Source organism: Apium graveolens, chromosome 11 (genome assembly GCF_009905375.1).
Source record: "Apium graveolens cultivar Ventura chromosome 11, ASM990537v1, whole genome shotgun sequence".
In the NCBI taxonomy this organism is placed as follows: Eukaryota; Viridiplantae; Streptophyta; class Magnoliopsida; order Apiales; family Apiaceae; genus Apium; species Apium graveolens.
The window spans coordinates 183,452,485-183,524,573 of NC_133657.1; the positions used below are offsets into that span (position 1 = coordinate 183,452,485).

Sequence of the window (72,089 nt, forward strand, 5' to 3'; positions counted from 1 at the left end):
ACAAAAATAATTGAAGAACTTCAAGTGCTAGTAAATCTCAAGGACCTCGGTAAGAAAGAACCAGGCTATGAAAAAATTCACCTAATGTATGTAATTTTTGAATTGATGTAATTACTCAATGTATAAAAGTTTGTATTTGTCAATCTGTCAATTTTTATCTATTTGATTTTAGCTTGGGGTTAGTCTTGTTATCAGACATGAATTTGTGATAAGCAATCTTCTCATAAATTGGGGGAGATTATTGTGCAAGACATGCCTGTATAATAACAAGAGTAAGTCACATTGACAATCCTAACATTAAGTTGTATGATAATCTAATTCTGTATTTTGTATTATTTTTCTTGAGTCTGTAAAAATGGTTATAAGATTGGACTGGGGAATTTTTTTGTGAACAGATTCAATCTAAGAAATAAACTCTGTAAGAAGATCAAGTCATGATCATGCCTCAGAGAAAAGTTGTAGAAGCTTGGAGTTGAATAAAGCAGTTCTATGAAAAATGTTCTAAGTCAAGATATCGACAAGTCACATATCAAGTTATATCGAGAAGTCATTCAAGAAGTCCAAATGACTTGTAGAGAAGTCCAAAATGGCTTATAGAGAAGTCTCAGAGATATCGACAAGTCAAATAAAGATGTAGAGAACTGGAGATATCGACAAGTCATTTCTGCATGTAGAAAACTCAGAGATATCGACAAGTCAAATTAAGATGTGAAGAATTGGAGATATCGACAAGCCAATTTCTCATATAGAGATCTCATGGATATCGATAAGTCAAATTATGTATATAGTGTCACACCCCCAACTTAACAACACATAATATATAACTATTACAATATTTAAAAGAAAGTAAATATAACTGAATCCAAGATCTTACAGTTTAGGGTTTGGAACAGCCCAACACTACCATCTATTACAACTGGTTTTAATATCGAGTCCTCACACAAAACTATCTCTTATTCTACCGGAGCTCGGACATACGCATCGGCATCACAAGTCTTACATGTTGTCTGCTTGAATCTAACCATAGCTGCTAGCTGTAATATCAGGGTTAAAGCAAGGAGTGAGCCAAATGCTCAACAAGTGTTAAACAATACGATACAAAACACAAATCGAGATATATATTAAAGAATGACAATACGAAGATATAACTAATAATAACAAGAGATGAACTTTTGGGTGATGGCATCATTTGCTTGAATCAAAATATTTTCAAAATCATATCTTAATCAAAATCATTTTATGATGCTACGGATTACAGCCGGTGATCAGCCGCGAAGTAATCCCGAACCTCGCTGGGTTCTAAAACATTAATGGGATCCCTAGGCAACTTTTAAGCCTACAATATAAGTGTGGAAAGGACTCGCGTCTCAGTCCAGATCCACTATTAAAAGAAAACATTTATCCCCCTTTGGGACTGAAAATCCACATTTTAATCATTTCAAAAACTGATGCCGATTGATAATAAAATCTCTTAAACAATAAACATTTTTATCAAGGGATTGAAGTTTGACATAAAACACTGAAATTATGTTCACTAAATCTTAGGGCCAAGATCCACTAGACTTCACTCTTTCAGGGAAATTGAAAGGCTTCCATTTACAAAAATTTTGAAAAGGAGATTTAGTAGGGTTTTTGGATAATAGGAAGGAGTGATGCCAAACTAGGCTTAAAGCTATGGTTTTAGAGAAGGTATAGGTATTAGAACATCAAGAAGATAGGCATCACTGGTTACAAGTATACTAGAGGTGTTAAGGTATAAAGAAAGTGATCATTAAGGTATATCAGGATGCCAAACTTTAGGGTAAGGATAGGGTTATCAAACAATCGTGAACGACTTTAAAGAATATTTGGCTTTTAGGTATCAAGGTAAAGTTTCTATTGGGGTTCAAGCATCAGGGTGAGATATCAAGATTTCTCAGGAATCAATAGCATGTTAATCAAGAGGATCAATCAAGTATTATAACAAATCTTTATTCTATCATGGCATTCCAATTACTTGATATACTAGCATGATACAACTTTTGATCTACTTGCAATATGCACTTGAGGGTTCATGGCATTTCTATATAATACGAAGATAGATTTGAGAATCACTTGGTCCGGGTATGACAAGATAAATCAGAATACTCGCATCTTATATATATAAGAATTAGCTATCACACATCCGCAGTGTAAACTGGAAGGTAGGTTGAATCACTTGCCTTGAGAAAGGCTGGACTGGTCTGGCAGGTAGGAGCAACTGGAAGCTTTACTCAACCTTTATGGAAAGTTTACCCTCGTCTCGAAATCCTACATAAATAATAATAACCTCATTATAATATATTCTCACCAACTCAACCTATTTACAACCTGTAATTAAACACAAATGGCACTTAGGCCTATATGTACGCAATTTATAATCACCTTATAAATACAATACTACACATAGCAATATATAATCATATATCATATTTTAATACCAAATAATATCACACACACCATAATGCAACACTAGGCTTGGATGATCTCGATCCACAACTAAGTCACTTGATCGCTAAACTAGACAAAGTCTCCAACTTTGGTCTCCTAACTCGATGTGCCTTTACTAAACCATCCAAAACCCATTGACCCTCACTTGGGCCTTTCACTCTACTGGCTTTATTCTATCTTGCAACTATAGTGGTCAACCTAGGTCTCACTCATAAGTTCTCCAAAACTATGTGGTAAGTGAAGGTGCTTACTAAGATAAATTTCAGAATGACATCTATGGTTTCTTGTGTGCATTAGATACTCTTACACTACAAGTTTACCTCCAAAACTTCTACACTAGACTCTTCTGATCATAAGGCAACTCCCAAACTTGATGTGGCTCAAGGGCCTAGCTGGGGCCTCCCTGGGCCTCAGCTTAAAGTCCATGGTTCCCCTGTTTTTCTCGGCAGAAAATGTCCTGACTTGAACTAACTTGTGACACATGATTCTAACTCAAATCCTATGAACTATGGCTGGAAAAACTCCTCTGACACTCCCTCTAGCTAAGGCCCAATAGGGCCTAATGAGGTGCTACCTATGACATGGTCAAAACTTCCTGTTTCTAAGTTGCAACAAAATTGTCCCCTGCTGGACAGATTTTGTGATTTCACTCGTGCACCTAATCAAATGACTTACAAACCTCCAACAAATACCTAAAACCTTTTATATACTCCTAGTGCTAGCTTCTGGTGGCGTGGGCCTCAAAGTGCACAACAAATGCTCATTCAAAACTTCCCCATAAACTAGTGCATCAAATCTGGAAAAATGCAAACACTAACTAATCCCTTTCCACCTTGACTCCCACTTATTAACCAAGTATCCAACCTTTACAAAAACAAACCTAGTGCATCAACATACTAAAATAGTGCCTTAACAGGAGGGGAGATCATCCATGCCCAAGAACATCAACATGCAAATAAAAATATAACATGCAACTCATGGAAAACACTTAACAAGATTTCGGCTAAAGCATAAAGTTTAAATTCTTGCAAATTCGACTTATACATATTACTCTTCCTTAATAATCATGAAATATATCTTCTCTTATCTATTAATAAGAAATATATCATAGAAAAAATCTATCTCAAGAACAAATATTTCGAATTTATAGATTTTTAAACATAAAAACATGATTTCGAAAAGAGTTGCATGCACAACATGGTTGATCATCATATTAACATCTTAAAACTAGCATGCATGGCTAAACATGATTATATAATGAAATTTCAGTAGCATGCATAGGTTTTTAAAGCATGGTTTCTCCATAAAACGCTTAGTTAACACATATATAAAATGTATCTCATAGAGAGCTCTTGAATTCACAAGAATCAAGAGTTTCTCTTTGGAGATCACACAAAAACTACACATGCAACCATGAAATCTCATCTCCCAAGTCACAAAACTCTTGGAAGGTATATAAAATGAATGTAGGTGGAAGAATTACACTAGGGAAGATGAGAAATGGGGTGGAAAATGGAAGGGAGTGGGGGAAATGGGGGTTCGGCCGTGAGCAAGGGAGGGAGGGGGAGGAGAGAGAAAAATGAGGTGTGTTGGAGTGTGGAGTGAGTGAAATGACTTATCCCACTTTATTTTTGGTTTTATGCTTTTGTTTGACAAAGAAAATGAGTGGAAATGAGAATGTACAAGAATGACCTCTAGCTAAAGTTAGGCCATTTTGCATGCAAGGTTAGTGTGGTAATTTGGTTAACAACAAATGATTTAGTGGGGTTGGAAAGGTCTCCTTTGCCCTTTGGTAGAATAAAAGAGTGATTTGCATGCAAGGGCTTCCATGTAATTTGCTAATTATAACAAATAATTTTTTAAAGTTTTATTTTTATAAAATAAAATACAAGTTTAAAAATTATAAAATTTATACCATAAAATAACTTGGATTTTTAGAAATTTTATAAAATCACTTTTGAAATTTGTGAACGAAATAACTTTTAAAAGAAAATTTCTCCAAGATTTAGAATATTCCTTATAAATCAAAAATAAGGGAAATAAATAAACTTTTGCTTTGAAAAATCATATTCTACATAAAGCAAATTTATAATGCAGAATTTTCATTCACACAAACGTACAATCATTAAGTATATATGCATTCGGATCTAATATTATACCGAGTCCACAAATAATATTACATAAAATACCGGTCGTAACATCCTCTCCCCCTTAAGGGATTCTGTCCCCGGAATCTAAGAGAACAGATGAGGATACCGAGAACGCATATCAGACTCTAACTCCCAAGTTGATTCTTCAACCTTGGGGTTCCTCCAAAATAGTTTCACTAACTTTACCGACTTATTCCTAAGACTCTTTACTTGCCAGTCGAGTAATTTGACAGGTTGCTCAATAAATGACAGGTCTGCCTGAATTTCTACAGGTTCATATTCTATCACGTGGTTGGCATCTGGATTGTACTTCTTAAGCAATGACACATGGAACACATTATGCACATGCTGATACTGAGGTGGTAAGGCTAACTCGTAGGCCACCTTCCCCACTTGACTCAAAATTTCAAAAGGACCTATATATCTAGGTGCTAACTTCCCTTTCTTGCCAAATCTAGACAACCCTTTCCTTGGTGATACCTTCAGCAAAACGACTTCGCCTGCTTGGAATCTAACATCCTTATACGCTGGATCTGCATACTTTCTCTGTCTATCTTGAGCAGCAAGTAACCTTTTCTGAATTAACTTGACAGTCTCATACAACTGTTGTACCAATTCCGAGCCTAGAATCTTTCCTTCTCCTACTTCATCCCAACTTGTCGGTGATCTACATTTCCGTCCGTACAAAGCTTCGTATGGCGGTATGCCAATACTGGAGTGATAGCTGTGGTTATTAGAGAATTCTACTAATGGCAAGTGGTCGTCCCAACTTCCTGCAAAATCGATTGCATAACTGTGTAACATGTCTTCGATTGTTTGAATTGTCCTTTCGCTCTGACCATCAGTCTGCGGGTGATACGCCGTACTCATGTTCAACTTCGTGCCAAGACTCTCTTGAAATTGCTTCCAGAATCTCAAGTTAAATCAGGGATCTCTGTCTGAAACTATCGATACGGGTACTCCATGCCTTAGTACGATTTCACACACATACAGATGAACCAACCTGTCCAATGACGACTTCTCATTAATTGGAAGGAAATGCGCCGACTTCGTAAGGCGATCAACTATAACCCATATAGCGTCATGTCCGGATTTCATTCGCGGTAGTCCCACTATAAAGTCCATAGCAATATTTTCCCATTTCCATTCTGGAATCTTTAGGGGTTGAATTAATCCACTTGGTCGTTGATGTTCTGCCTTCACTTTCTGACAAGTATAACACTTTGCAACCCATTCTGCCACCTCTCGCTTCATATTTGGCCACCAAAAGTTCTACTTCAAGTCCCGATACATCTTGGTGCTTCCCGGATGGTGATAATCTTGAATTGTGGGCTTCTTGCAAAATCTCATTCTTCAATTCAGGTACATGAGGAATCCAAATTCTTGAGGAAAACCTTAGTATACCTTGCTCATCCTTTTGAGTACCAATCTCTTCTCCAGTTAGCTGATTCTTCTCTTCCTCCATTACTTCTTCCTGACATTTCATTATCTTTTCCAATAACGTTGGCTGAAAAGTCATTGTACGACAAACCTCTTCAACTATTCCATAATCACAAAGTTCCAATTCAAACCTCTTAATCTCTTAAGACAATTCTTTTGGTGTTGCTATCATATTCAATCTTTCCTTCCTACTCAAAGCATCGGCTACAACGTTTGCCTTTCTAGGATGATAATTTATCGAGCAATCATAGTCCTTAATCAATTCCAACCATCTCCTTTGCCTCATATTGAGCTCCTTCTGAGTGAAAATGTACTTTAAACTCTTGTGATCCGTGTAGATTTCACACTTTTTCCCGTAGAGGTAATGTCTCCAAATCTTAAGTGCGAACACTATGGCGGCTAGTTCCAAGTCATGCGTCGGGTACTTCAATTCATGTCATACACGATCACCTTATTGTGTTGCATTAGCACACAGCCCAATCCTTTATGTGAAGCATCGCTGAAAATCACAAAGTTTCCTTGGTCGTCTGGTAGTACTACCAACGGAGCTGTTACCAATCTCTGTTTCAACTCTTGAAAGCTATCCTCACATTATGCATTCCATTTGAACTTCTGATTCTTCCTGGTTAACTTAGTCAATGGTGTGGCAATTTTCAAAAAATCCTTGACAAACCTTCTACAATACCCTGCCAATCCTAGAAAACTTCGCACTTCCGTAGGTGTCTTTGGCTTCTCCCAACTCATAATCGCCTCAATCTTTGCCGAATCTACTTTAACTCCTTCATCTCCAATGATGTGTCCCAAAAATTGAACTTCCTTTAACCAAAACTCACAGTTAGAAAACTGGGCATACAACTTCTCTTATCGGAGTATCTCCAATGCTATCCATAAATGCTGCTTATGTTCTTCTTTCGATTTTGAATAAATAAGGATGTAATCAATGAATACCACTACGAACTTGTCCAAATACTTTTTAAATACCCGATTCATCAGATCCATAAATGTTGTCGGAGCTTTAGTCAATCCAAAAGGCATTACTAAGAATTCATAATGCCTGTATCTGGTCCTGAATGCTGTCTTGGGAATATCTTCTTCTTTGATCTTTAATTGATGGTATCCTGATCTCAAGTCAATCTTTGAAAAGCACTTTGCTCCTTTCAGCTGATCAAATAGGTCATCTATTCTTGGTAGCGGGTAGCGGTTCTTAATCGTCACCTTATTCAACTCCTGATAATCTATACATAGCCGCATATTTCCATCTTTCTTCTTTACAAACTGAACAGGTACTCCCCATGGCGACGTACTTGGCCGTATCACTCCTTTGTCCAATAATTCTTGTAGCTGGCTCGCCAACTCTTTCATTTCTGCTGGTGCCATTCTATATGGGGCCTTTAAAACTGGTTCTGTGCCCGGAGCAAGGTTGATCTCGAACTCGATTTGTCGATCTGGCGGTAGGCCTGGTAGTTCGTCTGGAAACACATCTGGGAATTCGTTAACTACGGGAATATCTTCTATGCTGGGGTTGCCCTTTTCTGAATCCACTATATAAGCTAGGAACGACTCACAACCTTTTCTAAGTAACTTCTTAGCTTGAACGATTGTAAGAAACAGTTGCTCTTGCCTCTGTCCTTTAAATACTACCTTCTCTCCACTCTTCGTCTTTAAATACACTTTCTTGGTCTTACAATTAATCTGGGTATTATTCTTCCCTAACCAATCCATACCTAAAATTATATCGAACTCTCCCAACTTGAAGAGTATCAAGTCGGCTGAAAACTTATACCCCGAAATATCAATCTCGCACTTCGGACAGAATTGACTCACAGGAATCTTCTCTTGGTTCGCAATTACCACATTTACTACCTCGTTCATAACCATTTTATCACATTGAAGTTTATCAACAAAAGTTTCTGATATGAAAGATCTCATTGCTCCCGAATCAATCAATACTTTAGCTTCGACATTATTTAGTAAAAGTGTATATGCTATCACCTCAGAGTTCTGAACAGCGTCCTTCATTTTCAAATCGAATGTCCTTGTTGTTGCTTGCGGAGTTGTTGTAGGTGGTGGAGGTAATGCCAATACCTCGGCTGGCATGCTTGTACTGGTACTTGCCACATTTATTAGAGCTTTGACTGGTCCAGTTGTCTTGCACTCCCTAGCTATGTGTCCAGTCTTTCCACACTTGTAACATGTAACTCCTGGCTTCAGCATCTTACACTCGTTTGCCAAATGTCCCTTCTGGTTGCACCTATAGCATGTCATGCTCAGCTTATTACACATTCCGGGGTGCCTTCTTCCACAATGCTTGCATTCCGGTCTCTGAAATCTGTTTTCTCCAACTTGTCCTTGGCTTGCCTGGTTGTTCCCCTTGAAAGTGACAACTTGTCGGGGTGGTACTGGTGGATCAGGTGGTTGGTGTGGTTCACGGTTATCTTGGTTTTCAAATCATTGTTGAAGAGTTATTTGTTATTAAGCTATAGCGTTGGTTTGCTGTTGTAAGGTTTCCAGTAATCGAAGAATATTTAGATCTGTGGTAGATGTGGTTGTTGGGTTCTTCTTTTTGGGTGGCATGATCCTGAAATAAGAGTTACGTCAAAACAGGTATGAATAATGAAATAATTCGAGGGTATCGCATGGCATTCTTATTTACATTTGAGGTCAAGTTTCAAATTAAACAAATATGGTGATGCATATAAAGGCGTAAGATAACGGTTGAAAGCAAATGGAATGATAATAATTGAAATTTAAAGGTCGCAATACATCAAGAGGATAAAGTCTGATTCTAGGAATAACATGCTTATTTAAAGGAAACAACTGGGAATCCTACGAAGTCCGATAATACAACAGCATGAGAGCTAGACAATGGAAAGAACTAAGGCTCCACTCCATCAGAACGGGGCTTGGTAGTCTTCTCCTCTCGAAGCGTCTTCACAATGCTCTAGAGCTCATCCGGCACCATCTGGATGATATACTGGCTGGTGCGGTCTTGGTGCGATGGCATCTCCTCAAGCTTAGTGTTAACGTATTGAACCAAAGTCTCAAGTCTCGCAGTCATCTGCTTCTTAGGCTTCCCTTCATAGTTTCGGCTGTCCGGATACAGGTTCTTCAATCGTTCTATCAGTCGGGCGTACTTGCCCTGAAGCATGTCAAACTCGCGCCTCACCTCAGCATACACGGAGAAAGCAATAGTGTCGTCCGACCCAGAGGATAACGAGGAGTGCGCCTTTTGCTGACAAACCAATAAGAGGATTATTAATAATAAATTTACTTAACCTACTCTCTCGTATATTATTTATAACCTATATTCTATAACCTAATTGGGCTGTCCAGGGACTCTAAACAGTAGCTCTGATACCAAAACCTGTCACACCCCCAACTTAACAGTACATATTATATAACTATTATAATATTTAAAAGAAAGTAAATATAATTGAATCCAAGATCTTACCGTTTAGGGTTTGGAATAGCCCAACACTACCATTTATTATAACTGGTTTTAATATCGAGTCCTCACATAAAACTATCTCTTATTCTACCTGAGCTCGGACATATGCATCGGCATCACAAGTCTTATGTGCTGTCTGCTTGAATCTAACCAAAGCTGCTAGCTGTAATATCAAGGTTAAAGCAAGGAGTGAGCCAAATGCTCAACAAGTGATAAACGATACGATACAAAACATAAATCGAGATATATATTAAAGAATGACAATGTGAAAATATAACTAATAATAACAAGAGATGAACTTTTGGGTGATGGCATCATTTGCTTGAATCAAAACATTTTCAAAATCATATCTTAATTAAAATCATTTTATGACGCTATGGATTACAGCCGGTGATCAGCCGCGAAGTAATCCCGAACCTCGCTGGGTTCTAAAACATTAATGGGATCCCTAGGCAACTTTTAAGCCTACAATATGAGTGTGGAAAGGACTCGCGTCTCAGTCCAGATCCACTATTCAAAGAAAACATTTAACCCCCTTTGGGACTGAAAATCCACATTTTAATCATTTCAAAAATTGATGCCGATTGATAATAAAATCTCTTAAACAGTAAACATTTTTATCAAGGGATTGAAGTTTGACTTGAAACACTGAAATTATATTCACTAAATCTTAGGGCCAAGATCCACTAGACTTCACTCTTTCAGGGAAATTGAAAGGCTTCAATTTACAAGAATTTTGACAAGGAGATTTAGTAGGGTTTTTGGATAATAGGAAGGAGTGATGCCAAACTAGGCTTAAAGCAATTGTTTTAGACAAGGTATAGGTATTAGAACATCAAGAAGATAGGCATCACTGGTTACAAGTATACTAGAGGTGTTAAGGTATAAAGAAAGTGATCATTAGCTTAAGGTATATCAGGATGCCAAACTTTAGGGTAAGGATAGGGTTATCAAACAATCGTGAACGACTTTAAAGAATATCTGGCTTTTAGGTATCAAGGTAAAGTTTCTATTGGGGTTCAAGCATCAGGGTGAGATATCAAGATTTATCAGGAATCAATAGCATGTTAATCAAGAGGATCAATCAAGTATTATAACAAATCTTTATTTTATCATGGCATTCCAATTACTTTGATATACTAGAATGATACAACTTTTGATCTACTTGCAATATGTACTTGAGGGTTCATGGCATTTCTATATAATACGAAGATACATTTGAGAATCACTTGGTCCAGGTATGACAAGATAAATCAGAATACTCGCATCTTATATATATAAGAATTAGCTATCACACATCCGCAGTGTAAACTGGAAGGTAGGTTGAATCACTTGCCTTGAGAAAGGCTGGACTGGTCTGGCAGGTAGGAGCAACTGGAAGCTTTACTCAACCTTTATGGCAAGTTTACCCTCATCTCAAGATCCTACATAAATAATAATAACCTCATTATAATATATTCTCACCAACTCAACCTATTTACAACCCGAAATTAAACACAAATGGCACTTAGGCCTATATGCACGCAATTTATAATCACCTTATAAATACAATAGTACACATAGCCACATATACTCATATATCATATTTTAATACCAAATAATATCACACACACCATAATGCAACACTAGGCTTGGATGATCTCGATCCACAACTAAGTCACTTGATCGCTAAACTAGACAAAGTCTCCAACTTTGGTCTCCTAACTCGATGTGCCTTTACTAAACCATCCAAAACCCATTGACCCTCACCTGGGCCTTTCACTCTACTGGCTTTATGCTATCTTGCAACTATAGTGGTCAACCTAGGTCTTACTCATAAGTGCTCCAAAACTATGTGGTAAGTGAAGGTGCTTACTAAGGAAAATTTCAGAATGACATCTATGGTTTTTTGAGTGCATTAGACACTCTTACCCTACAAGTTTACCTCCAAAACTTCTACACTAGACTCTTCTGATCATAAGGCAACTCCCAAACTTGATGTGGCTCAAGGGCCTAGCTTGGGCCTCCCTGGGCCTAAGGGCCCAACAGGGCCTAATGAGGGCCTACCTATGACATGGTCAAAACTTTCTATTTCTAAGTTGCAACAAAATTGTCCCCTGCTGGACAGATTTTGTGATTTCACTCGTACACCTAATCAAACGACTTACAAATCTCCAACAAACACTTAAAACCTTTTATATACTCCTAGTGCTAGCTTCTGGTGGCTTGGGCCTCAAAGTGCACAACAAATGCTCATTCAAAACTTCCCCATAAACTAGTGCATCAAATCTGGAAAAATGCAAACACTAACTAATACCTTTCCACCTTGACTCCCACTTATTAACCAAGTATCCAACCTTTACTAAAGCAAACCTAGTGCATCAACATCCTAAAATAGTGCCTCAACAGGAGGGGAGATCATCCATGCCCAAGAATATCAACATGCAAATAAAAATATAACATGCAACTCATGGAAAACACTTAACAAGATTTCGGCTAAAGCATAAAGTTTAAATTCTTGCAAATTCGACTTATACCTATTACTCTTCCTTAATAATCATGAAATATATCTTCTCTTATATATTAATAAGAAATATATCATGGAAACAATCTATCTCAAGAACAAATATTTCGAATTTATAGATTTTTAAACATAAAAACATGATTTCGAAAAGAGTAGCATGCACAACATTGTTGATCATCATATTAACATCTTAAAACTAGTATGCATGGCTAAACATGATTATATAATGAAATTTCAGTAGCATGCAAAGGTTTTTAAAGCATAATTTCTCCATAAAACACTTAGTTAACACATATATAAAATGTATCTCATAGAGAGCTCTTGAATTCACAAGAATCAAGAGTTTCTCTTTGGAGATCACACAAAAACTACACATGCAACCATGAAATCTCATCTCCCAAGTCACAAAACTCTTGGAAGGTATATAAAATGAATGTATGTGGAAGAATTACACTAGGGAAGATGAGAAATGGGGTGGAAAATGGAAGGGAGTGGGGGAAATGGGGGTTCGGCCGAGAGCAAGGGAGGGAGTGGGAGGAGAGAAAAAAATGAGGTGTGTTGGAGTGTGGAGTGAGTGAAATGACTTCTCCCACTTTGTTTTTGGTTTTATGCTTTTGTTTGACAAAGAAAATGAGTGGAAATGAAAATGTACAAGAATGACCTCTAGCTAAAGTTAGGCCATTTTGCATGCAAGGTTAGTGTGGTAATTTTGTTAACAACAAATGATTTAGTGGGGTTGGAAAGGTCTCCTTTGCCCTTTGGTAGAATAAAAGAGTGATTTGCATGCAAGGGCTTCCATGTACTTTGCTAATTATAACAAATAAATTTTTAAAGATTTATTTTTATAAAAAAAATACAAGTTTAAAAATTATAAAATTTATACCATAAAATAACTTGGATTTTTAGAAATTTTATAAAATCACTTTTGAAATTTGTGAACGAAATAACTTTTAAAAGAAAATTTCTTCAAGGTTTAGAAAATTCCTTATAAATCAAAAATAAGGGAAATAAATAAACTTTTGCATTGAAAAATCATATTCTACATAAAGCAAATTTATAATGCAGAATTTTTATTCACACAAACGTATAATCATTAAGTATATTTGCATTCGGCTCTAATATTTTACCAAGTCCACAAATAATATTACATAAAATGCCGGTCGTAACATATAGAGATCTCAGAGGTATAGATAAGTCATTTCTACATGTAGAGATCTCAGATATATCGACAAGTCATTTCGCACGCAAGGAACTCGAGACCTGGACAAGTCAAATATACATATAGAGAACTAAGAGATCTCGGCAAGTCATTATACTTATCGAGATGTCATTTATCTATAGAACAAATCGGAGATCTCGACATACTTCTTAATTCATAATGCAGATAAGTTAAAGATTTAAGATTTATCAATCTACAAGTAATTCAGTCACTGAATTGAAAAGTCTACAAAGCAGCTTGAAGAATATAAGATCAGGGGCCAAGATTAACTGGACAAAGGGTGGTCACAGACCTGCAAGATTCTGCACAGATTTGCCAAGCCATAAATGGAAATAGAAAAAGGTTACTTTAGAATTTGGTTTAGTACATTTTAGTGCAAGTTTTGTAAACCCGTGTTGCTAGTATATAAAGCAAGTACTGGTCCTTAGTTCACATGTAACAAAATAGATCTAGAGTTTTTATATTCTCTCAAGATAGAAGCCGAGTTCTTAATTTACAAGAACAAAGAATTGTAGCAAGACAAACTTAATTAATATAATTAAGTGAGTTTTTGATATTGTGTGTTTGTGTTATTTATGCTTACTTCAATATCTATACAAATTACTAGCTGCTTTGTTCACCAAAATCCAAACAAGTTATAAAGACAAAATTATTCAAGAAACACATTCACCCCCTCTGTGTTATATTCTTAGCACTCAATATCTAACAGCCATTACCCTAAATAAGTTTTGATCTTATTTTTGAAAATAGTTTTATAAATTGAACATTTCTTGTAATTTGCCTAAGAGTTTTACACATCACTTTTTTAAAAGGACAGGTTAAATAAATAAAAAATAACAAATTAAATAATATAACTGAAAAGTAAAAAGACTTATACTACGTTAGTTTTATTTTCCTATTTATAACTAAAATTTTAATTGTCATATTTAATTTGTGAATGAAATGTAAGAAGTTTCTTAGTACTTACTACATTTTGCAGCCTTTTCATAGGGTTTAGTATTCTTCATGCCAGGGATTATAAATCTGCAAAATTTTCATGATTTTGATTTAATGATAAAACTCTTCATAGGGTCACATCTACTTTTGATTGCTCTAAATAACAGTTGGGTCACAACAAATATATTGTTAGGTAATGAATTACACACAGGGGGGTGAATGTATTTTACTGTTTTTAGGCTTTTCTTGAATCTTTTATGGTTGAACAAAGTAAATTAAATCTTGTAGTAAAAATTTGTTCATGCAGAAATTAAATTTACAAGAATAAAGAACACAGATCTTGAAAACTCACTTAATTTTTTTATTAAAATTAAGAATGTTTTGCTACAAAATTTCTAGGCTCTTTGTTGATAAAGAGCTTAGCTTCTTCTTGAGAGAGTTACAATATTTTCTTTCTAAATTGTTACAACTGACTAAAGGACCAGTGTTAACTTTATAATTCAGTTAACTGCTGGTTTACACAGTGTACAATAAGACATGCTATTAACTTTAGTAAACTGTCACTTGTCATTTCCATTTTAGGAAAAGTGTATCTTCCATTTCTGGCTTAGCATATCTTAGCATCCTGTGTTTACTTTAATATTCCTTTGTCAGTTAATCTTCACCATTGATCTTGCACATCCTTCACCATTGTTTACTTTGATATTCATTTGTCAGTTAATCTCGAATATGTGACTTGTAGAGATCTTGGCTTAGAATATTTTTCCTAAACCAGATTTATTCAACTCCAAGTTTCTTCATTATTCTATTGAGGCATGATCTTATTGATCTTCTTCCAGATATAATTCTTAGGCTTGACACTGTTTATAGAAAAAGACTTCAGTCCAATCCTTTGACATTTTTACAGACTTTATAGTGTTACAAGTACAAAATACATATTAAGATAATAATACAACTTACTTAGGGTTGACAAATTATCTTAGTCTTGTTAAAGTACATGCATGTCTTGCACAACAATCTCCCCCAATTTGTGAGAAAATTGCTTAACACAAATTCATGCTTGTTAACAAGACTAACCCCAAGTTTAAAATGATGGAAAATAAAAATAATACACAAAGCTTGATAAAATTACAACTTTTGTACAACATAAGATTTACAAAGTTTAATGGTTACAAGTATCAGGTAAAGACAATTTTTGTATCTGTTTCTTCCCTAAGAACATCCTTCAAATGATCAAGAATTTCCAATTCTTCTATAATAGGTGTTCCACTTAGAGCTTCTACAAGTTTTTGTCTTGCTACCTTGGGATAACCACTTTCTAGAAAATCTATTATAAATCTTGAGAATCCACCAGCTTTGATGTTTAGAAATATCCCATCCTTAGAGATTCTGCTCATTCCTTTTGCCTTAAGCTCTTCTGATCTTTTTATAAACATCTCAATTTCTTCATTATACTTTCTTCTCTCTTCAGCTTCAACTTCATTCTTTTTTCTTGTTTCTTCCCTTTCAATCAACCACTCAGCTATAACTGATCTCCACGCCCTTGTGGCAGTGTCCTTGTCCTTTAACAAACTTATTATTCTCTTAATTTCTGTGGAAGAAAGAGAATCCATCAAATCACTTCCAAGAAAAGTGGACCCATCTTCATAGAAAATTCTAACTTCTCTAAGAGACACAACCCAGATTCTGACTATTTCCTCAGCAAGTTGTTGAAAATGATCTTCATCTGAGATGCACCAATTTAAAGGTAGAAAGTCAGATTGCTTGAAACAGTTCTAAATGGTACTTTTAGTGATTTCTCCTTTCTTTGTAAGTTTGAATTTCTTAGACTTTCTTCCAACAGATTTAAGATTGACTTTTAGTGAAGGCTTGGTTAAAGGTAGGGTTGATATTTTCTTGAGACTTGTTTGGCTTGTGGTGATTGGAATTTTTGGGAAAGAATTTTGCAGTTTGCTTGTAAAGAAATTTAGGCTTTGGAGTTTGGGAAGGTATGATGTTTGAAATAGTTGACTTTGAATTTTGAGCTAAGGTTTGAGATAGTTGTGTTTGGATTTTTAGGGTTTGGTGTGTTTCTGAGCCATCATGTCTTCTTTTGCTTCTCCTCTCACTTGCTTTCTTCTTCTCTTCATTCTTCTTATCATCTTCCTTCTTCTCTTCTCCACCCTTGCTTCTAGATGATTTAGTGGATTGAATTGGATTTGAGCCAGAAGGATTTTGATCATCTTTCTTCTGCTCATCATCATCGAAATTATCCTTGTTGATTTGAGTTTTGGGCAAAGTTGGCTTCAACATCATTCAAATACCTCTTCAACAGCTTTATCATCTCTACATTATCATTGTAACAGCCCCAAATCTGGGGTCAGGATTGGGTGTCACTAAACAACTTTAAATAATATAAACCTGTATATTAAAATAAATATACAGATAACCCCTCAGTAATCCGGGTCGATTACAGGTTATGGTATGAAACAAGAATCTAACCCTCTAAAATTACAATATCTAAATACAATTTTGTTACCTCTTTACTAAATTCCTCGTATTGATCACTCTGACACCTCCAAATTCCTTCATCTGGAATCTCTTCAATTTTGCTGTCTATTGAAAGCTATTTACTTTTGCCCTCATTTGATAATGAAAGAAATAGGATTTCACAAAGCAAGAGTGAGCCAAAAATGCCTAGCAAGTATCATAATTGGTTTCCATGTATTAGATCAAAGAAACTTCTGGAAATAATTTTTTTAATGATTTTAAAACATCTTTATTTATTTAAAACCGTTGAGCGAATAGAACATCGGCCCTCATTGGCCTTTAATCATAAATCACATTTTTCTGTAAAAGAATAGTAAACGTATCACTGATTCGTCTCATTGAATCAAATATTTGTTTGATTTTGTAATCATAAACTATTCAAGAAGGAATGCCATTAATGGCGATCAACAATAAATTAGACTGGACACTAGAAACCAACATATGCACTATAACCTGCTGATCAGTCAGGATATAGTACGGATCTATACCCAACTACATAGACCCACCAACATATGGGGTACCCAGGCAACTATGGCCTAATAATCAAGGGACCAGTCATCTCTGGCCCTTAGGGTCCAGCTCATTCCTGGCCCTCATCGTAACCATCCAGTCCGTGGAGTATTTTGATGTCAAATTATTTTGATTTCAAAACATCCCAATTCAGGGTTCGTAGATAACCCGAAAGAATGGGTATATTCTCAAGAGATCAATCGATAATCAAGGAACAAGATCAAAAGGCACTTGCATAAATAAGAGTAATTGCAGCGAAATATAAAAACATTTAACTATTCTGAACTTAGAATAGGAATGAAGAAATATTTGCAGTATTTTAGAAAAAAGGTTAGGAATACTTGCTTCAATTGATAAACCTCTGATCTTTAACTATCCGCCATATCACTCAGTCCTGATGCATCTGCATTTCCATTGACAGACCAGTTGACATTTCCTATCATTCACCATTTCAGGTTCATCTCTATTCTGAATCCACTCATTTCATTACTATACGTAATCAGGCTTTACTTTTACAATCTCTGTCTATCATTGAATGCCTCGCACTATGTGTATCTATCATAAAAGATACCATTCAATTAACTGACAATATATAATTGTCTAGTCTATACGTTTATGTCACACCCCCAACTTAAATAGCGAAATAAATATAGCTATTACATCATTTTAATGAAGGATACACAACCAATCCAAGATCTTACAGTTTAGGGTTTGGAACAGCCCATCACTACCAGCTATTACATCTGATTACAAATACCGAATCCTCACAGCTATTATTACTTATTCTACCTGAGCTCGAACATAAGCATCAGCATCACAGGTCTTACGGGCAGTCTGCTTGAATCTAACCATAGCTGCTAGCTGTAATATCAGGGTAAAGCAAGAAGTGAGCCAAAAGCTCAACAAGTGCTAACAGTACAACGCAAAACATAAATCGAGATATACCTTTAGGAATGACAATGGAAAGACATAATCAATGATAACGAGAGATAAAACTTATGTGAGTTGGCATCATTTTGCTTGCATCAAAACAATTTTAAAATCATTCTTAATCAAAATCATTTTATGACGCTACGGATTACAGCCGGTGATCAGCCGCGAAGTAATCCCGAACCTCGCTGGGTTCTAAAACATTATTGGGAATCCCTAGGCAACTTTTAAGCCTAATATAAGTGTGGAAAGGACTCGCGTCTCAGTCCAGATCCACCATTCAAAGAAAACATTTATCCCCCTTTGGGACTGAAAAATCCACATTTTAATCATTTTAAAAACTGATGCCGATTTATGACAAAATCTCTTTCGACTGTAATCATTTTTATCAAGGGATTATAGATCAACTTGAAACACTGGAAATATGACACTAAATCTCAGGGCCATGATCCACTAGACTTTACTATATTAGGGTAATTGAGAGGTTTCCATAAACAAGAACTTTGACAAGGAAATTGAGCAAGGCTATTGGATAATATGAAAGAGTAATGCCAAACTAGGCTTAAAGCAATGGTTGTAGACAAGGTATAGGTATTAGAACATCAAGAAGATAAGCATCACTGGTTCCAATAGGATAGAGGTGTTAAAATATAAAGAAAGTGATCATCAGCTCAAGATATAACAGGGTATCAAGCTTTAGGGTAAGGATAGGGTTATCAAACAATCATGAATGAATTTAAGAAATGATTGGCTTTTAGGTATCAATATAAAGTTTCTATCGAGGTTATTTCAAGAGTTGAATCAAAGCATCAGGGTGCAATATCAAGATTTCTCAGGGATCAATAGCATGATAATCAAAAGGATCAATAAAGTATTATAACAAATCTCTATTTTATCATGGCATTAAACTATCATGAAAGACTTTTGAACTACTTGCAATACGTACTCGAGGGTTCATGGCATCTCTATGTAACTCAAAGATAAACAAAAGATACGCTTGATTTAAATATATCAAAATGACTCAGGATAATTGCATCGATATATATATGAACTGTTTACAGTAAATACGAAGGTCAAGTTGAATCACTTGCCTTGAGATAGACTAGTCTGGTCTGACTGGTAGGAGCAACAACTGGAGCTTCACTCGACTTTTACGGCAATTTTTCCCTCGTCTCGAGATCCTACATAAATAATAATAATCTTCATTATAATATATTCTTACCATCTTAACCTATTTACAACCCGAAATTAAACATGGATGGCACTTAGGCCTATACGCACTTAATTCATATCCACCATTATATTTTCAAATGTACACACGTAGCCACATAATCACATATCGTATATTAATACTAAATAACATCATATACACCATAATGCCACACTAGGCTTGGATGATCTCGACTCACCACTTAAGTCACTTGGTCGCTAACTAAACAAAGTCTTCAAATTTGGGCTTCCTAACTCAATGTGCCTTTCCTAAATTATCCAAAACCTATTGACCCTCACTTGTGCCTTTTGCTCTACTGACCTTATACTATCTTACAACTATGGTGGTCGACCTAATACTCACTTCTAAGTGTTCTAAAGCTATGTGATAAGTGAAAGTGCTCACTGGTGCAAATTTCAGAATGGTAACTAAGGTTTCCTGAGTGCATTAGACACTCTTAAACTACAAGTTTTTCTTCAAAATTTTTACACAAGACTCTCCTGACCTAAGGGCATCTCACAAGCTTGATGTGGCTCAAAGGCCTGGCTTGGGCCTTCTTGGGCCTAAGCTAAAAGTCCAAGGTTCCCCTGTTTTTCTGGGCAGAAAATGCCCTGACTTGAATTAACTTGTGACACATGGTTCTAGCTCATATCCTATGAACTATGGTTGAAAAAACTTCTCTGACATACCCTCTAACTAAGGCCCAATTGGGCCTAATGAGGGCCTACCCATGACATGGCCAAATCTCCCTATTTCTAAGTTGCAACAAAACTGTCCCCTGCTGGACAGATTTTGTTATTCTACTTGTGCACCTAACCAAATGACATGCAAACCTCCAACCAACTCCTAAAACCTATTATATACTCCCCATACTAACTTCTGGTAGCTTGGGCCTCAAAGTGCACATCAATGACATGGTCAAAACTCACTCTAAACCTCAGGGTACTAAACTGATTTTTCTGCAGAAACTATAACTCTCATTTTTCCAAGGCTTTGACTTGACAAACCTATCTAACAACAACTCAAAACTTAAACAAAGACTTATACATGGTATTCTACTGAACTAACTCCCTTTTTCTCAAAATAACCTTGGTGAGATCATCCTTACCTAAGGTGCAACTATGGCAAAACAAAAGAGACTACTCTTTACAAATCACAAACCTTTATGCTCTTGAAGCAACAAGATATATATATTTTTTTTATAATAGATAACCACGAATTATTACCATGCAATAAGAAGTATAAATAAATATTATTACATTATTCCTACTGAAATTAAGGCTCACTAACAACATGAATCTAAATGATCAAAACTTCCAAAAAAAATCAAAAGTGATTTACATGCATGCATGCTTTCGGATCTTTCAAGCCAAAGCAACATGATTTCCAAATAAATTTTTATCATAATTCAACATGCAAGCCTAACATGGATTACAACTAAATGATCAACTAGCATGCAAAAGGGTTTTATCAAGCTTTTACTATAAAATTCACGTTATCATCACAAAATACACAAAAATGTAACAAGGCAACAAAACACCATCCATTCGGCTCCTATCAAGTCATGGCCGAATGGATTAGGGTAAGAACAACATTTCATAAGTGTAACACTCTTATGTCTAGCCATTCTTGACCCTATAATACTATATCTCATGGTGAAAGCCTTAGATTCACAAGAATCAAGGAGGTTCACTTTGAGTTTAACAAAAACATCACCATGCAAGGTCAAAACATAGGTTTTTCACTCTAAACTTTTGAAATATATATAATAATAACATATAGGGAGTAAAATTACTTGGATATAAGATGATTGTTTGAGTGAGAGTTGAAGAAAGAAGGGGATGGGGCTCGGTTTTGGTGGTTGCCGAGAGGGGAGGGGAAAAACCGAGAGGTGAGGGAGGAGGGAGGGAGAAGAGAGTGAAGTGGTGGGGTGAAGTGAGGTGATGATCACTTCTTGGACTTGTTTTTATGCATTGATTTGACTATAATGTGAGTGGGTTTGAGATTTTACAAGAGTAACCCTCCAATATAGTTAGGTAGATTTGCATGCAAGGGTAAAGGGGTAAATTGGTTAGCAAAATGTGAGTTAGTGGGGTTGAGAATGTCTTCTTTGCCCTTTGATTAAATAGAAGAGAGTTTGCATGCAAAGTTATTCATGTAATTTGATAAATATGACAACTAAAATTTATAATGATTTATTTTTATAAAATAAAATACAAGTTCAAAAATTATAAAATTTATACCATAAATTAACTTGTATTTTTAGAGACTTTATAAAATCATTTTCAAAATTTGTGAACAAAATACCTTTTAAAAGAAGATTTTTCCAAAGCTTAGAATATTCCTTATAAATCAAAAATAAAGAAATTAAATAAACTCTTGCTTTGAAAAATCATATACTACCCAAAGCAAATTTATAATGCAGAAATTTTCACTCACACATACGTACAATCATTGAATATATTTTCATTTGACTTAATATTATACCAAATTCACAAATAATATTACATAAAATGCCGGTCGTAACATCCTCTCCCCCTTAAGGGATTCTGTCCCCAGAATCTAAGAGAACAGATGAGGATACCGGGAACGCATATCAGACTCTAACTCCCAAGTCGACTCTTCGACCTTAGGGTTCCTTATCGTCTACCCGCCCGATAGTTAAAGATAAGGATCATCTTTTAATCAGATAACATTTTAAAAGACACGTTGACTCTCGTTATCCGCATAACACGTACACATAAGGCATGTAATCATATTATTCATATAACACATAATCACATAATTCATGTAGCACATAAGTTGAATCGCCAAAGGATAGGTCTCAATACGTTTAGAATTGGAATTGGGTCAAAAAGAGTATTTTATCGATTAATAACCGACTTAAAATGACTTGTAAAACAAACGAACTTTTGATACAGGAGAAATTTGGTCTCGAAAGTATTTTTAATGAAAGCAGAATGTTTTTCTGAGTCTAGACACGTTCGTTTTGTATTAAACGGACGAACGGTTGATTTATTATGAATAAAATAAGAATAATTCAATTAATAATAATAATAATTGAATTTTTAAATACCTTTATATAATTTTAAAGGTTTAAAAATGATTTTTAAATCATAATTTGGCTTAATTATAAATAATTATATTTTATTTAACTATTTATAGAATTAATTAATTAAATTAATTAATTAATCAATTAATTAACTCCATATATAATTAACTAAAATAAATTATAAATAATTAAATCGAATTTAGATTTTTGAAAATAATAAAGAAAATAATTTTCTGAAATTAAATAATTTAGTTAATCATTTAAAATAATTAACTAAATAAATTTTGAATTTAAAATGAATTTTTGGAATTCAAAAATGAATTTTGCATTAATTTAAAAAAGAAAATTCATAAACAGAAATTTGAATGGTTGAACCAGGAAAAGAGATCGAACAGCAGTTGCAGCAGGCGGCGTAGTCGCCGGACTTGCGGAGAAGACGACCGGCAACTCGCCGGTTTCTGGAATTTCTCCAGATTCCGGCCGAGTCCGGTGATCTCCGACGAGCCCAAAAACTTGCCCATTTACACTGGTTTTGATACCAAATCGATCCAAATTAACGTAGCAATTCAGAACTCCAGCTATCAATCGCTAATCGTCCCCAAACAACCATCCGATCGAAATCAATCAAGAAATCGCGGTTTTCCGGCGAATATATGAGCATAAGTGATTCGCAACCAAAATTAACAATATATATATGAAATCAAAGTTTATTCAACACACAATCTATTCATACAATTATATTGATCTAACAATCAATATAAAATTCAGAAAATCAATTCAAAGTTTTGAAAAATATCATGAACTCGACTTAACTACTCCAGGGGTTATAATCATCAATTAAATATACTATTCGATTGCAAATTCGATAATAAAGCTTATTTACACCTCCAAATCATCAAACGATTCAAGAACAAGAAACCCCCAAATCAACTATAAACCCTAAAATTATGGATTGAAAAATTATCTATCCTCGAATTGATTTGATGATATAAAATGATAGAGGGTGATCTGAGATTCACTTTGGTTACTCATACTTGAAATTTGGAGATCAGAATCACCTTCAAATGATCGATTGATTCTCAAGAACACCAAGAACAAATTTTCAATAATTTTCAGAAGATCAAACCTCAATTATTATATGTTATTGAACTCAATTTTTGACATATAATATACCAAATTGACCAGAAAAATATTATCTACACGATGGAATCATCGAATAATATCAACAACATCAAGGACAAATTTTTATAATTTAATCTTTAAATAATTTGAATTAAAATAAATAAATAAGAAAAATACCCTAATTCCTGCATAAAAACGGATGATTGATTATGAAAGTACTTTTCGAGAGGTTCGATTTGATATATGGCACGCCCGAATCGGAGTATGATAACGCCTTCGTTCGAGTGTTTGATTTTTAAGAACGTAACGAATAATTAGGGTTTTTCTCTGTAAATTCTATATTTTTACTGACTGATTATGATTATCCGAATAAAACAAAATAAGAAAAAGGGTATTTATATTTATGGAATATTGGTTCGTTTTGGATCGTATTGGATCGATAAATTAGTTACTTAGCCACTAAGTAACTGCAAAACCGATCCGATTTGGCACCTGTATTGGGTAATTATCCAAACCGGGCTTTTTATAAAACACGTTATATGAAAATAATGTAATATTATCCCATCTTTTGAGAATACGGGTTTTGTTTATTTATCGAAATGATTATCGTATCGAAAATTGTATGCCGGGACGCGTACGGGTCAAACCGTAATCCGGATTTAAAAAGTCAAAACACGGAAAATGTCCGGAATTACCAGATTAGGTTAGGAAGGAGTTTTCGGAAGAGTTTCGGGTTGTAAAAACGTAAAAACGGTTGAAGTTGGACGATTCTCGGCTTTATAAAACATTTTTGTAATTATTCAGAAAATCATCAATAATTTCATAAATCATTATAAAATCATATAACATTTCAAAAATTACCAGAAGAGTACCTTAATTATCTATATTTTATTCTGGACATATTAAAATTAACATTCTCACATTTCATTATATATAAACATCCAAATATTATTATCAATCATCAGATAATTCACCAAAAATTCACATAATAATCACATAATAATCATTTATTGATAAAATAATTAGACGCTATGTCCCGGATGTTACAATCATTATTCTTATTCTTCTTTGATTTTAAGCCAGTTTCCAGAATCATGATAAGTTTCTTGTTGGCCATGACACATTGTTTGGGGATCATAAAATGTTTGAAATGTTTGGTGTTTGGACATATGTATGCTATACCCTTGCTTGGCTGAAGATAAGCTTCAGGAAAAGCAGTAACTTGTGCATTCTTCAATTCAGTTAGAAGCAGGGTGTCTTCATGAGTTACAACTCTGACTTTGTTGATCATAATGTCCAACTCAGATGCCCTCCTTGAGACAAGATAATTGAGGGAAACCTGCATACACCTGTCTATCCCTGAGTCATTAATATTGATCACAATCCTATTTTGTAGAAAATTGTCTTGATTCACCATGATCACCCTTAAAAAATTTATTGTTTTGTCCAGGGTCTTTTTGTATGAGAAGTGATTATCATTGAGAGAAGCTTTTAAGGCTTTAAGCAAGTCATCAAACTCTCTGCTCAGACTTGGTCCTTCAGCAGCCCTAATAAGTCTCTCCATATCAAGATCCACTTCTGGATTTAAATTCTGTGTAGCACCCTGGACTTGTTGTGATGATCTGGATTGTGCTAGCCTAGCCTCTATCTCCCCCTTAGTCTTGTTGGCAGACATGAGAAGGGGAGTAGGAATTTCAGACCTTATCTGTTCTGGAAGTAATGGTAGAGGAATGTTGAGTTTGCCCATGATGGCTCCCAAAGCAACAGAGTTTTGCATTTGGAGGTGCTTTTGAGAGTCCACCAGGGTCTTGATGTCTGTCTGTTGACTTTTGACTAGAGAAGTCAAAGCTTGAACTTGAGTGCTGAGAGAAGCATTCGAGGTTTCCAAAGAAGCTACTTGATCCTTGAGTGCTTGAATGTCTGAAGAGGAAGAGCTTGGAGCAGAGATAGTAGTAGATTGGCCAAAGGTAGCTTGCACAAATTTCTGAATCTCATCCATGACCAAAGGAGAAGGAGTGTATCTTGCAGTGTGCATTTGATCCAACTCCAACCTTGTGTCATTAGATTTAGTGATATGATTTTGAACTTGATTGTGCAAGGCTACAAAAGAGTCCTTAAGTTGAGTTACACTTTTATCAACCCCACTGAGATCATACCTAGACATTTGATGTGAAAAGGTCTTAAATTAATTTTTGATCTCAGTTTGTGAAGAGATGATTTGGTCCATCTTTTCTCGACCATCTTCATTACTTTGTCCTGATGACCATTCAATATTATTTTTAGAGCTTTTCTAAAGTTGTGGAAAGTCTTGATTTGAGCCTTGTAGACCTCATTGATGGCATCATAAACCTCTTGTGGAGTGAGAGATCTTGCATTGCTTCCCAAGATAGTAATGTACTTTTCTCTGAATTTTGCTAATAAGGCATCCATCTCAATTGTGAAATCCTTGTCCAACCAAGCATTACAATTAGCATCCTGACCAGCTTCATCCACAATCTTTGCCTGATTTTCTTCCACATCAGCCTGGTATGAGAGCATGATAGCTTGGTAATCTTAATTGGACATATTTGATGTGAGAAGCTGCTGTGAGATTTGAGCCAGGCCACCAAGTTGATCAACCCTAAGATCTTCAATTGTAGATGGTTGATTTTCAGTGTATTGGAGCCATTGAGAGATGAGGTGTGATTATCGAGGTTGTGAAGTTGAAGGTTCAGAAATACCTGTGACTGAAGTCACAGTTTTACTCACAGATTGCTCTGTGGTTATGGCTAGTTGTGGTTCCACACTAGTTGTGGGAACCTCTAATTGAATTGGAGGGGATTTGACTGGGTTACTTCCATGTGCACTAGTCTCAAACCCTTGTGTGTCTTGCACCACACTGTCACCTGAATGTGTTATACTTGCCTCCCCTATGACAGGATCATTGGCAATTGTACTTCTAGCATCAACTGCCAAAGCAATCTCTGCTAGGGTTTTGAGGGGAGTTGTTCCTACACGAGGAACCTCCAATTGAATTGGAGAGGATTTAGGTAGCTCCCCCTTAGGAGTACTGTCCTCAAACCTTATAGTCTGTGAAGACTGATTTGCACATGAAGGTGCATTTGTGACATCCATGGGGTCTTCAGTGAAAACTGATGAATCCCCCATGTTTTTTATGGTGTCATCAAGGTCTACCCCAGCTAGTAGCCTTTCACCATCTAAATGAGGTATCTGGGTTGTGAGCAAGGTTTCTAGAACCAAGTCACTTGATTTTTCTTGCACTTGAGAAGTAGATTCAATGCAGTTGGAAGAGAAGAAATTTTAGATATGAGAGATTGTTGCCCAGGTGTGAGTGTTGGCAGCTCCCCCCGAATGAATGAGGGAGCTTCAAAAGATGTGCCCTCACAGTGTGTGCCATCCTTGTTTCTTCTACCATACACTTGAATTGCTTCAGGTGCAGGTTGTGTAGACTCACTACTAGGTGCTTTTACAAGTGCATCATGTTGGGAGGATACAGACGAGGCTTGAGTGGTTAGCTCAGTTTTCTTACTCCTTTTGGATCTCTTGACCAAGGGTGACTCAGCTTCTGCTATTTCCTCACCACTCTCAGCAATAATTGGTAAGGTTACCCCTTTTTTCTTATTTTTACTCACCTCATCCTTTTGAGAGGATGAGGTGGTTGGTTTCCTAGCTTCTACAGTTTTTGAAAGAATGGTTTCAACTTGGGAAGATCCCTGTTGGTGTTCCTGTACTTGTAATTCCACAGGTTCAGGGATCATAGTTGTGCTAGATTGTATGTTGGATCTCATGTCAGGCATAGGGTAAGGGTAAGTCCTAAACCTCTCCAACAAGAATGGAGTGATTCTTAGACTTACATTTACCTTATTCTTTGTAGTAAGTGAACCAAATATTATTTTGGACACTTGCTTACAATTGCCTATTTTTGTGCTATCTATACCATTCAATAAGTGTATGTCTGCTACCTTATGATTTAAAGTGGACATAATAAATCTACGAAAGAAATTACCTTACCTCTAGCTGACAGGGGCATTGTTAGCCTGGTTGCAAGTCCTTCCAGGATCAACAGAAACAGACCAACATTCAAGTGTCTGTTGTGGGAAATTGAATACACCAGCTTTTGCACAACACTTGAAATGTTGTTATACCCTATTTTCCTGCAGGTGAAGGCCCTTACCATATAATCAAAGATAAATGACCACTCTTTCCTTAGATTGGTCATGTTTAAGCTTGACAAGTTGATTCTTCCACCATAATTGATGAATTCCATAAACTCAGTCAGCTCATCAGGAGTTGGCACCTCCACTAGATTCTCAGTTGGTAGCTCCAAAGCTCTATTCACATCTTGCTCATTAAATTCAATGTGTTGACCTCCAACTGAGCAAGTTACCACCAGAGATACATAATTGTCATTCATAACAGTCCTTACCACACCTGTTGTCCAGAACTCATGCAACACGTCTAGGTACAGGAGTGGATTTGCAGTTAAAGCTCTAGCAAGATAAGACTCAACAAAAAGTTTCACAAACCCCTTGAAACTGTCAGGAGCTTAGTTAACATCAGTAAAAGCGAGGTAATTGGTTCCTTTCTCTGGAATAGAGGCTCTTGAAACATTGAGTGCCATTATTGATTGATGAGAATGAATAGTTAAGAATTTTTTTTGAGAAATGAATAAAACTGAGAGAGAAATCGGTTTTTGCTTGAAGGGCTAGGTCACTTGAAATCTCGAAAGTTGTAAGTATGTATATGTATCGAGAAGTCTGGGTATTTATAGTAAAAGCAAATGACTTGTCGAGAACTAACAAATAGACGTTTGGAATTAACCTGTCGAGAAGTCATTTTAAGAAATGAAAAATATATCGAGAAGTCATTTTAAATTACTCTTATAGAGAACTAAAAATTGACTTATCGAGATGTTAAATAAATACTCTATTTGTCCAAAAAATGGACTAAATTAATTTCAAATTTTATTTGAATAAATTCAAAATAAAATTAGAATAAATTTGCCAAAAGTATTTTACCAAAATAATTTATTAAATTAAATAATTTTAGTTCTGAGTTATTGATAAGTCTAAAAATTATACTTATAGAGAACTCTGTGAATTAACACTACTTACAAGGACTTATCGATAAGTCATATTTAAGCCTATCGAGAAGTCACTCGAGAAGTCAGTTGATTGACTTATCGTGAAATCATTCAAGAAGTCTTAAAATGACTTGTCGAGAAGTAAATTAGACTTATCGAGAACTCAGTTCTCTATATACCTTTGAACATTTTAATTTTGCCTTGTGTTAATTTTACATATTAAAAATGTAAGTTAACAACTGAGCAGTTTACTTAAAATTTGAAAAATTCCAAGTTGAATTCTGAATTTTGAAAAATAAATATGCAAAGTTTTTTAAAATATTTATAGTTCATATTTCAGTTAATTTCAAATTAAATCAAATAAGGATTGATTTATTAGAAGTTAATCTACTGCAAACCATTAGCTGAGTTCTTGCCTTAGGATGAAGAGTTAAGCATTCCAATTTCTCCTACAAGTCTAGTGAAACTTGCTTCATCAAAAGGTTTAGTAAAAATATCAGCTAATTGTTTTTCTGTTGGAACAAAAATAAGCTCAATGGTACCATTTGTAGCATGTTCTCTAAAAAAATGGTACCTTACATCAATGTGCTTTGTTCTAGAATGATTAACTGGATCAGCTACTATAGATATAGCACTAGTATTGTCACACATGATAAGAATTTTGTGTAACACTAAGCCATAATCCATTAGTTGATTTCTAATCCAAAGCACTTGAGCACAACAACTTCTTGCAGCTATGCATTCAGCCTCATCTGTAGAATTTGATACAGATTGTTGTTTCTTGCTATACCAGGATACAAGTCTTTGTCCAAGAAATTGACAGCTTTCACTAGTACTCTTCTGGTCAACCCTGCATCCAGCAAAATATGCATCTGTGTAACCAACAGCTTCAAAACCAGTTCTCTTAGGATACCATAATCCCAAGTTTGGAGTTCCCTTCAAATATCTGAAAATCCTCTTTACAACCATCAAATGTAATTCTTTTGGATTGGCTTGAAATCTTGCACATAGGCATGTTGAAAACATGATGTCTGGTCTACTTGCAGTTAAGTAAAGCAATGATCCAATCATCCCTCTATAGCTTGAGATATCTACACTCTTGCCCTTTTTATCTTCATCCAACTTTGTTGCAGTAGACATATGTGTAGATGCAGGTGAACAATCAACCATACCAAACTTATTCAATAAATCCTTGACATACTTAGTTTGGCTGATGAAGATACCATCACTTCTTCGACTAACTTGAAGTCCAAAAAAGTAACTCAGTTCTCCCATCATACTTACTTCATATTCACTCTGCATAAGCTTAGATAATCTTTGACAAAGCTTTTCAAACCAAAAATGATATCATCCACATAGATCTGAACTAGGATCTTATCATCCCCATGTTTCTTGTAGAAGAGAGTCTTGTCTATCGTACCTCTAGTAAAACCATGCTTCAGTAGGAATTCTGAAAGTGTATCATACCAAGCTCTAGGTGCATGTTTCAGTCCATATAGAGCCTTGAGTAACTTGTACACAAAATTTGGAAATTATGGATCTTCAAAGCCAGGTGGCTGTTGCACATAAACTTCTTCTTCTAGCTCACCATTTAGGAAGGCACTTTTGACATCCATTTGATATACTTTAAAATTTGAATGTACAGCAAATGCTAGAAAAATCCTTATTGCTTTAAGTCTTGCAACTGGAGCAAAAGTTTCATCATAATCAATTCCTTCTTCTTGTGAATAGCCTTTTGCAATCAACCTTGCTTGGTTTCTGGTGACTATACCATTTGCATCCATCTTGTTCCTGAACACCCACTTTGTTCCAATAATATTTCTATTCTTTGGTGCAGGAACTAACTCCCAAACTTTGTTTCTTTCAAACTGATTCAGCTCTTCCTGCATGGCAGATATCCAGTCAAGATCCAGTAGAGCTTCATCAATTTTCTTAGGCTCTACTTGAGAAATAAAACTTGCATGTAGACACTCATTAGCAGTTGCACTTCTAGTTCTCACACCAGCAGTAGGATCACCAATAATTGCTTCTCTAGTGTGACTTTTATCCCACTTCCTTGTATGAGTTTGTTGACTTGTGCCTTCATCATTCTCTTCAGTGTTGGTATGACAGCTAGATCCATCTTCTATTTCTCCCCCTGAGGTTGTGCTATCAAATTCAAGTATTTGAGATGAACTTTCATCCCCATGATTTTCTTGTTCAGTAATCTCTTCATTCAATATCTGTTGTGCATCAACTTCATCTTCACTAGCAAAATCACTATCAATGTTGAGGTTTTCAAATACAAGGGCTTCAGCTTCATTTTCATCAAGGCATTCCAAGCCTGGACACTTGTCATCATCAAAAGTCATATCTGTGCTTTCCATAATCTTCTTTTGATCTATCACATAAACTTTGTAGGTTGTTCTTTCCAATGAATATCCCAGAAAAATTGTTTCAAAGACTTTTGAGCCAAATTTTCCCACATATTCAGAGTTGTCTTTCAAAATGTAGCATTTGCTTCCAAACACATAAAGATGCTTTACAGTAGGCTTTCTTTTAGACATGATTGAGTAAGGTGATTTGTCATGTGCCTTGTTAATGAGATATCTGTTCAGAGTGTAACATGTAGTGTTAACAGCCTCTTCCCAGAAACTTGTTGGCAACTTGACATCTTGCAGCATTGTTCTAGTAGCTTCAACTAATGTTCTGTTCTTTCTTTCAACTACTCCATTTTGTTGAGGTGTTCTAGCAGCTGAGAATTCTTGAACAATGGCTTTACTTTTACAGAATTCACTCAATGTTGTATTTCTGAATTCTGTTCCATTATCACTTCTCAATCTTTTTACACAATTGTGATCTTCAGCCTGTTTTTCTATCTTCTTGATGTGCTCAATTATGATGTGTTGAGTTTCATCTTTAGAGTGCATGAACTCTACCCAAGTATATCTTGAGAAATCATCCACCATAACAAGTGCATATTTGTTTCTTGAAATTGATAAGACATTTACTGGCCCAAATAAGTCCATGTGAATAAGTTGCAATGGTGCACTTATAGAATTCACAGTTTTTGACTTGTGACTTGATCTTTTCATTTTTCCTTTCTGACAAGCTTCACAAACTTCAACTTGAGCAAACACCAGTTTAGGCATATCTCTTACTAACTCATTTTTGACCAAGGTGTTAATTGTCTTGAAATTCAAGTGAGACAATTTCTTATGTCATAGCTTACTTTGTTCATCTGATGCCTTGGTGTAGAAGCAACAAATTTCATCCTTATTTGTTGAGTCCAAGTCTACAACAAATAAGCTCCCTTTCCTTGATCCTTTCTGAGCAACTTCACCAGTTTTCTTGCTGATAAAAGTGCATTTTTCTTTGTTGAATAAAACTTCAAAGCCTTTGTCTGCAAATTGGCTAACACTGAGAAGATTTACTTCAAGACTAGCTACCAGTGCTACATCATCAATGACAATATTTTCAGAAACAATCTTGCCATATCCCATTGTGAATCCTTTATTGTTGTCTCCAAAGGTCACCAAAGGGCCAGCTTTCTCCTTAAATTGTGATAACAGGGCTTTATCACCTGTCATATGCCTGGAACATCCACTGTCTATGATCTAGATGACTTTCTTCACTTTGCCCTGTACACAATGAGTTTTAAGTGTGTTTAGCAACCCAAGCAGTGTTGGGTACTTTCTTCTTGTTAACTGATTTAGCAGAAGTAGAATGAGTAGTTTCAAATAAAATAGAGTTCATTGACTGTTGAGCATTTTCTCTTTCTGTTGTAGACCCAATTCTTGTTTCTTTGAGGTCTACTCTCAGTTTTTGACAACTTTTCATCACTTTCAAGTTGCAAGGAATGCAGTCAAACTTGTCACAAAAGGAGTAGGAATCATTTGTATTTGCTTCATTGTATTTGCAGGCTCCTTCAGTTGGCTTGCTAACTGCCTTTTTATAAAGGTGAGTTAGGTGATTCACAGAGCCATATTTTTCACATTTCTTTCTTGGAGCATCTGCAACATAAGCAAAATTATTGCTTTTATTTATCCCTATTTTCCCATTTTCATTTTTCTTTTTCTTTCTTGCATCTTCAGTTTTGGTTTCTTTAACAGGTGTCTTGGGACTTTGTTTGTCCACGAGCTTCTCTTCAGTATTGGAAGACTGTGTTGATTCTATAGTTTTCTTCTCTTTGTCCTCATCAGTAATTTCTTGCTTGATAATCAATTCTTCTTCACTGAAGTTGACTTCACATGCCTTGAACATAGGTGAGGCAACCTTTTTCAACATTGTTGGAACATTTTCATTTTCTGTTGCTTTTCCCTTATCACCCGTGTCTTTCTTTTTGCTGTTCAAGGCATCATAGTCAAGACCAATAGCAATATTTGCACATGGATTATTTTTCTCATGATACTGTCCAATTAACTCAGATGCATTCTTGAAGGATTTCAACTTAACTTCATTCTTTTCCAGCTTCTCCCTTAGCATTGCTTTAATTTCATTTGCACACATGAGCTTGTTCTTGAGATAAACATTCTCTTGTTTTACAGCTTCAAGCTCCACCAACAACAATTCAGTTTCTTGCTTTTCATTCTCAAGCTTCTCATGTATTTTGTCAGTCTGCTAACTTCTTCATTAGCAGCAACCATGATTGTGTGAATGTGAAACATTTCTGTGCTCATCTTCTCTACAGTTTCCTTATATTGACTCACATTTAAATCAATGGTGGTAAGAGTTGGTACCTATAATTTAGATGAGGATGATTATCCTTACTCCAAGGCCATGAGTGCATAATTTCCAAATTCTTCATCTTCATCATTTTCAGAGTCATCCCAACTTTTTCCCTCTGCAATAAAGCTTTGCTTTGCTGTTTCTTCAGAAGAGCTTCATACTTTGCTTCTAATTCAAGATAAGCTTTGTCTTTCTTTGCTTTCTTGGGTTTCCTGCATTCTGTAGCAAAATTTCCTAGTTCATCACAGTTGAAGCACCTTATCTTAGATCTGTCAACAGATCCAGTTTTGTAACCATTCTTGCTGTCAGAAGTGTACTTCCCTTTTCCTTTCCAGTTGTTGTCTTTGTTGAAAGACTGTCCTTTACCCTTGAAGTATCTTGGCTTCTTTACTCTAATGTTAGAGAATTTTCTAGCCAAATAGGCCATTGACTGATCTAGCTCATCCAACTCATCAAGAGTGTAGAATTCATCTTCTTCCAATTCCAGAATGACTTGTTCCTGTGAATAATTTGTTCTTTACTTACTTGGTGAGGCAACTGGAGTTTGAGATCTTGGCTCATCATTAGATGTTTGGCTTTTATTTACAATTAAAGCACTTGAGGCATCTACAACATTAACTTGAACAGATCTCAATGATTTTCTTTGAATCATTTCCAGTTCATATGTTTTAAGAATTCCATATAGAACTTCCAATGTTATTCTGCTCAAGTATCTCCCTTCCCTGATTGCTGAGATTTTTTGTTCCAAATGATCAGGGAGAGTAAACAAGAACTTCAAGTTCACCTCTTCAGCTTCATAGTATTTGTCATGGTGCTGCAAGTCATTTATCAGCTTGTTGAACCTTTCAAACACACCAGTTATACTTTCTTTTGGCTTGGCCATGAAACCCTCATATTGTGAAATCAGTATCCTTCTTTGATTAGATCTAACTTCCTCAGTTCCCTTACAGAGTATTTCAATCTTTTCCCATATTTTCTTGGCAGTGTCACAGTTGACAATGTTGTTGTACATTACATTGTCAAGTGGCTCAATCAATATCAATTGCAAGCCACTATCTAGGGAAACTTTCTCCTTTTTAGGCTCAGTATACTCAGAAGGGTCTTTTGGAGCATAATGAGCTGGAATGACCTTATCACCATATGTTGATTCTTCAACTCTAACCATAGGAGTGAAGGGCTCATTTTTGAGAAACTGAATATAGAGTGGATTGGCCATCCTGATAAATAGCAACATTTTCTTTTTCCAAAGAGTGTAGTTAGCTTTGTCAAAGGTAGAAATTTTGATGCTACTGATTTTCTGTGTATTCATTCTTCCAAGATCTTGAATCTGTTTACTTTCAGATTTTGCTCTGATACCACTTGTTAGGTAATGAATTACACATAGGGGGGGGTGAATGTGTTTTACTATTTTTAGGCTTTTCTTGAATCTTTTATGGTTGAACAAAGTAAATTAAATCTTGTAGTGAAAATATGTTCATGCATAAATTAAACTTGCAAGAATAAAGAACACAGATCTTCAAAACTCACTTAATTTATTTATTAAAATTAAGAATGTTTTACTACAAAATTTCTAGGCTCTTTGTTGATAAAGAGCTTAGCTTCTTCTTGAGAGAGTTACAAGATTTTCTTTCTAAATTGTTACAACTGACTAAAGGACCAGTGTTAACTTTATAATTCAGTTAACTGCTGGTTTACACAGTGTACAATAAGACATGCTATTAACTTTAGTAAACTGTCACTTGTCATTTCCATTTTAGGAAAAATGTATCTTCCATTTCTGGCTTAGCATATCTTAGCATCATGTGTTTACTTTGATCTTCCTTTGTCAGTTAATCTTCACCATTGATCTTGCACATCCTTCAAGCTACTTTTTGTAGACTTATCAATCCAGCTGGTTGGATTGTTTGTTGATTGTTAATCTTGGATATTGAACTGATCTGCAATTTTGTACTTTAAGATTTTACCTCGAGATCTTCAGTTTGGTCTATAGAGAACTTGACATCTTGATAAGTATATTGGCTTATCGATATCTCTAGTACTCTATAGTTAATTTGGCTTATAGAGGTCTCCCAGTTCTCTATAAGAAAATTTTGACTTGTCGAGATCTCTAGTCTTCATATCTTCACTTTGACTTATCGATATCTTTGAGTTCTCTAGTGGCTTCTTAACTTGTCGATATCTCAGAGTTCTCTAGTCAAATTTTGACTTGTCGATATCTCAGAGTTCTCTAGTGAATTTTGACTTATCGATATCTCTGAGTTCTCTAGTGGAATTTGACTTATCGATAACTCATAGTTTTCTAATGAATGTTGACTTGTTGATGACTCTGAGTTCTTTAGTGAAGAAATGACTTGTCGATATCTTCAATCTTCATGTCTTCAATTTGGCTTATCGACATCTCTGAGTTCTCTATAAGCTTTTATGAGTTCTTTATAAGTCATTCTGGAGTTCTCGAATGTCTTCTCTATAACTCTAAATCTGTGACTTGTAGAGATCTTGACTTAGAATATTTTTCCTAAAATAGATTTATTCAACTCCAAACTTCTGCATAATTATTCTGAGGCATGATCTTCTTGATCTTCTTCCAGATAGAATTCTTAGGCTTGACACTGTTTATAGAAAAAGACTTCAGTCTGCTCCTTTGACATTTTTATAGACTTTAAAGTGTTACAAGTATAAAATACAGATTAAGATAACAATACAACTTACTTAGGATTGACAAATTATCTTAGTCTTGTTAAAGTACAGGCATGTTTTGCATAATATATATATATATAAACCTATCATCTTAAAAAATATATAGATTTCGGTTGTATTTATTAAGGCCGTATGGGTTTCTTTAGATTGAACTGAGTTTTGTTTAAGAAAATTATAACCGTAGGAAATATTAACAATTTTAGAAAGTTTAACAATCATAACTTATAAAACTATAAATTATAGTTGAAGGTTGGTCGATTAAAAAAATGTGCGAATTATTAGTATAACTCGACCCGATTCTATTCAAACTCGACTTGAGTTCGGCTTAGCTTGATTATTCGTGAACAAACTCTACTCGGCTCGGCTCCGTTAGAAACATATAAAAAATGGTAAAATGCAAGATGAAGTTTACAATTTTGCAACTTATGTACCTAAATTTTGAGAATAACAAAATGTGTATCCGAAGTTAGTAAGCCCATGCAAAATATTTCATGTCGTGTTTTCGTGTAAAATTAAAAATTAATATAAATAAAATTAAATAGATAAATAAAGTATAAGATTTTTAGATAAAAACCTTGAAAGATACATTAAATATTAATATTAAGATTACATTTAAGTATAATATTATAATATTAAATATTATTTTAAAAATAAATATGCGTATATTTTAAAATATACATATATTCATTACAAATATTAATATTTACATAAAATTTTATATATACTGCCGAATATAATCAAATGAAACATGTTTAAATATTTTTGTATTTTTTGTTTTAACTTCAAATTGATTTTTCTTCTTTTTCAATACCATTTCGAATTAATAAATATTTTTTTAAAGAATGCATTTACAAGTTACGAATTATTTATTTTAATTTAAACTTAGGTACACAAATTGCATAATTTCGAGTTTTCAAGTTCATATCTTACATTTCAGAAAGTCTTTCACCCACAGTGTTAAGAATAATTAACGATTGTACACGAAATACGCAAATTTTGGTAACTTCACTTTAGTTATATATTCTGTTATTTTTAAACTAGGTGAGAAAATCGCGATTCGCGCGGTTTGTGAAGCAGCCTAGCGAACTACGCATTTCAAGAATCATCGTCCATCTGACTATAGTGATTTGTTGCATTCATGCACACCATCAACATGAGCCAAGAAATATATTTGCAGGTGTCTGTATAATTGAAAATGCTAAGTGAACCACTTTGAATATTGATCAATGATTACTTAGGAACATTTTTATCGAACTTAAATTTTCTAGTTACGAATTGTCTACTGAACTATGGGTAAAAGTTCTAATCTAAAATGGCTCTTGCATATAGTAAAGAACATAATTGTACATTTGTACTTACCAAAGAGAAAAGAACAATTTGTTTTCTTCTCTTTTCTATTAAAAGAAAAAAAAAATATTCCGGACGATGCAAAATTTCAATCATTTTTAGCAAAAACAAATACTCCTGTGTTTTCTATTTTCTGGGGATATTCACAATAACACATACCTAAAATGCATGACATAATAGAAAAACACAACTATTGCACAACTGTCTTATTAAACTTGTAGAACTGGCTAGTTCTGGTCCCTAGGACCCTTTGTAGCCTTCCAAGCCATTTTCACAAAAAAGAAGTGAATTTACGAATTTCAAGTAAAATGAATTTCAAAAATAGAAAGTAAAATAATATAGAGATGAAAACTGTAAGGTCTTCAACATTATCGTGAATTTGGTTACTGCACCACCGTCCACCGGCAACAACAGGGTATTTGAAATGTATTAGTTAACAAATAATATTGCACCCACAGCCAGCCGAAAGATAATCATTGTAATGGACTCCTTCACTGGAAACAATAGTGGCATGAGGCCTTTGTAAAAAAGAGATACACAATAGTGGCAGTATCTCAATAATTTTCCAAGCATTTCTGAAAGAAATATGGTAAAAGTAAAATATATATCAAAATAAATATTATTTGCAGATGATTAAGTGAACAAAAGTACAACTTTATATATGTAACAGCAGGTTCCCTGGTCATAATAAAAAAGCAGACTTATAGTGTAAAACCACAATGTAACTTTACTCTATGCAATAAGGTAGGTAATCTTTCTTTTTCGTCCCCCAAAAGCTGCAATATTTACAACATGTAATTGTCGCAACTTTGCACTCAACCGCAGGTTGTCATGGGTTCACTCGGCCAGCTCGATAGAGCACCTAATTTCATTTTCGGGTCCGTTTGGATCTCTATGAACATCAATATCCAGGCATGAATATTACAATATTAAAGTTGAAAGAAATTTGTGGTAGATTAAGCTTACTTTCAAAATTGATAATGTGAGTTAAACAATGATAATAGGGACAAAAAGAAAATTAAAACTAAAAAAATAAAGAGTTGCAGTTATGTAGCAATATGAATATTGCAATTATTGAGCTGTAGGCATAACCTGTGAGACTCTATTGTCGTAATGTATAAATATTTTAATCCAATCAAGGTTGCTTATATGAAGAAATTAACTTGTGCAACTTTAAATTTGAAACAGAGAAGAGAAGAGTGCAATAGTATAAATATATGGATATATTTGTATTTTGGCACAACAATTAGAAGGTTATAGTACCATTACAGTGTCATGTGTGGATACCATTCTCAAGATCGTGATCAGTGTTGACCATGATCATGACTCCTGGATCAGTGACCCATGACTGTGCTACATATACTTATCCATGGATGAACATCGGGCTAGACACAAGCCACCACGTTTTTCAAAATTCTTGAAATCTGGCATCGAAATGGACAGTGCCTGCAACGACCGGATAACCAAGTAGCACCTGAAATCCTTTATTACAACAAAATATAGTCTTAAAATGAGTGTTTTTAAACTGAAAAGAAATTAATAAATAGTCGTAACTGAACATAGTCCCAGGATGCAACATACATGAAGCATCAAACAAATATAGGGAATAGTCTTAAAAAGATATATTAGCGGTGTATTTTCAATCCAAAGCAAAGACAAAGAACTTATTATTCTTTAAAAAATATGTACACAATTATTTTCTCGTTGCTTAAAACGGGAATTCGTAATTGTTGTAGCTATCGCCAGTTAAAGGTCCTGTAAAATGGCACGGACACAAACATAAAATGTTAAAATATATAAGCTAGGCTGATTGAAGGAATCATATGATTTTCTTGTAAAGCTTGCAAATTTTATTTGGTGACAGTGATAAATGATAACACACGAATTGACCAATTTACTATCCATGACTCTAACTTGACGTGTATGATTATTAAAAAAAGGAAGAAAATAGGTGTCTTCCAAGTCAAGCCTACAATAATGAATTTAATAATAGATTTGATAGCAACACTGAAAAATGTAAAATTGATAGATTTAAATTAATTGCCCGAGTCATTAACTAAAAAGATATGTTCTGAAAATATAGAAAAATGATTATAGTGAATACACATCGACCCTTATTTGGTGATGTAGTCTGTGTCTATTGTCACCACAAGGACTAAGAAACACTTCCCATATAAATTCTTCTTAACTTGTACAACCTTTGACACAAGGAAATGATGAATCTAATAATGCTAAGTTATGTTTCATCGATAAGGAGAAAACTTCAGATTTTGATGAACAAAACTAAAGATAATTTAAATAACTTATGCATCTTACAGGGAACTTATGAAAGTGATTACATATGTAAAACACACATATGAAGAGAGAATTAGATAATCATACAACCTAAAATACATCTCAATATAAACCCGCATAAAATTAATAATTCCCAACTCCCAAGCATGATTAATAAAGGGCTCAATACTTATATAAACCCCCATAATTTTAATATTTAAACTTACGGATTAAAGAAACACAAAAAAATAAAGAAAAATGACAGAATGAATATCATATCTGCCCAGTTTGAGAACTGCAAGGACTACCTTCTCATTTCTTGAGAACCTTAATGACCTACAGACTCTCTGTATAAAATCAGTCTGCAAAATGAATCTATCAATACAATAGTAAAGAACTAATATCGAATATATTAAAAATATATACACATACAATTTTGTTAATTGAATAGTAGGTAAATGTAATTAAACATATAATTTGCACGATGAAATCAACTATGTTTGAAGAACGGAGCATCACCATTGATAATTTCTCCGGCCAACAATTTGATTTGATGATTGATTTGATTCCGCGAGAAGACATTATACATCTATATATAACACCCAAGGTATTGCTTAAAAACCCTTTTGTCTTTATAGATCCTTAACTGAAGTTGAGCAATTAAGATTATGATCATTCAATTCCTTTGAGACCTTTAAATTTCTGCTCCCGAAATTTTAATTTAATAATTTTGCAAAGCAGCAAGAGCTGGAAAAGTAGAAAGCACGAGAAAATAAAAGCAAAAAATAGAAGAATTTGGAGGAGCCACGTCATTCTCCCGAGTTTTTCCTTTATATAAATATAAGATTACAGATATTTAAGTTGCACAACTTACAAACATCAGGTACACATCTTATATTTTACTAAAAAAAATCCTATAAATTAGTATCTGATTTCAAATTCTATGAATACCACATTTTCGTTGGAGATCACGAAGACCACTTATGTTCTGCAACTAAAATCTTGTATAAAAACATTGCAAAACGTATTATTTTGCGAATAATGTTCTACAAAGTTTATTATTTTATTCAAAATCTTGAATATTATACATGTACCGCATGTAGAACATCACAAAAAGTTTTATTATACGAAACATGTTTAATTTGCAGAATATTTGTTCAAATTGCAGAATATAAACATCACAAAATAATATATTTCATAGTGTTTTGATTGCAGAACATAGGAGGTGTCCGGGATCTCCGGTAAAAATGTGATCTCCCTGTAAATTTTCTCTTCGTATCTAATATATTTTTTTTTCACATCACTTGTTTGAAAAGGACGGGTTATAAAAATAGCAAAAAAGTAGTAAAAGGCTTAAAACTAGAGTGGTTGTTTTTCTATTTATAACCAAAATTTTAATTATCATCTTTAATTTGTGAATCAAGTGTAAGAAGTTTCGCCAGTACTTGCTAGATTTTGCAGCCTTGTTAATTTGCCTCCCTTTTCTTGATTCTCCTCACACACCACACTTTATGTACTTGACTCATATCTAGGTATTCAGATCTTCACTTACACACACAACAACACTGTATCTATTACTTTGCTTCACACACAATCAATCAAAAAACACCCATACTATTATAAAATACACTCCCAGATCAACTCACTCAGGATTTTCTTGATTGAGTGATGGGTCACTCTAAAGTTTCAATTTTGATTGGCGTGTCACTCTAAAGATTGGATTTTGATTGATGGGTCACTCCAAAGATGGATTTTGAATAATGGGTTACTCTAAAGATTGGATTTTGATTGATGGGTCATCTTTAGAATCATAGATTGTGTATGAGTTTGGGCAATTTGGGTGTGTTTGATTTGAAAAATGAGGAGACGGGCTGCTGATTCCCGGCGCCCGGTTCGGAGAAATCTGTCGTGTTGGATCTCATCATTGCTTGGTTTGTTTTGTGTTGCTGGATTTATTTTGTTTACTATTCAGCATTTTCATGGTATTGATGATGTTAAAGATCCGATTCGACAACCGACACTAGTAAGATTTCGTATTTGTCTTGTAATGTATTGCTGATTGAATAGTTTTGTATTGTGGGATATAAATGTGTGATCTTTTTTGTATGTATGTGTAATTCTGTATCTGCAGTTATATATGATGTTAATATAGTGATTAGTGGTTTTTTTAGTTGTGTATGTGATTTTTGAAATGCTGTGTGTTTGCCGCTTTTATTTGGTTTTGTAAGCTAAGGGATAGTTAAAATCTTGATTTGAATGTAGGAGTTGTTAAGAGTAAAATTCGGGGAAAACAACCAAATGGGATATACTTCGGGAAGTTATGTGGAGGTTGTATTGCTAATTAGAGCACCTAGTCACCACTTCGCCTGCTTAATTTTGATAAAATCTAGTTTGACTGAATGTATAGGGTGTTATCATAAATGGATAGTCACCTATAGTAAGATTTCGAATGTTTATTGTAATGTTTTGCTGATTGATTGGTTTTGTATTGTAGGACATAAATGTGTGATCTTTTGTGTATGTATGTGTAATCCTGTATCTGCAGTGATCTATGATGATAATATCGGTGATCAGCAGTTTTTTTAATTTTGTATGTGGTTTAATTTTTGAAAAGCCGTGTGTTTGCCGCTTCTATTTGGTTTTGTAAGCCAAGGGAGTTTAAATCTTGATTTGAATGCAGGAGTTGCTAAGGCCTAAAAGTAAAATTCGGGGAAAAGGATAACAATTAAATGGGATATACTTTGGGAAGTTTTGTGGAGGTTGTATTGCTAGATAGAGCACCTAGTCTGCATAAATTAGGAATTCAAGGCTGTTCACCACTTCACGTGCTTAAATTTGATAAATCTAGTTTGACTGAATGTATAGGGTGTTATCATAAATATATAATTTATTTGATATTAGGTTTCAACTATCAAGTACTTAGTTACGTTGTTTTTTATTAAAAAAATATATAGTTTTTTTATACATTTGAGAGGTATTTACGTCATGATTGGAATCTTAGATCTCTCTGCTACTGTATTCGTCTATTTAGGGGTCTGATATATTTGTTAACTTAGTTCGGGTATGAAGAATTGATATATTATATCGTGAAGTCTGCAATTTGCATGTTTCTATAGTAGACTAGTGGCAGAATCATCCCTATCATAATATCATAGATAATTTCCGTGCTTGTTGCTATACAGCCACAGGTATTGTGGTTTGACAGTTTTTTAGAATACCATTTGTCGTCATCATAAAATATGCATATTTAAAATAAATTATCAAAAGATCATGTATATTAATAATCTTACGGAACGGACTACCTAAAATCTGAATTGTAGAACTTAGATGAAGCTTGGGTAAATAATTAAATAAAGAATATGCTTCTGGCATGTCAGATTATCAACTTAGATGAAGTTGTAACCTAGTATTGTGTTTTTGTATTGAATGTATAACTCGTATTGACATGTGGAGAAGAATAAATGGTGGACTGTTATTTTGTGTAAACAGAATTCCGTCCTTTCCCCCCAAGTGTGTCCTGTGGATTCTATAATGTAATCAGAAAGATGGAAATATAATATTACCTCTTTATTTTATGTTTGATTATCTATTTTCGTTTAAGCAGTCATGTTTCTGTATCTAAATGTGTATATCAAATTATCTTGATGTTACTTTATTGTGCCACGACTCTACAATGCTACCATGTCTTTACTTAATGTGAGAGATTGCTTTGAGATGGTGTATGTTTCACTTATGAAATAAAATATCCCGCAGCAGATAATAATATTTTCGCATTTCTGTTAATTAATATCTATCCTGACATTTCCAGGATAAAATTGCTAGAAATGTAGAGGTCATCCATGAGAGGTTAAACTTTACTGAAGACTTGCAAAGTGCTAGTTCTTTTGCTAGGCAACTGTCAGACCAATTGACACTTGCCAAAGCTTATGTAATTATAGCAAAAGAGCACAATAACCTTCATCTTGCCTGGGAACTCACTTCAAAGATTCGAAGTTGCCAATTTTTGCTATCCAAAGCTGCCATGAGAGAGGATCCTATTACACTTGATGAAGCTAAACCTATATTAAAGAGCCTATCATCTTTGATATTTAAAGCACAAGATGCCCATTATGATATTGCAACAACAATTATGACAATGAAATCTCATATTCAAGCCCTTGAAGAGCGAACAAATGCAGCAACTGTTCAAAGTACAGTGTTTGGGCAATTAGCTGCTGAAGCAGTGCCCAAGAATCTTCACTGTCTTAATATTATGCTCATGGCGGATTGGCTGAATAAAAAATCTCTACAGGACCTTGCAAATGAGAAGGAAAATTCTCTTCGATTGGTGGACAACAGCCTCTATCACTTCGCCATATTTTCAGATAATCTGCTGGCTGTTTCAGTTGTTGTCAACTCTACGGTCTCGAATGCTGATCATCCCAAGCAGCTAGTTTTCCACATTGTTACAAATAGGGTAGCCTATGGTCCAATGCAGGCATGGTTCTTGAGTAACGATTTTAAAGGTTCCGCAGTAGACGTGCTGATGATTGAAGACCTAACTTGGTTAAATCACACACACTCTCCTACTGTCAAACAGCTGATGGAAGAAGATGTGTGGGCATACTATTTCAAAGGTCATTTAGATGACAATATTGAACCAAAGATCAGAAATTCAAAATACATATCTTTGCTGAATCACCTTCGGTTTTACATCCCACAGATCTATCCTCAGCTAGAGAAGGTAGTTTTTCTTGATGACGATGTTGTTGTTCAAAAGGACCTGACACCTCTCTTCTCATTGGATTTGCATGGAAATGTCAATGGTGCAGTAGAAACTTGTCTTGAAGCGTTTCATCGTTATTACAAGTATCTGAATTTCTCAAATACGCTTATAAGTTCAAAGATCGATCCGCAAGCTTGTGGGTGGGCATTTGGCATGAATGTTTTCGATCTGATTGCTTGGAGGAAAGCAGATGTGACTGCACGATATCATTACTGGCAAGAACTGAATTCTGATAGATCACTCTGGAAGCTGGGTACGCTTCCAGTTGGTCTTTTAGCATTTTATGGGTTGACAGAGCCATTGGATAGGAGATGGCATGTATTAGGTTTGGGTTATGACTTGAACATCGACAACAGACTGATAGAGAGTGCAGCTGTAATTCACTTTAATGGAAACATGAAGCCATGGCAGAAGTTTGGTATTAGCAGATATAGACCTCTCTGGGAAAGGTACGTGAATCAGACCCACCAATATATCCAAGATTGTTTCATAAGTTGAACACGATCCACTCAATTTTGGACTCAATCCACATTATAGTTCACTCCAAACTGTAATTGCATTATTGTAGAGTTAAAAGTAGAAAGTTTTGTTTTTAGATAGAGCTTTTTGCTTTTTCTTTCGGTTTAATCTTATTTTGGTACAAGGGAAATATGATTATTATACGGTAGACAGTAAAGAGGCATGAGAATTCAATTTTTTGTCCCGACGGGGTTTTAATTACTCCTATATTTACTTTATAATAATCTCTAAGCTTTTTTAATCGTTGTATCTTGTATGTTACTTGTGTCATTTGTTTTCCTGAGCTGTTTAAAATGTAACCAGCTAATCTGGTAACCTTTGTAATATTGTATTAAAAATGCAAAAAAATTGCTTTTTCTTTCGGTTTAATCTTATTTTGTGTCCAAGCCTTGTTGTTTGATGCTGGATTGCCACAGATTAATTGATTTTATTCACTTAATTCCAAGTTCCAACCATGGGTGCCAAATTTTCCTAATAATCGTAAAAAGTTGGTACCATTACAATTTTTTTGACAGCTGAATTGAGATCATTATCAGTTAACAGATTAGTCACTGCTGTCTCTTTGTAATTGGATATGTGTGTGCACGCTCGCAGGTGCATGTAGTGCACACATCGGTTAACGTTACTTGTATGCCTGTATGTGTCTGACATGTTTTTGGAATATTCACGTGTTTCACTTTTACACAATGTCCAACCAGTTTTAAGTATATAAGGCCCGTGCATTGTGCCAACAAAGTGTTAATGCAGTGGTTGAGCTCTTCTCCCTCTTGCGGGAGGTCAAGAGTTCGACTCCTGGTGTGTGCGTGTGTAATTAATTGTACATAAAAAGTGTATAGGACTTGTAAAGGTATTAGCTTTTGCTTGTGTGAGTATGTATTCCCCATCTTATTGTTAACTTATTCACAGCCAAGAGTTTTTAGGAAAATATAAGAGTATGTTTAGCTGGTTTGTAGTTTGATCAGAGAAAATGTATGATGTCTTCACCTTGTACAGATATTTTCTCATCAACTTCGTTTTTGGTATTGAATACATTTAGACATTATATATGGTTGTCGGTCCAGTGTAATGGATTAAATTTACCGTGACTTATTTACGTTTGAGATTTTCTGACTCTCTTTTCAGTTTGCTAGGATGCAATTCTTTTTGGTTCAGTTTAGTTATTCTATATCCTGTCTACAAAGCATTACTCACATTGTCTCGTTGAATTCTATACATCACTTTTTGACTCGCTTTTCAATGTTCTTTTAAAACATAATTCCACAATATTTTTTTAATTTTTTTTCTGAATAAAAGGTTTATGTTTAGATTTTTATTTCAAAAAAAATTAAAAAAATATTATGAAACTATACTTTATAGAAATTTTGAAATACGTGAAAACAGTACATGCGCTGGGATGAGTGCCACGTTCACATTGGAGCTTGGATTAGAAGTTCAACCGGGGTGTTGGGTTTGTGAAACATTGAAACATTGTTGAAGACAAATCACTGTAGTCATTGGGTCTGTTTTTTGTTTTTTGTTTTTTTGCTAAATCTTTTTCACCCGAACTGTCACTTTTTTGAGTCAAAAGGTCCTCCATGTCATTTTTTGAATTGTTGGCACCAAATGTCACTTGAAAACGGGATTTCGGGTGAAGTTTTTCAAAATTGAAGAAAAACGCAGTCTCGTGTTTTGTTTTTCTATAACAATTGTATTTTTATTTTTTTAAATAAAAGGAAAACGCAGTTCCGTTTCGTGTTTTTGTGTAAATACGTGATTTCAAATTGTGTTTTTGATGAAAACGTAATTTCAGAAATTGTTTCGATAAAAAACGTAGTCTCGTCTTGAGTTTATGGATATAAAAATGGCGTTTCAAACCGAGTTTTTCATAAAAACGCAGTTTATAACCGAGTTTTTCTCAGAATTCAAAAAAAAATAAATCAAAATGCAGATCCAAAATGAGTTAATATGAAAAACTCATTCTAACATTACGTTTTGCCCCCGTAAACATGAATTGAAGTTGTGTTTTTAAATTTTTTTTTAAAAAAAAAAATCAAAACAGCACGCAACTCCGTTTTTCATTAAAAAGAAAAACTTCACCCGAAACTTCGTTTTGAAATGATATTTAAAGAAAAACTTCACCCGAAACTTCGTTTTGAAATGATATTTGAGGCCAATTATTTAGAAAGTGACATTGAGGGTCATTTACCCAAAAAAAACGACATTTGGGGTCAACACCCTGCGTTTTATAACTTATAATTGACTTAAAGTAAAAAATACATACAATGTTTAACTCGTATGTTATTTATATGTTACTTATAAGATATCCCACTTGTCGAGACCCTTTTGCCACTTGAGCTTTGTAATGAAAACAGCGGCACTATGGTCCTTGTTAGAAGTGATGACCTAGATTGCATGGTAAGTAATGTACCAAGTGATTACTCGTCTCCTGCTTTCACATGAGCTAATGTTAGTGTGAATTTTTATGGGAACCCGAAAGAAACTTATCTTTATCCCTGTCCATACCTTGTTTTTCCTCACTAGAGTCAGTAGGAAACAGAACAGCAGGAAATAAGTCTCAGAATGCTAATACATGTCTTGGTCCTTGCCTACAGCTCCATTTTCTATCTATTTGGTGATGAATCATGTTGACCATGAATCTCTTGGAAAAGCAAAATCTTGCAGCATACCAAGCTATTAAAAGCACTTTATATATTACCATTAGTGTAAAATTTTCTGCAATAAACGTTAACGTTCAATAATTTACGTTTACTGCTGCATCAAGTACTTTTTCTTGCACCATGGATGCGAAGAGACCAGCTTGAGTTTTAATATCATTAGGTAATTTTATTAGTTAATCATGTTTTTCTTTGATTTTTTATTAACGAAACCAAACTTAAACATTGTATATGGGTAATGAGTTATACTTCTATAAAATATCACATGTTTAACAATAGTTAAAACATCAACTTTTATCAACCACTAACCAGGGAACCCATGTCTGAACTATTCTTATGCTGTGCTTCGCATAGACATTTGCTCCTAAAGTGTCTGTTGGACAAGTATCTGTTCTAGAGATGCACAAAAGGTCCACCGGACCGGATTTTCCGAAAATATCAGAGCCCGTTTATGCTCTCGAGGCGGGCCTAACCGGACTTTTCTTGGGGCCGGATCGGATCGGACCGGGTTTTTTTCTAATTAAAATCGGATCGAGTTTTATTAAAGATTCCGAAGACTATATATCTTGGCAACTAGGTCATCGTAAAAATATATTAATTTACATGAAATATTTTATGAAAACATTATTTCGTTATAAACATTTAAGTTCGGTAAAAAATAAACATGTTTATAGAATAATATGTTTTATCATTGTTATCCAAATCTATATAGTGTACTTATTATATCTTCTTTCATTATTTATGCAATGAAATATATAAATAATATTATTAATCACAAATATGAATATATATATGTGTTTAAATTATTATTTATATTTATAATAAATGTGAATTCATAAATATATAAAAAAATATATGTTATAATAATCAGATTTTAACCGTGCTTTTTCGGACTTTTAATCGAGCCGGGCCGGGTCGGGCTTTGCCTAAAAATAGAGGACCCGTCGAGGCCCTAAGTCCGGGCCGGGACCGGACCAGGCTTTAACCGGGCTTGACCAGGTTTTGACCGGATCGGGCCAGATTTTCGGGTCCGGACTCATTGTGCATCTCTGATTTGTTCACGTAACAACTCTCTGTGACAGGACCAAATACAAAAAAGAAAGAAAGACAGACGCAGGTAGGGGTGTACACGGATCGGGTTGGGCGGGTTGGGAGAATTTAGCAACCCAACCCAATTAGTTCGGGTTTTCAAAATTTCAAACCAACCCAAACCGTTTAAATTTGTAACCCAAACCGTTTTGTATTGTTCGGTTTGGTTCAGTTTGATCGGTTTATTAAATATACAAAATTAATATAAAAATTATAATAAAACATAAGGTTTCAAAGTTTAAAACACTTGAAAATAGTTCAAAACAATATTACAATCCTCCATATTAAATAGTCTTAGATGAAACAATATTACAATCCTCCATATTAAATAGTCTTAAGCATCTAATTTTCGACATCAAAATTACTAATAATATTGCTTACGCTTTAAATATTGGAATGAATCATAAATGCAAAAAATATAACACTAATCAAACATCTATTGTTGTTACGAAATGAACTATGAACACGGAGGTTATAAGTTACATTTAGAGTTAGAGATATATAGATCTATGTAAATGACCTAAACATAATTTTGGATTAACTTATTAGCATGTACATATATATTTTAATCGAGTTGGGTTGAATTGGTTTAAAATTATCGAAAACCATATCCAAACCAATTAAATCGGGTTAAAATTTTTTCAACCCAACTATATATCGGGTTGAAAAAAATCGGTTTGGTTCGGCCGAAATAGGGTCGGTTCGGTTTGGATTGGTCGGGTTGGCCAAACCGTGTATAGACGCGGGTGAGCAAACAGGCAATCTACATTATAGACTTTTGGTTTACTTCGTAGTCTACACATCAAATATCTGACTTCGGGACTTCTAGTATTTTACACAACAAATACAACTTTATCAACACTAAATATAGAACATCTCAAACCTAAGAACATAATAGATGTATTACTGTGATCCTGTACTGGATACAACATGCTACAGTAAAGGAGGAAATAAGAATGAGAAGTCCATAATAAGTAGCAGCAGCAGACTTGTGTACATCGAGCACTTGAGGGCGTATAGTTTTACATGCATCACCATGCAGAGATATGACAACTTCATACTCTAGAACCATTTTGAAGAATAATGAGGGGATTAGTCCTCCCAGTTTCCACCATCCATTTAGGATAACCAGCGACTTCACCTTCTATTTTCCGGGCTTAAGTTGTCTTGATGTTATCGATAGACTGCTCCTTTTGAAGCCAGAAGCTTACAAGAACAGAGTCCAGAATAATCTACAAACATATATAATTAGGTTTTAACTGTGCATAGCTAGAGAGAAATGATAGTTAAATAAAGTAACCTGATTCAAATGTGCCGCAACACAGGGAATGACAAGCAAACTAGAATCGCCAAGTGCACCACCAAGCTGCTGTACTACTGCTACCATCACAGGCAAGGTTTTCTGGATGCATGCAAACAAACCAAGCCTTAGCTAGCCCTAAAGTAAAAACCAAGAGAACTTCTTTGCTTAAAAGAGGTAAACTAATATCGGGGAAGTCAATGTTTTTAACTGAAGTCTTCAGGTCTGAAGGGCTGCAAGTAGTACCAACCCAAAGTTTCATGTACTTTAATAGGGACAGCTACTTTTGTTGGAAAAATCACATTCAGGATGGGGTTTCAGCATTTCGATTGGACAATAAATGTCATTGGTAAAGATGATCAAAATTAAGAGAGCGGGATTCTGATGCTTACTTCATCAGCCTCCCAACCTTGGTACTGGATGACGACACAGTTTCATCAGTTGCCAGACTTAATTAAAATGTGGCGGATACAAACCTGTATCCGGTATTCGTCTCTCCAGATGTGACTGTAAAGAAATTATACTAAACCTAAAGCAACACTTGTGAATTAATTTGACCAGACACTAACACTCAAGAGACAGTCCATGTACCATAACTAACTACAAGCTTATTATTGGCCATCTGTTTCATAGTAATTTAACCCGGTTAAAGGGAATCGAAATTTATTCCGATGAGTTAGTGTTCAGTTGATGAATTTACTTGGTTAGAACTCGTAACCGAAACTGATTTCCGTAAACCAGGGAACTCACTCTTCACCTATCCCATGGAATCCAAATTGTCCCCATTCCCCCCATTCCCGTTAACATCCCTTTCATTCTCATTCCCCTTAGTATCCAAACGCCAATATGTCATTTTTCTATTTTAGTCCCTATACACAGTTCTTATCGAAGGAAAACTATTTCTTTGTCCAAGTTGATGCATAGTGGCTTTTATCTATAGGAAATATTTTAGCCGAAAAATTACCTGACTTGCAACGATCAAAAGTGCAGTCACATTCTGCTTCTTTGAAAAAATTGATGAGCTGCCGCCAGATACAACTGAAAGGCTCTGTATGCAAAGAGCATTAAAAGCCAATAGGACTAGGTGAAGGAGTCTGCAAATGGGAGGAGTAATTATATCAGCTGAAGCTACTATATTTAATCAATATAACCAAAACTCTGATTAATCTTTAATTCCGTTCACAAACACAAGTCGCATTACTGTAGTTTATAAAAAGCAAACTTAATACCCAGGACAAGATTTTACTAAATTAAAAATGTAATACATAACATTAGTTTACAGTTTACACTGCAGTTTCTCCAGGATAAAAATTAATATCTTTTTAGAAGCAGGAACCCCGGGAGCTTAGAGTTAATACATACTTGACAAAAAAGTAGAAGAAAAAAGGAATATTATTCCATAGGAACAATGCTAATACTATGAATAGGAAATTACACTAAAATTTGTACAAAGTAGTAAAAAATAGAGTTTAAATACATATTTTAAGCCCGGTTAGTGTTAAAATGAAGACAGACGGGCATATTGACAAAATGAAATGTTCAAATTGATTTTAAAAAAAACTTTAAAGAAAGGTTTTATTATCTGTGCATGGACAGGGTTGCTGTCGTGTTAACTTGTTAAATAGCCGCGCGCCAGGAGGGGAGGGGAGGGTGGGGGGGGGGAATATTTATTCAATTATTGGACAAGTTTTACAGCTAATCTACCAGTAATCGGCCATTATCTTTCACTTGTAATTTTACATCAGCGCTAAGCTACAAGAAAACGAGCATTTAATACTTAAAAGATAAATCATAATTAAAGGACATACATTCCCATTCCAGTAGCAATGAGACATGTTTCAGGCTTAACCATCATTAGAAGAGATCTTGATTTGCTCACTTGCATCCAAGGAACCTAAGTATCATGCAACTTAAACACAATAAAATTTTCAAGCGAGAAAATTAATAAAACTGAGTGGGATAAGTAGACAGTAAAAGAAATGATAAATGAAGCATAGCAATTATAAATATCTTAAATTAATATTTCTCTAGAGAGCTATGGCAAACTGGCTTCTTTTATCAGCAAGACTGACTGGAAGTCTTTCCCAGCATGATTTCCGTTTTGTTATATAGGATGAAGCTCATAAAAAATTCAACCTTTTTGTCTTCTGACAGAGTGACAGTGAAAATGAAGCAGTGCAAAAGAAGACTGATAAAGATTACTTATTCATACTTTGTTTATTATTAATTGCAGATATAGTCTTTATTAAATCATATTATTTCTAAAACATTTTTGGAGTATAATATATTTTGGTAGGTAGAATCTATGTAGGAGTACGTTCCTTAATTTGGACTTTTAACTTATCTTACAGCCTAAAGGTTTTAGAGACCCTAGTAAGGCGATGAACCACGGAAATTTTCATTTATTGATTAGAATAAAAGTATAAATTAAGAATTCAGATCTTTTGTTTTAGTTGTGATTTTCATTCGTTTCGTGCGGATACATTCTGTACTTTCTTCTGCCAACGACCATCCTGCATCAAAATCCTTTCTATGAGGATGAACAAAACAAATGTAAGCCTTCAGGGTACTCAAAAGGGACATGTATGGTAGGCATACCATTAAAGTAATAGACAAGGTTTTGGTCTTACCAAACTGAGTAGGATTGCACTTGTCATTGACCAGAGCTTACTATTTCTGTCAGCAAAGTTAGCCAACCCTGCAATCAGCAGTAGATGAGTTAAAAGGGAAGACTGTCAATGTAGAATAATATAACACTCATTTACTCCATCCAATGGTTTTAGTCGAGTACAAGAAATCACTAAAAAACAAGAGATGACCAGAAAACTAAACAGTACTATAACATACTACATCGACCACTACCAACCTTAACTTTACTTTCTATTAGCTTACATCAAATCTGAAACCTGGTGGGAACAATAAAATATTGGGAAAACTCAACAACCATTAGAAAAGCTACAAATTAATCATACACAAGGTACAATATTCTGTCTCTAATTAAATTAAGAAAATGTCCGGACTTTAATAATCAGAACATAGATTGTTGGAAAGGAAAAAGGTTGAAGTTTACCAAATCCGATATGAAGTAGATGGTTCCATGGACATTAGCCATGACAACTCGATCAGTTCGGTACGTCTCTGATGTTCAGTAATTTCAAGTCCATGTTACGGTATTCATAGTTAGTAGCATCAGTATTTTATCTACTATTGAAAAGGAAAAAAATAGATCTTTAAAGGAGTCACACTAAGTAAAATTTCTCACAAATGAACTTAGCTAGTTAACCTACATCACATAAACAAACAGATATATGTCGAGCTCAGACTAGATTAAAAACAAGGTGAGCAGAGTCACACTGCTTTCCTGATAATTAGTTTTCCAAAGAGACCTTGATAATCCTAATTTCCAACACTGCATCTTTTCTTCTACATGCAAGATCCATGAGTTCGGTACTTGGCGCCTGTTGAGACTGTACAAAAAGTTGTCATATTTGACATCAATCTCTCGGAAGAGGAATATTGTTCTCATCTCAAGGGCATAAGAGGGTTAGATGCAATTTCAGATGTCTATCGGGCAGGAACATAAGATTGTTATTCCATATTAGCATAGCGTTCATCCCTTGAAAGACAATTTCGTTACGTAAGGCACAACTTCTAGCAATACGGAGCTTTTGGCTTGAACATATAGCTACTGCATCAGTATTCTAGGATCAATGTGAATCCAAACATTAGGTCTAGAATAGCTAGTGGTAAGCTCATGACACTATTTCATATGGTTATTTGTATAGCTAATAGTCATGTACAACTTGATGGGCAGAAAGAGGACATAGTGATTGACAGACTTCAGCAAGGGAATATGACTGATACCAGTATCAGTCATTTGTTGAGAGAGATAATCAGCTTTGCAGAATATTTTACCATGGGTCCATCCAATTTGTTTAAAGCTAGATATGCACAATACATATCAACCATCATGAGGCGAGTTCTCTTTATTGTCTGACTCTGTACTTTATTTTTGCTTTTTTGGTTCAACAAGCCTACATGTAAACTTTTATATGTGAAATGAATCTGGGATACAGTACAAAGAAACACTCTTTGCACATTTCTTCTTTTAGATTTAACACATGCACACAGAGACACATCCACATATATAAACATAAACTTTCTGTAGTGTCCAAGTTACGTCAACCAAAAGGCAAAAATACAAAAGTATATTCTCACATATCATAACATTAACATGAAGAAATTGGAATGCATACCTTTGAAAGACTCACGACAAACCTGTTCAGTAAAACACAAGACCAATTAGAAAAGATGGGATTATAAGCATTAAGAATTGCTTCAAATCTTTTTTTTGTCAAAAGCCTCATTTAAAGAAAGATGCAGTATGGGCAAACAAGAAATTAGCTTCCATAACGACTTCATTAACATAATATTATAATAGGAAATCACATATAAAAACGTACTATTAGAAATAATAATAAAGGTACAAATTCCTTTGAAGTTATTTTGCTTATCATTTTTTATTTTAATCAGAGAAGGTAGAAGTCTATAGTCAAGGTACAAAAAAGTATTTAAAATGTAAATAAAATTCAAAGATGAGTTCCATTGTACACCATAATACCATATACCCTCCAACTAATATGTCAAGCTACAGAAGCCTAAAACAATGCACAAAAAACCTTTTTTCTCTTCCCAAATTTGCGAATTTGTTAGTTACAGACATTTTTATCCAAACAAAAACCAAAGAAAAGATACATGGGGTTTTAATCAAAATACTGAATTCATTACCTTCCCCAAAATAATAGGGACTAACAATGTAGCAACGAGATTTTTGAGTAACTGCTTTGTCGGAATAGATATCCCCACTCCAGCAGCGATAAATCTAGAGATAGAAAAAGGGACCTGATTTGGAAATTGCATCAGACAGACTGCTAAAGATTAACTGTAAAAGAATGATCAATCTACTAGTTTGCAGTTCAAGTCAGTATATATATATGACCAATATATCACATTCATCATATTAGTAGTCGTCAAATACTAATCATAGATGAGTGGATCAAATTAAAAAGAGTCATTGCACGCTGATTTTCCTTAACTTTGATTTCATCTCACTTTAGTAACAGAACTTTAAAATGCGGTACGTTACATTCATTACCTTTACAATACACTATTAATTGCATAACATCGACAGTTTCCTATCAAAATAATAAATAAAGGCGTTTCGAAGTCAAGGGATGCAAAAGGTAGCGAGTTTAAAAGTTAGGGGATGCAACATGTCACACTTCATAATGTAGAAGGTTTTCAAGTTAGGAAGTCCTGCCAAAAGATGCAAATCCGGGGGAAGGGATAGCTGTCATCCCACAGGACCCACAGTCTGTTTCCTACTCCGGGAAACATATTTTACAACCAAAATAATAGCTCAAATTAACTAAACATGTAATTTTTCTGATACTCACAGAAAACTAAACAGATTATATATATTAGGCAAAAGAGGATGTCTATTAATATCAAATTATTATATACTATATAACCTACCCATAAGAACATGTAGATAAAGGAAAACTCACAATCAAGTACCATATGATAGCTCTTGCCACTCACAAAGAGATAGGGAATTTTTGTCCCCCAACTGAAAAGTCACCAGAGAAATTTTCAAGAGACAAAATATTACCTAAGCAACTTCACAACTCTAAAATCTTCATCTTTTACAAACTAACAGGATTGCCATGAAACAGAAGTACATTCCAATGGAATAAGAGTCTCAAGTCATTCCAAGACATTCCTCCTCCCCATGAAACACTGCTACGAAGATGCCGAACTAGGTTGCTGGAGGTGTTGACCAAGGGATGGTCCTCTATATGTGGTTGGAAGGTAATCTGAAAATTGTGATAGTGTTTGTGTGGTGGCAGTTGTAGTGGCTTAATAACAGTTGAGTGGTGGTTGGACTCTAATGCCATGTATGTATCAATCTTATATTTAAAAGAAATAAAGTAAAAACATCGTCTTATCTTTTTTAACCTTTTCCGGGCATTACATTGGTTATACATAAAATCATTCACTGATGTACACATTAAATATTATCTATTTTAACTGATGGAATAATGAAAGAAGAGCATGACCCTTTAAAACATCTGAACTAGACCCTAAAAAGTGAAGTGTCCACTGTCCAATACCAATATAAAGTATCCGACACAATTCCATGCCCACACATATGTCCTAAGGACACAATCATACAATAAATGTCCAGCATCTACAGGAAGGATCTGACTCAGTTTCATGCCCACGGGGCCACACCGATTATTACAGGCACAACGAAATTGCAAAGTTCATGAAACATATATTTAATTTTCTAATATAATGAACTGAACTGCTTCTAATTATTTAAAATAAATTATAACACAACTGTTTAAACTGGACATGGAGACTTGCACAGAATATTGACTTACAATCAGAATACCTAACAGATTTGATATCACTGTCATAGCCAGAGCAAGAGCAGAGTTTCCTCCAATAAGCTGCACATGACCATTTAAACCTTCATTTAGATGTCTGCACGAACCTATTTTCAGGTAGTCAAAAAGCGACATTGCATTGTAGATAGTACCCGGGTAAGTGCAACTCCACTTGATAATGTTGTTGGCATACAGCTAAAAATAGCCAGTCCTATAGATCCATAAAAGTCGTACTATTAAGATTACTTTACTTTGGATGACATTATAGTCTAATTACAAACATCTAAAATAACTACTACATAACAATTTTGTGTACAAATTTATTTTTACTTTTACCGATGATAGGACAGGGGTAAAAGGGAGGGTTAAAGCAGGGATAAAGTCCTATCCTTGCAGAGAATCATCAAGAAACACACAAAATCCTCAAATTTGGTTCATAATTCAACTCTATTTAATAAAAAGAGATTACAATTGTTTATACTAAACTCCTAAGACTTGGTTAACAAGTGACTTGGAGACTAAATAAAATCAACGATAAAAGGAATTTCTATAATAACTCATACATATTTGTCATATTAATGACTATTTATTTACAATGACTATTATTACTACTTACAACCATAAATATGTACCTCACCAATTAAATATATTTAACAATAAAATGTGTACAAATTACATCAATGATTATATAATATATAATTTTTTTTCCTATATGATTTTTATTTTCAAAATATTATAAGGTAATAGTAGAATAATTACAAATAGACAAAATATAAGCTTTATTACCTAAAAAAGTAAATACCAACTATTTCATTTTTTTTGTAAAAAAAAATTATACCTAGGTGAAGTCGGGGCAAACAAATTTTTATGTATAAATATAAACACTTCCGAACAAAATCTTGGAAATGGACGGGTAAATGTTATCTTTAACTTATATAATTTAGTAATTTACGTAGGAACAAATAAATGGCCTACGTGAATGATTCTTTACAAATTGTAACCTCTACATGTGCGGATTTTCTTATGGAATTTTTAAACTTCAAATTTCTTGAATTGTTGATTATATATTACTAGTACTAGTTTAAATCTCGTGCGATACACGAGTTCCGTTAATGTTAAAATAATTTTTTAATTTTATTTATTCAATCATATAATAATTTTAATATATTTTATATAAATATATAATAATTATAAATTTATTATAAAAATAATAAAATAATTAAGAAGAAGCCGTGGTCGTAATTTAGTAGGATAAGGTTTGGTCCTAGTTTAGTGGGATAAAGAAAGTATATCTAGTAGTTTAACATGTATATAACACTATTTCTTTTTATTTTTAATAACCAAAATAAGGGGATAATTGTTGAACCAAAATAAATCTCATTTTGGTTATTATAGTTTATTATAGATAATAAAAGAATTAAGAAGAAGTTGTGATCGTAGTTTAGTATGATAAGCTTTGGTCGTAGTTTAGCGAGATAATATATCTAGTAGTTTAGCATATATATAACACTATTTATTTTTATCTTTAATAATCAAAATAGGGGATAACCGTTGAACCAGAACATACCTCATTCCGGTTATTATAGTTTAGTATATATGTCTTATTAGAGAGTAAAGATTTACAATTATATTAAAGAATAAATGAGACCATGAGAACTTTAAGAGATGTGAAAACTGAAAATGAAGGAGAAAGATAATTAGTGGAGAAAGAAAGAAAAAAAGAATTAGCGAGGAGAGAGAATGAGTGGAGAAATAATTAATTTTTTATTAATATAATAATTAGTGGAGATTGGCAAGTAACCAACTATTTTCAGGGAGAGATTGACGTGTGTCCAATTTAATGAGAGAGTGACACTTGTTGTACTCCCTTTTAGTATAATGCATATGTGATCAACCTAACACCGAAGTGCAAAATGTTTTCAAACTTAACGTCTTGTTCAATGCTTTAAACTAAATCCATAAGTTCAGATGGTGATGCCTGATTGAGCTCAATTATGCAAGCACTAGCAAAAATTGTTGGAGTCTTTATTTCATGCTGAAAAACTTCACAAGTGCAATTTAAAAACGCAAGGTTGCAAATTAATATACCTGTGACAAATTCTTGAGGCTGGAGATGAAGTTGCATAATTAACCTGGAAAACAAGGGAGTTAACAACAATATAGAGACCTGCACCAACAATATTATCTTGTATGAGAGAATTTCACCAATTTAATTTTAACAAGGTTATATCACTAGGTGAAATAAACCTCCCAGTAAATTCGAGAAGAGAGGAAAGAATTAAAAATAAAATAAGAAGGCAAATATTAATTAGGTACATGCACTTAAGTGCTTCAAGCATACCAATCCAAAAAGTCCAACAGGCCACGCTTCGGTTGTGGCACCAATCTCTTCAGTACGCAATGTCAATCCTATATCACATAAATTATGAGCCTTGTCTCATCAAACAACAAACAGAAAAAAATATGAAAGGTCAATTTTTACCTGCGATTGAAAATATTCCGAAAGTACTAAATTTAGAGAGGTTATAACTATCAGCAAGACAACCTAAGGTAGGATTTGCAAGACCTAATGCAACTCCACCAACAAGAGCTGCACAAATTTTGTCAGTAACCATCAGGAAAAGGAACAGATGTTTAAAGATAAGTGTGTGAGAAAATAATTTGGTAGGAAAGGACCGAAGGTGAACAAAAATCTATAAAACTGAAACTACAGAGAATTCTAACTAACATAAAAATAATAATAATTTCCAACTAAGCTCAAAACACCTTACTATAAGTCTTATAACATATACTAGAACTAATTCTGATCTAGATGTACCATACACACAAGTTTCATAAAGAAAATAAAATAAACTTGTAAGAACTGTAATGTTGAAGATTAAATAAAAAAAAGTTGCTTATCCTAAGCTTTATCTTAAATTAATGTTCCAAACGTTTCTTCTATTATTTCTATATTGATTTTATCTGTTTACTTGATCAAATGGTTTCTACCGGACTATTAAACAATAAAAAATGTTTTTTTAAATTTCTCCGCTAAGCTTCTTAAACTGCTAAAGAATAATTAAGTAAACAGCAAAACCTTTCCAAAGTAGCAAAGTTGTGAGTGAGATGTTTCTATGCACTCATCTTGATAAAAACATGTTTGACAATCTTATCGCTGTTTGTGCCCTATTAGCACTAGACTTAAAAAATTATTTGGACCGGAATTCACTTCAAATCATTATATTATATCTATTTCGGGTTAAATACTAGTTGGTCACTAAAATCGGCTTAATATATCAAGTTGGTCACCTAACTGAAAACGGTATCAAGATAGTCACTAAAGTCAGTGATGAGTACATACCGTTAATTATCCTCAACATTTAACGGAACCGATCAATCTTGGTTCATCACTTTCAAAGCCAGACTCATGACTACATCTCTAAGCTTCAAGCAAGCCAAATGCTACTTAGTTTTTAACACATCAACATTTTTTGTCTTCAAGTATTAAGAAAATTTAACGAATTGTACGTGTCGCTAACTTTAGTGACTATTTTGATACCGTTTTCAGTTCAATGACGAACTTGATACATTAAGCCGACTTCAGTGACCAACTAGATAATAAACCCCATTTCTAAAAAACTACATAAAAGTAAACTAAAATACAAAATCAATTAACATAAACTCGCAAACATTAAAAACCGAACAAGTACTATCTTAATCTTAATATGAGATACAACATGCCATACACAATTATTTACCTAACGGAAGAAAGTTTTTTGAAGCAAAATTCAACAACGGTTTGGTCCAATTGGAATCTCCGCTGCCATTTGCCTGATACACAAACAAAAACACACCACTTATAACATACAATTCAAAATAATCATAACATATACAGTATTGGTAACTCACAGTTTTTTTAAAATATTATCCAGATTCTCAGAATTTATTAAATTATGGCTCTCGAGCTCAGCTAAAAATTTCGGGCCCGGGCTCGAGCCATATATTTCAATCTCGAAACTCGGTTAAACTAAAGTTCGATAAGCTCCAACTAACTCTACAATATTTTGACAACAGCTCGAATTCGATAAGCTCCGCTCGATTAAATATATGAAAAATAAAAGATATAAGTTTAAAAATGTATATAAGAGTGATGATTAAGCATATTAAATTGTTATGATAGAGAGTGACCTGATTGGATTGTAAATGAGCTCTGATTATAAGGCCTCCTTTAGGAATTAATTGTTGTTTTCGATGAAATGGCGTAAGCCTATCGGCTACGTTGAATGAATTGTACGCCGGAAAGTGAGAACTCCGGTAAGAAGACGGCGAAGTTCCGGTGAGAACGAGGGCTTTAAGTACTCCCGCCATAGTCCGGTGGAGAAAACAATGAGATATCTTAGTTAATTTATTTTGGGTTATATACAGAGGTGCCCGAAGGAAATTGGGTGGCAGCCCAGAATGTTAATTGGGGCTTAAAAATGACCATAAATATCATTTCAAAACGCATCCTATAATGTTTATGCAAAAAATATAAAACAGTACTTTGTCTAACGTTTTGTCTTTTTGAATTTTTTTTATACGCAAAACGGTAGATAAAGTACCATTTTGGTACAAAACGTTATATGATGTACCGTTTTAAGGCAAAATGTTAATTCAACTAATATTTTGCACATTATAAAAGAACTAGCATAATAACTCATTTTCTATAAATTTTTTATGCATCATACAATTATAATGTTCTTAATTATTTTATTATTTGTAAATGTTATACAATGTCTAACATATATTAAATAAAAGTTGATTGTTTATTGATGTGTATTATTTTCAGAAAAGACAATACTAAATTACACAACGTTTCAAATATAACTCATTAAACAAATATATATATATATATATATATTCTTATTTGTGTTATATAATTTGTATTTAATGGATGAATATAAATAGGGTAGTCAATGTACGTTTAAAACGAAATGATTATACTTAATTTGTATAATGCCGTTAGTATGTTTACTAACAAAAAAGTTAAAAAATACCATAATACAGAGTTAACCAAAAAATTTGACTTTTATTTAAATAAATTATATCTACTGGTCTATATTATTACCGAGTTCACTACTAACTTACAATTAACTTACTCAATTTAAAAAAATAAAAAATGTATAAGTGAAGTCCGGATGACTTACAATCATAATATACAATAATGTAAAATTTACATTATTGTTAATATAAAAGTTGATTTTAATGAAAAGAGTTAGTTTTTGAAATTCAACATAAGTGTGCATGGAAAAATGTTAATTTTTTATTTACACTATCGTTACCAAAGTAACATTAAGTTATGTGTGTGTCGGTATGTAAATTGTAGTATGTTACATTTCTTATTAAATTATGATGGTTTCAATTATTTATATGTTAAATATCTTATGTACATGTATAATACTATTAACATCTAGTGAGACAAATGATTACTTAAATAACATGCATTTATAATTATTTAAAAATTAAAATTATCTAATAAATAAATTGCATTTATATATGGTATTCATATTATCACTGACAAACAATCTATATCTAGTTTTTACGCAACTAAGTATCAATCATGATTGTAACATAAAAATAAATTATATATTATAAAGACTTATTATTAATATTCATGATTTTTTTTCAAGGATTCGAAGGAAAAATTATAATTATATCGTTATTTAAACCATTTTTAAGTTCCTTTCATTACTACTCTAATATTTTTTCATATAATAATTTGATAATATTGCAATATATATTTTTCTTTAAATAATAAAAAATGCATTGAATCAGATGTTACAATATAGTATAGATATAATTTTTATTTGAATAATTCAAAATATTTGTACAATATTATCTTGATCAATGAATATTATTTATCTAGAAGAATTCTTTTTAAAAAGCTATTTTTTTAAAGTGAAAAATGAAAAATAAATCGATTTAATATATTATCGTAGTTTTGAAAAATCTCGTAAGATCGCATATCAAATTTCGAATATTTTTAAATTGGGACAAGTCCCAAAAATAATAATGCTCTACCAGTGAAGTTATTAATTGTAATATAAATAATCAATTGATTTGATCTTATAAACACCTCAAATAAATTAATTTATATTAACATAAGATATTAAAAAAATTCACATTATTGGTAAGATATTCTTGCCTAACTTGTAATTTAAATTTACTAAACGTAGAATGTGACGACATTTTTCGGCCGGGTCATGTAGTCAAATTTCGAGTATTTTTTGAAGAATGGGCCAAGTTCTAATTTCAAATTGGAATAAAAAAAAATATTTTGACTCATTATAATTCGAACTCATCTAAATATGTAATACCATTATAGATTATTTATATATAAATGATTCTATTTTCAATATTTTCTTTAAAAATTATATATGTACATTTTAATTACTTTTTATAATAATAAAATATGTTAAAAATATATGAGATACATTTTCAAACTAAAAAAGATTAATAAATAAGATAATAATTCATTTATGTACTATGTCTAATTTTGTATCCGGAATTTAATTCGTTAAAATTAACTGTACAAATATTCAAGTAACTATCTTTTTTTTGCGGAATTCAAGTAATCATCTTTAAAGTTAAATAAAATATTCATTTAGGACACTTACATATTATGTGTATGATAAAAAGTAAATGTGACATTATGGTGTAGTGCTATGAGTTTGTATAAGTGAATGAAATATCTCGAGTTCGATTCACACAAAGCACATCTTTTATATAAAAATTAAAAACAGGGTAGTTTAGTATTTTCAATGAGACTTTTTAATCTCACTAATTATCCCCTTGTTGTCCTATTATATATAGAAGAGATTAAAAAAATAAAGTACCAAAATGACACACTATGTACCGTTTTGCATTAAAAAAACAAAACGTAAGACGAAGTACGGTTATGAAGTGATATTTTGGGCCATTATTTTCAAAAGTGACATCACTACTAGAAATATGGGATCAGACATCGGTTCTAAACCGATGTTAAAAAAAATCTGAACTGATGTCTTCGCGAGTGATGTTAAATGTCATCACCCTTTGACATCAGTTAACAACCGATGTCTATTACAGTGCTATACATCGGTTTTAAGATTAAATGTGATGTCTTTGCAACAAATTTCACCTTATATTACACTATTTTTAGGTGAATATGAGCATATTATGAGGTATTTATTCATTAAAACGTTCGCCTTCTTTTTTTTTGCTTGAAAACATAGTAAAGGAACGAATACATGTTTGATATACAACACTCTGCTTATAATATTGGACATAATGTAATCTTGCTGTCAAAAAGTTCTGAAGTGCATATACGCGCACAAAGGAGACTCTTGATTACAAAATGTACTAGTACTTAAAAAATGCTTTTTCAGGAACCATCTGCCCAATAAGATTATTATAGTGATTGTAAGTCTATTTATATATTAATGTTTGTACTAGGTAGACAGCACTTTGTGAGTCTATTGCATTTTTCTACATGTTTAGGATTTTGTATGGAAAATCTATAAACAATCAATGTTTAACAGCTCCATATGTTCAGTAATACAATACTCCTACACAATTTGAAATTACCTGATTCGAGAGTAGGTTTATATCTCAATTAAACGACAACAACAGTGCGACTAGACTTCTTTCTACGGCCGTAATTTCCACCCTTGCTCTGCAATTGCTTCACGCACTCGGTTGGCTGCTTTTGCAGTATCAATGAGTAGCGGATAGCTCCAATTTTTTGAAATCTATATTAAGGGTAAGGAACACAATTTACAAATGGAACAAATTACAATAAGCATCTACAGTTTGTCAAAACAAATCAGATTGATCTTACCAGTTACCCCCTTTTTCATTTTTACCAAGCTGTTGTAGCACATCAACTTCAATCATTGTTGTTTCCCGATATTTTTCAACACCTCGGACAACTTTAATGGCTACAATTTCTTCCCCCTATTTGTCCCAGCATTTTAAAACTTGACCAAAGGTACCTTCACCCATCTTGCTGTGAATCTTATCTGTAAAAGTCCAATTTAAAAAGGAACACAAGAACACATTCGGAAACAAATATTGATGAATGGAAACAAGGAACATAATATCTATACGGTGGAGAAGGTAGTTACAATGAGATGTTAGATTATTTCCAACAACAAACACATAATGCCCATCTTTGTCATCTTCTCGCCATGGGGGAGAGTCATTCCGAGCCAGTTTCTTCAAAGACAATGAATTTGTATTCTCTGTAGGTATTCCTGAGGAAAAACTTGTGAAATTTGCAACTTCTTGCGCACAAAACAATTCAAGCAGAGTCTGCACCAAGGAATAAATGATTAGACATACATATATTGCTCAATACAAAATCAGATCTTCATCCCTCCTTAATACCTTCAAATATTTAACATACACTATGGCACCAATCATCTATGATAACAACAATTCATACAATAAACTTTCAAAATAATAATTCAGTTGCTAAAATAAGGTACAAATTTTTTACGCCCCTTCCACAAAACAACAAGTTTCAACAATTCGTAAAGAAAACTATCAAAATAATAATTTAGTTTCGAAAAACAAGGTACAAATCATTACACCCTCCTTCTAAAAAGTAACAAGTCTATATACCAACATAATTGATAAACCAAGATAGTAAATCAAACAACATCTAAGTTTTGTCAAAGGCAGCAGAAGCCCCAAAATAAAGTAGTATGTATGAACAACCCCCAAAAAACACATATTAAAACCCCCAAAAAATACTTACTTATTGCAAACACATAATTAAGAACACATTATGATAAAAAAAACCCCAAGAAGAAACCACCCAAAAGAAACAAACCAGAACAAAATAAACCCCCAAAAACAAAACATAAAACCCCCCAAAAGACGTTTCTTATATACATGCACAGAGAATATAAACATGATATAAACCGTAAAAAAGGGGGAGATAAACCATAAGAAGAATACATCCAGATGCTCTTCAGTGTTACAAAACTCGAGATGCTCGAAAACCTCAATGTTTAATTTGCTCCAACTTCCAGATGCTCGAAAGCCTCTACCTCTACTTAATTTGAAGCTTAATTTGCTCTAATTTAGAGCTCCAACGCTTGAATTTGAATTGGGGCTGAAATTAGGGTTTAGGAGAAAGGAGAGAAAGAGACGGGGAAAAGATGAGAGATGAGATGAGAGGTGAGAAGACGGTAAGAAAGAAAGAGGGGAGAGATGAGAGATATATGAAAGGTGAGAGAGACGAGGGTAGTGGGAGAGATGAGGGTGGCGGGAGAGATATTTTGGAAAAAGGGGGAATAAGGATAAAGTGAATAATTTGTTAAAATTAAAGGGGGGAAAGTGTACTGAAACCGGGGGATAAAAGACAAGTAATTTTTTTTTTTAAAATGGCCACAGACAACGGTTAACAAAATCAACCGATGTCAAAGTTAAAAGCATATATTTGACCTTTTTAATTTCTGAACATAGACAACGCTTACTATGTGAAACCGATGTCAGTATTCGTATTTAACATCATTTTTTTCTAAACCGATATTAAACAGGATTTTAACATCGAGTGCATTACATGCCGATGTCTAAGTACCGATGTCGTATCTACTATTTCTAGTAGTGCATTTTGGACCATTTAACACTCAAAAATGACATTTTGGTCCATTGCTCTAGCAAATTTGGCTCAAAGTCAAAATGATCATTAATTAATTTAATTTGATCATTCGGTCGAAAATTGAAATTATCCAAGATTAAAAAATAGTAACATAAAATTGTAGAGTTCGTTTTGAGTTTTAATATGATTCGTAAAACTTTCTATTTGGTTCACGAAATCATGATAAAATCTGGTTTTGATTCTCCCTACTTAAATTATTTTTGAGATTTTGAAGATTAAAAATAAGATTTCATCATGATTCCGTGAGTCAAATAACAAGTTTTAATAGTCATATCGAAACCTGGAACGAGACATATTCTCCCATGTTAATATTTTTTGATTTTGGTTAATTTTATTTTTCGATTTAACGTAATGATCAAATTAAGTTAATTGATGATTTCTTTGAGTCAAATTTGCAATTAGTAACCTATTTTAGTTTTTTGAACGCAATCAGTCACCTAATTTATATTTAATCCATTTTTTATGAAAATATCTAGGTCAATTTTACTTCATTTATATTTTTTTTTGAAAATAAGAGTAAGACATATCTGCATGTTATTATGAATTTTGTTTGCAAATAATTAATTGATATTATGTTTTCCTGTTCAAATATGAAAAAAATCTTCAATTTTTGATAAATATATTCTTTTAACACATATTTCGAATTTAAAATACAAAACGATTAAAACACGAGCCGAAACATATTTAAACAATTGACAGTTAGCCGTGAGACACGAATATTTTTTTTATAATACTTCATAAAATTTAATTTTCTAAAATTTCCCAGAACGTAAGCATTAGACAGGTTTAGCATTATCAGCCCAACATGATTCTCGTGTTTTATAGTGAAACGGTTCTATATATAATTAATGTTTATGTTAAAAATACTAATGATATCGGTACTGATGTTTACGATCAGACGAAAGAACACAATTTTTTGTCAATATTTTGAAAACGCATCATACGCATCATTCTGTAATATTTTTATTATTTCTCACCTTTATATCATCTTTTATAATCACGTGTTTTTTGAAAGGCACAAATTTCTTTTCAACAACTTAATTGTTATGTGTATTTGAATATTAATTAAAATTAATAATAAATAGTAAAACGAGTATAATATCATTGTTCAATATAGTTCAGTAAATATTTAGTTAAAAATTAAATTAATGACATAACTAATAAAGTTAAACGATAAATGTAACAGTTCAAAACTTAAAATACTAAAATATTTTAAAACAGTGTTCATAAATAGTACTCCCTCCAGGTTCTTTACATTGGGGACAGAGAATGTTCACACATTTTAAATTTTTATATAGAAAAAAAAATTAAAAAAAAATTATAAAATCATACTTTATAGTAGTATTAAAATACGTGCCAAACATGAGGAAAAAATATGTAAGAAATGAGTGGGACAGAGAAATTAATATACTTATATAAATTATGGAGAAAAATATTTTAATAATTTTAATATTTTAAAAATATTCTTTACGTGAAAGGAGTTGAAGAACCATATACGATTTGAGTATATATACATACATTTTCCTATTATAAAATATGATCGAAACCATATACGATTTGAGATTATTATATGAGCAAATAATAGGTTTTCAAGTAGGATATAACTTTTTTTTAAACGAGGTGGTATACGAAACGTGACCCGCTATTTTAATCGATGCTTTTATAACAAATATATAAAAAGAAAAGTACCACACAAAATATTTTTCGTTATTGATTATCAATTCGATTTATACATATTCCGAGATATTTGTGTGAGACATATATTTATTTTTAAAATATATAAATTTAAATATTACAAAAAAATATTTTACTTACAAAAACGATAAGTTTCAATAAATATTCCACCATGCTTAATTGGCAGTATATTATTGATATTTATTCTCCCATTATAATCTCGTGCGAGTACCACAAATAAAATCACCATTTACTATTTTGGAACATTTTTTAAGATTACGGAATGTGTCATTTTGGAATATTTTTTGAAAATCTTTTTATTAATATATTGCCCATATTGTCTAGCTGGGTATATTTCACAAAATCATGCCCAATATCTTTGGCAAAATTAAATTCTTCTTCTTTCACAAAATTACATGCAACCGTAGTCAAAAAATAAAATAAAACTTGTATATATAGGTATGATAACAATTTGCTAACAATATACTTTCCTAGTTTGTTGCATGTATTAAAACATAAGAGTGATGCTAGAAACACAAAATAAAGTTACAAAAAATTGGCACAAAATGACAAAAATTCAATTAGTTCTATTAATGTAACTGCAGAGGATACTTTTATATTTAGCCAAACAACATGTGATATATGACATTTATAACTATTTTAGTAACTATTTTAACATTACTAATATGAAATACACTTACCAGTTACCAATAGAGAAAATACGTTTCAAAATATTAATTAATACTAAAACTCACGCTCTATATATGTGCTCTACTATATATGTGCACCAGGGATACAAATAAGTCTGTATAACTTTAAAACATACGTAAAGAGACATATAACACGATGAAGGTAATCTCTGTAATATTTTTATGCATCTTACTGATCACCCTCCATCCCTCTTTTTCATCAGGTACTACAATTACTTACTATTGTAAATTATCATAATAATTTCTTTTATTAAGCAAACTAAGTATACATGGATTAAGCAGTAATTAAGTATTTGTTGCAGTAAAACAAGCAGAGGCAAATTGTACTACATACATGGGGCCATGTAGCCTTGAAGTTTGCAATGAAGATTGTTGCATAAAGAAATGCCAACATAAATTTAGGCACGCACATCCTTATGGTTATTGTCAAGATGTCATTGCATTTCCTAACAGGATTTGTGTTTGTACTCACGATTGTTAATTGATTGTTATGTAATCAAGTATCAACCAATTTACACTTGAATTGTCTTGGATTGAAATCATATTTCAAGATGTTTGTTGTCTAATCTTCTGCTTATTGCCAAAGACATAAGACAAAAGTTTAGTACGCGGGTGTGATTAAATTTGCTAACGAAACATGCAACACATACAAAAATAATCTCTTCCTTGTCAATGGTCATTTAGTATATGTATATTAACGATCCAGAAGTTTTGAGTTAAAAAAACAGAAACAAAGTTATTTCAGAATTACTTTACATTGTCATCATATTCTATTCGTGTGTAAATATGTACCGAGTAATCTATATACTTACTTTTTTTTTACTGTACCTGGGTTAATTATGTTAGACTTTTATCTTTTTAAAGAAAAACTTTAATTTTTTTATTAAAGCAAGTCTGCTTCTAATATTAATTGAAGATCGGGGACAAGACCCCCTCTAACTATACAACTTGGATTCGAATTAAAGGAGCGAGCTAACCAATCTACTGCTCTATTCTCAAATTATTTTACAAATACAATGCTAATATTGTTCAAAGTACTTGAAATCCTCATGCAGTCATCAACAACTCCATTAAAGGGTGAGTAGATATTCACATTTTAGAGAACATCGAGTTGACAATCAGATTCGATCAAATATCTCACTTGGTGTACTCGTAGTATATTTAAAATGTCATATTCCCTGTATGTCATATTTACACCCTGATCCTTGATCCTTTGAGTCCAGCACTTGGATGAATATTCCTCTCGTATAAGGTGGCTAGATATGATCCTCAAATAAATAAATAAAATTTTATATAATAGAGTGAATTAAAGAGCGGTGACCGTATTTTACACCGATTTTTAAAATTACGCCCAAAATTTTAAATTATCAAAATAGTGACCAACCTTTTCTGCCTTTTAAAAAATTGGAATTTCCGTCAACTCCTGTTCAATTTTCGTCCTTAATTAATTATTTAACGCGTAAATAACAGAATAGTGGATGTAACTTACCCATTTAGCAAAAAAAATTACACTTATTTTTAAAATAGTGATAAGAAAACCTTTTCTAAAATCCTAATAAGTATATCGTTTTATGCTATTTTTGAAATGAAATATGAACCGAATATAATAGAACTGATAATCTGATCTTTCGATTTCGGTTTAGCATAATATTGAAACAATTTATCTACTTTGTATAGTAATATGTGTAATATTTCATAAAATTTATTGTAGATTTCTTATTCCTGAATTTAATTAATTTTTAAACAAAAAAATGAAACATCGGCAAAGATATATTTAGCATTAAATTTTAATTAATATGCTAGTTTATCTCATTTAATCTTATTTAACACACTAGCGAAAGTAATAATGTCAATATATTCTTGTGCAAAAAACATGATGTCAATATATTTGATATAAAATTTCCATTAATGACCTAGGTAATAAATGAAAATATATAACTATTTAATATTGTTGATAGTGCCCATTTGTGTGTATATATAGGCTCATTTTGCTTTAGAAAACATGCACAAAAAAGAATTGCATAAAATTCTTCAAATATATTAGAAATGAAGAAACTATTCTGTGTGACATTAGTATGTATCCTGCTAATCGCCCTAGAGTCCCCTTTATCATCATCAACAACAATAGGTAATATCTAAGTGCCAAATTTCAGTTTGATTGTAATAGCTTCCATGCATATTTTTTTGTTTAAATTAATTGTATGTGTGAATTAAACATTAAAAAATATGTTGCAGTAATGGGAGGAGGAAAGAAAACGTGCACATCGTTATTGGGGCCATGCAGCATAAATTGTGATATAAATTGTTGCAAGAAAATGTGTAACAATGACTATAGTGGCTTACATCCCTCTGCTGAGTGTCAACAGGTTATAAAATTTCCTAATCGTATTTGTGTTTGTACTCACGATTGTAAGTAGTTATGGTAACAGACCGAGTTCTGTTCAGGTATTGTAAAGTTAAGTTACAATTCTTGTATTGTCTGGTTTAATAAAGTGTAACATGATGTGTGTTACACAACTTATTCGATCTTATTATTTTGTAAGATCATATTTTCCTTTTGAAAAAAATTTGTAGGTTCACAAAAATAAAGATTAGAAAGACGATACATATATATATATATAATATAAATAATTTTATGTAATAGACCGATGATTGTATATTTAAACAATAACAAATATTTTCATGTATATGGTTTGCAAAATTTTATTTTTAACTAAAACTTATATTCGAGAAATGGACTTTCTTTTCAGCTTCTAGATATGGATGACCGCAGTTCAAAAAAAATGATTTAACTTCATTACACAAAAAGATTTTAATGATGTTTAAGCTTATATAATTCAACCTAAACTGAGTTGGCAAGTCTATTTTACCACTAATCTAAAACATGTATCAATTTTATAAGTTTAAATGTTACATTTATATTTATTTTCGTAAATGTTACATTTATATTTATTTTCAAAAAAATCATTTTGATTTGGTAGCAATGTTTTTTTGACGAATAGACAAAATTTTCATTAACATATTATAGCCGAAACAAGCCTCCAAACTGTCTAATACAATCTGATTGTAAATAAAAAATAAGCTAAAAAAATAGTTGTTTTATTTTCAAATTGCTTAACACCTGGAATATGCAAATTCTTTGATCTAAAAAGTATTATAATGACATCTCGAGTAATTCAACCCAGGTCACTTCTGAAATTAGTAGCACTAAAAATCTTTTGTAACCCAATGTTCAGAATTATGAATAATTTTTTATTGTGAAAGGTAACCTCAATATTCATCATCGTCCCATATTTGATACGAGTTTTAGAGATCTCCCAAAATATCATAGAAATTTTTCTCAGAAATTACCGAACCCGTAATAGGACACACAAAAAATATCAAAACAGAATATTAACATTCCAAAAAGATGGGCAAATAACAAATTTGATAACAAGGTACTTAAACAAGATTTAATCAAAAAAAAATAAATCTTTGTTTTATTAAAAATTGATGAAAAGATGGTGGGGAAGAACTAAAGGGGATAGGGAGGAAAGACCGAAAAAGGAGAAGGGGCGGGTATGAATCCTAGATTTGAGAGTCGACTATCAAAACCTTATGTGAAAGAGAGAGGAGGCTCAGACCTGTAAA

At 33.3% G+C, this 72,089-nt stretch overlaps 2 protein-coding genes and 1 long non-coding RNA gene across 3 annotated transcripts; 2 read left to right on the plus strand and 1 right to left on the minus strand.

Annotated features, from left to right (window-relative positions):
• The first annotated feature begins 41,015 nt into the window (after window positions 1-41,015).
• Window positions 41,016-45,279, plus strand: LOC141697510 (hexosyltransferase GAUT11). Its single transcript, XM_074501916.1, has 2 exons — window positions 41,016-41,649; window positions 43,435-45,279. The coding sequence occupies exons 1-2, from the start codon at window positions 41,485-41,487 to the stop codon at window positions 44,887-44,889; spliced, it is 1,620 nt and encodes a 539-aa protein (XP_074358017.1). The 5' UTR covers window positions 41,016-41,484; the 3' UTR covers window positions 44,890-45,279.
• A 4,219-nt stretch (window positions 45,280-49,498) lies between these two features.
• Window positions 49,499-60,800, minus strand: LOC141696762 (putative sodium/metabolite cotransporter BASS4, chloroplastic). Its single transcript, XM_074500889.1, has 14 exons — window positions 60,576-60,800; window positions 60,146-60,218; window positions 58,888-58,995; window positions 58,747-58,814; window positions 58,494-58,572; window positions 56,558-56,616; window positions 56,400-56,468; window positions 54,742-54,855; window positions 54,210-54,231; window positions 52,584-52,651; window positions 51,762-51,847; window positions 50,918-51,047; window positions 49,954-50,055; window positions 49,499-49,885 (listed from the first exon to the last, which is right to left on the minus strand). Exons 1-14 carry the CDS (start codon window positions 60,753-60,755, stop codon window positions 49,811-49,813), a joined length of 1,233 nt encoding a protein of 410 aa, XP_074356990.1. The 5' UTR covers window positions 60,756-60,800; the 3' UTR covers window positions 49,499-49,810.
• Window positions 60,801-68,547: 7,747 nt separating this feature from the next.
• On the plus strand, window positions 68,548-69,001 carry LOC141697358 (uncharacterized). The gene is made up of 2 exons (XR_012564675.1): window positions 68,548-68,662; window positions 68,762-69,001. It is a non-coding gene; the product is annotated as an uncharacterized LOC141697358 (long non-coding RNA).
• The last annotated feature ends 3,088 nt before the right edge of the window (window positions 69,002-72,089 follow it).

Coding starts and splice junctions, on each gene's coding strand:
- LOC141697510 (XM_074501916.1), top strand. CDS start 41,485: ATGAGGAGACGGGCTGCTGATTCCCGGCGCCCGGTTCGGAGAAATCTG. Junction 41,650..43,434: donor CGATTCGACAACCGACACTA/GTAAGATTTCGT, acceptor TGACATTTCCAG/GATAAAATTGCTAGAAATGT.
- LOC141696762 (XM_074500889.1), bottom strand. CDS start 60,755: ATGGCGGGAGTACTTAAAGCCCTCGTTCTCACCGGAACTTCGCCGTCT. Junction 58,815..58,887: donor CGGAATATTTTCAATCGCAG/GTAAAAATTGAC, acceptor TATGTGATATAG/GATTGACATTGCGTACTGAA. Junction 56,469..56,557: donor GTGGAGTTGCACTTACCCGG/GTACTATCTACA, acceptor GGTCATGTGCAG/CTTATTGGAGGAAACTCTGC.